We start from the raw sequence: 60,948 nt of genomic DNA on the forward strand, positions 1-60,948 counted from the left end.
CAATTTTTGGCTAGCAAAAACAGACTTGAAAGACAAATTGACACACTGGAGCCTGTATGTATCAATTATGATACACTAAGCCTTGAGGGGGTAAAATTATTATATTACCTCTATACAACCTCTAGACCTCTTTCACTACAGCTGGAACTTTAGAACAGCTCTACGGAAGTCCACTTGCATGTTTCCATCTGCAATTTAGACATTAAACTTTCCAAAGGAAGCAAAAATAACTGCTTAGTTAACCTAATCCAACTCTGATTGTCAAGTGTCATCGCTGATAATAAAGCCTGGGGTCTGGCTCAACGCCAGTACCAAACAGCAGTTTTCCGTGAATGAATCTGAAAGTCTAAGTGGTCTATAAATATTCCATCATGAATCCGGTTTTACATATCAGTCTGTGGGAAACATTATTTTTAGCAGCAACTAAGTATGAAAACCAACTGTGGTAACCAACTCTAGCTTTTTTTCTTAACTAATGTATCTGAGAACATGTCATATGTCATGTATCACATAAAAGTGGACAGACTGAGGCTGAGCCCAAGGTCATGTATCGATGCTCCTCATGTAGGAGGTATTTTATATGGATCAATGGAAAAACAACATGGATGATTGCCTGGTTTCATGGCCCGTCTTTGATCCATTATTAATGATGTCGAAGTACTGATTTCTGGCATGTTGTGTGTGTGCAGGAGATGGAAACAGGTTCCTCTGAGGATTTTTTTGTGCACACAGCATATATTACTGGCAGTAGCTATGAGAGAAACTGTCCTTGGCAAATAGCCTAGAAAAAGTTTTAAGAGTGATGATTTTGGCTTGTGTTATGGGGGTGAATAATGTTACAGGTATTAGAAAGATCAATATCATTATCATGCTTCTATGGAATTGAATTTTTTTTTGTAATTTTTCTGTCATCACTACTGCAGTGTTTGCACTCTCTTCTCTTTAAAACCACTATGAACTACATAATGTCAACCCTGCTAGTCCTTTAAAATAAAAACCTTGATATGTCTATCAAGTGAAATCTTGGAGAAGTTGCTAATAACCAAATCTACAACGTCAACAACAAGAAAAAGATTTTATGTTTTTCCCACAGACAGATGATGAAAAACATCACTGGTAAGAAAAATGAAACCTTGACCAGTTCATCGCTGTCACTGAAGCCCGTAAAACAACCCCGGGAATCGACATTCTAGGATTATCTGTCTACCTGAAGACACTTGAGTCAGGCATTTGTGACCAGGTACAAGAGGAGAACACAACATTTCACAGTTTACAACAGTGGTAGACGTACTCTTCAAGCTTAATAAGGTTTGGTTAGGTTGCTGTATCAGAGTGTTTAGTTCATGCATTTATTACTTCTAGGCCAGACTTTTGTAAATCATTATCATCAACCTGGCCTAAAACGTCTTGAAAAGCCTTCAGTTGATCCAGGCTACCTCCACACGTACACGGGTATTTTTGAAAATGAAGATTTTCCGTTTTTGTTTATAAAAAAAATCCCGTCCACACATAAAAACTAAAAACGAAGGAAAACGCTGCTAGGAACATGCCAAAGCAGCAGGTGGCGATATATTCCTAGTAGAAATGTTGGCCAATCAGAAGTCAATAAGCCTGGGTGGAAAAGAGTAAACAAAGATGGCGCATAGAAGCAGAACTGAGTTCTATGTGTGGAGGGACAGTAACTGTGTGTGTGTATGTAAGCATTTAAACGCTGCAGAGAGTACAATTAACAGTAACAGTATTTTGTCTACGTCCGCCATTGTAGAAATTTATTTCACCGAAACAATAACGTGGCACACAGTGTGACGTCAAAAAATGCGCACACCTTTGACACTGCGTTTTCTCCGTTTACCTTGTCCACACGTAAACGCAAAAACCGAGTTTTTGAAAATATCCACCCTGGCAGGAGTTTTTAAAAATCTCAGTTTTCAGTGACCGAAAACGCCGTTTACGTGTGGACGAAAGGTGCAAACGCATAGAAAAATCTGCATTTTCAAAAATACCCGGGTATGTGTGGACGTAGCCCCAGACTGCTGCAGAGTTAACTGGGACTAGAAATAAAGAGCATATTTCTCAAATACTGTGTTTTCCTCATTGGCTCCCGGCTAAATTCAGCATTGAGTTTGAAATCCTTCTCCTCAAAATATTGACTAATCAGGCCCCATCTTATTTTAAAGACATTGTAGTACCATAGTACTATAGTACCCCAATAGAGCGCTTCACTCCCAGACTCCGGTTCCTAGAGTTTAAAAGTAGAACGGGAGGCAGCTTTTGATTTTCTGCATGTTTATACACCACTGCGGTATTTAATCATAAACCCAGACTCTTTCCCCTACAGTTTGCCTTTGTCTTTGTCTCTTTCTGCTTTTTCCTCTTTGCCCTCACCCCAAACCCGTCATGGCAGATGGCTAAAAGCAATTCTGCAGAAGAGGTAACATTTGTACTGATGTAACTAAGCTGTATTTGATTAATGTGTGTTTTGAATTCCCGTATGTACAATGCGCCAAATTGGCATTTCTCAGGACAAAAAACTGAAAGAATTTAGTTTTTCTGGCAGCTATCTAATCCTATAGTAGTTTTAGATTACAAATCTTCCAACCAGGTAAAAATCCTAGCACTGGTGGTGAACCTGAATCTTTCACAGAGTTAAGGTGGAATTTTATAAAACAACACCAAAAAACAGGATCTGTGTTTTTCTCAGGATGCTATTAGAATGCAGTCATTGATAGTACAACCCTTCACCCAGAGACGCAAGGTAACAACACAGAAAAACATTTTTCATTTAATGGGACTATTAACAGATCTCTTAAGGGACCTCTTTGAATGTCTAACATTAAAGCAACACAAGGCAATTTCACATGCTGGCAGCCGCAAATGGAGCTGAGAGATAAGTGCTTGAAATGTAATGAGTTTAGTCACCAGAAATACAACAAAGTGACTTCAGTAAATTGCACTTGGTGTGCTTAAGCAGTACAATAGCAAAGGACACCACGGGAACAATCCAGACAAAAGGTCAGACGATTTCAGAATGGAGAGCTGTCACTTCCTGCAGTCTTTGATCAAACTGGAAATGATTGTATCTTCGTAGATCGCTGAGACAACAGATTGGGACTTGCCTGCCGTAAAACACCACATTTGCATCAAAATCTTCATCACCCAGCATTCATGCAATATTAAAATATCATATTAAATGCCCAAATTTCCTCTCTGTGGCCCGAGGGAGCAGAGGAGGTGAATTATTTCGCAGCTGCAGCTGTCTGGTTTTTGTACAGAGTGAAAATTTTACAACAGGTTTGATTTTTGCTATATGGGAAATCCTCCCATCAGCGTCCGTATCCATCACTTACTTTCCATCTGTTGTTTTTTTTTTTTTTGGGGGGGGGGGGGGGTTCTGAATGACCTACACGTGCTGTTTCTGGTGTTTTGAAGAACCTGTGATTAAATGATGCGGCATGTTGTAAAACACCTCTGGGAACATTCGTCAGGTTACTTCTTAATTTTCCAGATGGCTTGGGAAATCCCGAGCGTTCGCCGTGAAATATGCAGAATGACAGTGGAGGTACAGCCTCCCCCCTTGTTTAATCGAGTTTCACTTTTTGGGGCCCACACCTCACAGGGACTTTGAGTCATCCATAACCTCACTGAGTTTTAATTGCTTCTGGCTGTGGAGCACCTCGGGGGGAAAACTGGCAGCTGGACAGAATTCCTGCGTTAGGAGGTACTCAGACACACTTTCACTGTGCTAAAAGGCTTCATTTCACTCATCATGCACACACTAAGTGGATTTCTAAACAAAGTGTGCCACGGATACACCAATTCTAATTTGTGGCAGTGCTAATAGAGTGTCAAATGTGTTAATTTTCATCATTTTTGAGAGTGTACTCAAACCTTGCCTCTGCCTTTGTGCTATATTGTTTGCGAGTTCAACTTAACGAGGCAATTATGCTACATTTGCAGCTCCCATAATTTATAATGATTACATAGCAGAAAACTGTTTAAATGGCTTGTTAGCTTGTTAGCACGATTGCTTCCCTGCCCACAAATTCACCTTTTCTTCTATTCGAATGCTGCTTGAAAAGAAAAACGAGAAGCTTCACTTCTTTGTGTTCTAGTGTTGAAAGACAGCCTTGATATTCCTCCAGTGGTTTTTGTTCTCACGCCTGAGGTATCTCCTCATGTACAGAAAGGAGCACTGCAGATTTCTTATTTCACCTTGGGTAGAATGAGCATGCTCATTGCCAACAGACTTTAACATGTCTGACTGAACCAAAGTCAACGATGCACTCTCCGCTCAGTAAGCTGCCGGCCTCTCTGGTGCAGTAGCATGTATGTGAATGTTGCTAAGAAGGTTTCTAATAATAGAGTGGCTGTGGCTTCTTCCATCTGCAATCCATAGTCAATCTGCGGCTTTGCTCACAGATGACTGATAGGTTAAGAGTCAGTAGGCTGCACATAGCTGATAAGCCAAGTCTGCACAACCCCGTGGACTCTCCTCTAATTTCCACAGTCAGTTTGATTCCAGAGGTTTCTGTGTGTATTTGTCTGTGTGTGTCCTAGGCCACCTAACCTTGACATTTTTTGCCACTCTACAGAGATACTATCTTTCTAGTGCATTGGAAGAGCAAAGACAGAGTTACTGTGTTGACCCTTGAAACTATAACATGTTCAAGCATGCAGTGATCCTACTGAATCCTACAACAGGTCATAAGGCTCATTATTAGTTAGATACTGTGCTACAAATAGTTTAGGGTATTTAATGTTGATTAATGTTGTCAGAAATACAGACTGTATATAAAAGATGACAGCAGCCACTTTGATGTCACACAAAGCTTTGAAGGTCTTTGTGGTTAGACAGTAGAGTTCTCCACTAAGCAGAGCATGTGGCTGTTTCATGAGGGTGTTATAGTCTTCGCAATAAACAGATTCCTCAGTGTGAACAATATTTTTGTTACTGTAAACTTTCTGGGTTCAATGTGTCATCTGCTTGTAGTCTGATGGTATTGACCAGTCAAGTTGTAGCAATGGTGCCGAACAGGATGTCTTATAGTTGTTTGTTGCTATGTGGACACCATGTCTGCACCAGAAGCCTTAAATATTGTCCATTGTCCCCAGAGTTCAATCAGCAGATTGGGTTGCAGGTGTATTTACTGACTGCTGGGAGCTGCTTGAATTTTAAAATTAGAGCTGTGTTGATTAGGGATGGGTATCGTTTAGGTTTTATCCGATACCGGTGCCAAATCGGTACTTTTGAAACGGTGCCGGTGCTTAAACGGTGCTCGAACCGGTGCTTAAAGAATGGAGAACAAACTTTGTCCAAAAACCTCTCATGTTCAGCTGTTTTTTTTTGTAAAAAGATAACAATGTTAGCCTTTTCTGCAGCTATGTGGCATATATGGCATCACTCTTGGCTGGAAGCAGTGCTTAAACAATGGAAAAAACACAAACTTAAACCCTCTCATGTTTAACTGTTTCCCACTTTTTCTTTGGTCATTTTAGCCTTTTTGGCCAGGGTGAAGGGAGTATCTGCCATCAAACAAGAAGACAGCCGCATGTAGCTATGATGATGTTTGCTAGTTCACCTTACATGCATTAATGTAATAACGTGGTTAGCCTACTCAACGTAAATTACACACGAACAACATGAAGCTACTCACGCAGAGAAGAACGGCTGCTGCTGCATCATCATCAGTCATCATTTCTGCTACACTGGCAGGGCTAGGGGCCAGGACTCTATTCTTCGGGTTTTTGGGGGATGTTGCTCCGGGTCCGATAACTGGCAACCCACCCGACGTGCACGGTGTGAGGTCTCGCAGCAAGCTATCAAATACGGCGCATTTCTCGGCTTTTAAAAAAAACGCTATGCGTCGGATTCGAGGTGTTACCTCCTTTGACAGTATCACAGTATCAGCTTAAAGCACTTGTTGCTGCTGAGTTTGCATATTTTGCTGTGAAGTACAGCCAGACTTTTGACCGCTTCGCCTTGGACATTTTTAATCTGTAGCGCTGCTCTAAAAGAACGTACGTACCTGGCCCCGCCTACTATCCTCGGAAACGTAAAATGATTGGCTAGAAGTGTATCACAGCTCAGGAAAAAAAAGCACCGAAATAAAGCACCGAAATGTGCGCTGCTTTTCGGTCTGGTTACTACCGTTTATGTCAGAACCGGTGCCATCATGGCACCGGACACCGGTACCCATCCCTAGTGTTGATGCTGACTGAGAAATAAAGTTATTTAAATTTCAGAGTACCTGTTCGGTTTAGCTAGCTTTATGCAGCTGTTAATGCTGGTAATGTTCCCTTAATTTGAGAATGTATGTATGCATGGCCTGATGAAGCTTGTGTAACAGAATTTGCGGACATCTACTCCAGCTGAGCAGCTGTGTTCAGCAGCTGGATGAACACAGAATAAGGCTCACCCATCTGGTAGCAAAGGTACACAGGTAACCTTCATAGCTGTTTGCTAACATTACAGATTACTGCTGATGACTCCAGCCTGCTGTTAAAAATAAAAATGCAAATTCTTCCATCTGATAAAGACAGAGGTTTACTTCAGTGCTCACTGAATATGGTCATACATAGAAGCGGTTAACCAATAGTTAGCTTACGGAAGAACTACATTTCACTCACTGTTGCTGACTTTTAAGTCGCTGTTAACGTGATGATTGAAAGAATAGCAACAGCTGAAAAACAAGAACAACAACTGTTGTGCCTCGTGCAAAATAGAAGTTAAAAAAGTGGACTTCAGTTGTGTTTTCTGGGGTTTCAGTGTGAGGTTAACATGATTACAATTGCAGCAGACACTGAATGCTAATGGTGCTTTTAAGGCACTGCTTCCTACTGTGGTTGCACTTTCACAATATCTTTGTGAGGCAGCGTTTAACCCCAGGTGCCTCGAACTAAATGTAAAATGCGTTTGTTTGGTAGCAGTTTAACTCCAACTGCATGCAGCATCATCTCACTGGAGAAACACAAAAGGAAAGAGAAAGCTGTCAGGAATGATGACATAGTAAACAATTATTGTTGGCTACTGATACCTAAACAAACAGAAACCAAACAAAAGGGGTAAATGGACTCCACTTACACTATTAATATGGAATAGTGGCTGTATTTTGTGGAAGCTGTCATGTTGTGAACAATGTCCTATGCTAAAAAAATGAAGAAAGTGTGGACGTGCCAAAAACTGAAGTCTTTGTTGCATCACAAAAAGACTTTAAAAATTCAGCTTTCTATTTTTTTAACCCCACAGTGATCAAAAAAAGTGACCTTTTTAACAAAAAAATTATTCTATGTCAAATAACAAAGCTTGACATATTCATTATTTCTTAAATATTTTTGTGTTATTTAAGAAAAGATAGATATTTAAAAAAACAAATATTTAAAAAAAAAGACAAATATTTAAAAAGATAAATATTTTTCATAATTCTTCCTTTTAAACTTCATGGTTTAATGTTATGGGTGTGGCCACTGTGATTGACAGGTAGATGTTGATAGAGGTAGCTCTAGCTTACTGCTGCAGTTTGTTAGCCAAGCTTGCTCCCCAAACAGATTTGATTCCAGCTCAAAGCAACTGTTATTGCTGGCAGCTGGCTATTTCTGTCTTTTATTTACAGTCTGTAAGTCTACCCAGTGCCTTCTTTTTGCGAGTTTCAGCCACACTGGCCAAGTGTGAAGCTAATAAGAAAGGAAAAAAAGAGTTACAATGGAGCTTAAATATAATTATTGAGCCACCTGATTAGTCCATATTAAGTTGATTAGCTCTGTAAACAGTTATGTTAATGATACTGCAATTCCATCTTCTGCTCCATCAGTAGGGAACCCAGACAATCTGAACCAGGAATTGTCCCCAGGTGAAGCTGCTATACTTGTACATCTTAATTTTTCACCAGTAATTTCTGCCTGAATTCAAACTCCACGTGATGATATTCCCTTTTGTTGCTATCTTCCATCTCCCCATCGTCAGAGTCTTTTTGTCCCCACTTTACACAGAAACTATTTCAGAGGCTCTCTGCTGAGCTAATGCAGCTGAATACATTACAGTCCATTAACAAACAGCCGCAGCAGGGCTGTAATTGTGATTTAATAGCCTGAGACAGGAGACACACCAAATGGAAGTCTGATTAAGAGGGTGATCATTAAGTGTGAACCATCTTTGAAATGTGCACAAACAGTATGTTGAGATGGCATTCGGTCTTAGCACAAGATTCATCTGTGGGTTATTTATACAGTGCATGCAAATACTCAGGAAAGCAGGATTTCCTTATTTAGCATGTTTATTTCTGGTTGCACAAAGTTGCACAGAGAGTTTATCAGCGTTGGTGAAAAACTCATCCACACACAGCAAAAACTTGCAGTTGCTTCCTTTGCCAATCTAAGACATTCACAGATCCACAGGGGAAAACCACGTCCGTCCTCAACAAAGGATGAGATTTTTAAGCAGATTGAGTTACAGCTCAGCAAACAAACACACCGCAGGGTTTCAGCAGCACACCAGGAGTGGCTGACAACTGATAAGCGTCTTTGGCTTGATGTAGCATCAGTGGCGCAGCAGGGGTTTTTGGTGGGGAGGTATGAGTGCGTGTGTATGGGTGTTGATGGGTGGTGGGCATGATTAATGCTAATCAGGGCAGGTGGGAGTCCTGCATGCTTCTTTTCTTCACCAGTGAAGTAAACACACTCAGCAGAAGGGAGAGAAACTCTCTCTCTCTCTCACACACACACACACACACACACACACACACACACACACACACACACACACACACACACACACACACACACAAAATGATACTCTTGTTTCTCTAATCTTTCGGGGGTCCTCGACTCATGGGGACACTGCAAATTAACTAACACATAAACAAACCCACTGTTAGTGGATGGGTGGAATTTGGATTAACTGTGATCCAAGTCAAATCAAATCAAATCAAATCACTTTTTATTGTCACATCACATGTGCAGGCACACTGGCACAGCACATGCGAGTGAAATTCTTGTGTGCGAGCCCCACAAGCAACAGAGATGTGCAAACACAACAACACAAACGAGCAAAATACAAGAATGGCCAACCTGAAACTAATAAATATATGTACAATATATAATAGTGTATGCATTTCTGGATGTGTATACTAAATATTTTCCTACGTGTGTGTGTGTGTGTGTGTGTGTGTGTGTGTGTGTGTGTGTATACACATTTTTACAAATTAAATAGTAAAAAAATAAAATAAAATAATAATAATAATAATAAAATATATAAAATATACAGAGTTGAATATGTGCAAAACAAGTGGCATTTATATACAGTGTGGAGTGCATAATGTTGAAGTGTGTGTGTGTGTGTGTGTGTGTGTGTGTGTGTGTGTGTGTGTGTGTGTGTGTGTGTGTGTGTGTGTGTGTGTGTGTGTGTGCCAAATTCCCTGTCTGTTACTGCCAGACTGGAGGAAGTCATAGCTGAGGTTATAAAGGTGCTATTGCTAGTAACTCATACATGCTTGTCTTTTTCCTGACTTTACACTATGACCCAAAGACCTCCTTGTAATGAGTGTCTGTTCTAACTTTTGAACCATTTATCTATCTAAAATGTCTAAAAAGCATTAAAAATGGCTCATTAATGTTTTATTAGTGTTTCAGAGAGCAGGGAGAGTGTATTTTTAGATTTTGCACCACTTTTATTTCAAAGAAAATTCTGTCACAGAATAGCACGTCCACTATTTATGAAATGAGAACATAACAGCCTTAATTATTTAATAATGATGAGGTCAGATTGATGGGCACACATGGCAACAGGAAGTGAATGGACGGGTTGAAGATCAGGTGTAGAAGTTGGCAAGAAGATGTGGAGGAGGAGGCAGGAAGCAGTTAGAGTGGACATGCCTTAGATAAGGGAACCCAGCCCATGGTTCAGACTTAGTATGAAGGCAAAAAAGGAAATTGTTGTCATTTTTCTGAAATATCCAAGTGTAACCTGGAACTATCTGTGTGACAGCTGCAACATAAGCTGGTCAAATTCTGTAAATGCTGACATCCCACAGTTCCAACCTGCATTCAGACTGTTTACTAAAAAATGTTATTTGTTTGTTTGGGGGGTGGGGGCAGTGGTCAATACTTCACAAAACAACAATTGCTTCAAGAGATTTTATATCTTAGAAGGGCTTCTCCAAGAGTCAACCTCCAGAAAGCAAGTACTTGGTAACAGTGGGAAGGAAAAACTCCCTTTTATCAGGAAGAAACCTCCAACAGGGGCAGCCATCTGCCGGGAGTGGTTTGGGGGGAGGTGAGAGGAGAGAGAAAGGACAAAAGAAGCACCTGTGGAAGCGAGCCAGACAGTAATTTACAGTTGCTAGGTTTCCAAAACCATCTTCTTCAAAGTTTTGTCTTCCACTATTTACCGAGCTGATTTTTTAGTCTTGCAGTCGCACTGAAAGGCTAATGATTTTAAACAAAGCGGACCGTGAGCACAGCAGGAAAATACGCTGTGCGCTGAAGGCATTTTTGTGAAGAGGACCTTGACAGTGACAAGTGACGTGACAGATATGGTTTTCAGTGCTCGTAGTAATGGAATTTTTAAGGAAAGTAAAAGCTGAAACAACCTGGGTTGAAGTGTTGAAAGTGACTTTTTTTTGTTCATTTTACAGACATTTCAACACGGCAGACGTCAGTAATGTCCTTCATCACATTATTAAGCCTATCATAAAATCGTGTGGACGCATGGAGTACCACAGTTGTCTGAAAAAACATAGGAGGTTTTATACTACAATCCAACAATCCAACATCAAAACTTCAGATACCCAAGACAGAACGGAGGATGGAGGTGGATCTGGACAGGCTGCTCCTTTTTCCAGGGGGGATTTTGGGATTGTTCAATGGCCAGACATGGGCTCCGGCAATAAGACTAGTGCTAGGTGACCATAAGGGGCCTGTGAAGCTCTGTCTTGTGGCAGAGGAAGCAATATGTTCTGTAGGAAACTCAATAGCAAGCCCTCTCACAGACCAGAGCCTTAGGGCTGCTTGTCTGGAAGGTGAACTTCTGGGTTTTGCTGAGATGACACTAGAACAGATGAGAAGAGAACAACTGCTGGAGTAGCAGTAGTGGGAAATCTAGTAGGAAAAGTTCTGGGGTGAGATCCAAAACATCAGTAAACAATGAGGCCGAGGGGCTTTGCAGCTTCACAGCAATCCTTCCTGCATTTTCTGAAACATTTCACTTTAAAATGCAACATCATCACCTCATGGTGGTTATCTTACTTTGATTAAAACATTAATCAAAGTTAAGGTACAACTGCTCGGGACAAGGAGTGTTTATATGAAATGCAATGGCAGTCCATTGAATAGTTTGAGAGATTGCCAACTCATTCTAGCATGACTAAAATAAATGGGGTACTTTTGTGTTATATTCTGCTTCCCTTTCATGAGGTCAACAAGTTTACATCCTAAACTAGAATTAGAAGCAAAGCATCCGCTGCAATAACTGAATCATCCATGTGACCCCAGTAGACCATTAGATGATATAATTGCTATGACACAGATACTTTTAGAGCTTAAACAGGCAACAGAGACTCTTCTGACAACATGCTCAGACATGTGTTGAGTCAGTCGATGTTTGGCCCCCGACCAAAAAGGCCAAGGCGGGGGAGCAGATGGCAAGGAGAGCAGAGAGGCAGGAGGTCAGTGGTTTGGATATAGCCCACAGTGAGGATCGCGCATATGGCAAAGCAGACTGGGAAGGAGAGGAAAGGATGGGAATCCAGGTTGCTGGAACATAAAGAAAATCTGTTGCATCAAAAATCAAACATTTAAAATGTTTAAGTCCAAACAACTTTAAGCTTTCTTGTCTAACCTCACTTCTTGTCAAAATCCATTGAAAAACCTGGCTGTAGCGCCAGTGCTGGCAAACTCTGCACCCCAGTAAAACAGGAGTGAGGAACTTTCCCCACAGAAAAATCCCCACGAGGAGCGTGCAAAGATCTTTTCTGTTATTCCCACAGTCCTCCTCCCCCACGGAGAGCAGCGGTGAGCCAGCAAGTTTCCAGTTTCATTGAAATATGAGCTGATTTCATGAATGCTGGAGTGGAAAGACAGAGTAAATTAGCAGAAAAGTCCCCTGTTTAATGTTCAGGGCTTCATTTGTCATGACGGATATGGCTTTCGGTTCTCTACAATAATGAAAATCAACACAAACAGGAAGACGTGTATTTGTAAGAATGCACCAGTCCACTCAAAAAATAGTAACTATAAGAACAAGGATTGACAGATGACTCAAACTTAATGGTACTCACTGAGGAACTTAAATCATATATTTTCACTGACTACATCTACAGTGATTACATGTACTGTAACTCAAAAAACCAACCAAACAAAAAAACGAAAACGACAGATGTGAGAACCTCCTCAAATGAAACAGTAATAACAAATGGTACCATCTAGGCCTGAACAATGAAGCCAATGTGTAAAAAAATAAAACAAAACAAAAAAAGGGGGGCGTAGTACCCCCACTGGCCACTTGGGGAAAGGCCACATTAAATTACAGTTTTTCTCAAATGTTAAAACACAAAAGCCAATCCTGTAACCCAAATGACCAGTAGTCTAAACACATTTACTAAATGTAGCCACCATATTCCAGTACCATAAACACATGTCACATGAAGACACAATTCACAAAACACAACCCTCTGTACTCATAAATCTAAACACATTTTTCCTTGCTAAAACACATGTTGCAAAACAACTCTGCTCATATCCTCAAATGAAAGCCCATGTGATGCAAAATGCTTGCCACAGTCACCAATCTTTGAACACAGGGAACACACCTGGCGTCATTCACTACACACAATGACTCAAAATTGAAGACACTTGTTGCTAATGCTGTACCCACATGTAAAAGCAAGTTCAGAGTGCACAGTATGCTGAAGGTTCCAAACAAACACAATGGATGAAGGCAGAGTCAGGGGAAGAGGAATTTGATGCAGAGGAGGGAGAAGAGCTGGCCCTGGAAGAAGAGGAGCAGGCCAATGAGGAAGAGGAGTTCAAATGAGAGGAGGAAGAGGAGCGACCAACGAGGAAGAGGAGAAGGCCAACATGGGAGAGGAGAAGGTCCAGGAGGGAGAGCAAGACAACCTCGCACCATCATTACGGACGAGATGCGAGCAACAGCTCAGCGACATGATGCCGCACAGTGATTGTGGTGTGTGTGTGGTGTGAATAACGTAAATAAAAAAACTTCACACCCTGTTCATGTTTACAAGATTACTGCAATAGATTCTGTTTTTGCATTGAGTTGTGTTACAGTAGTGTACGTACATGCAGGATTTTCTATAGATTTATACTACTCATATGAAACTCACAAATCTAAATGCCTAATCCTCTGCAGAGATCTACGACGATCCGTTACTGTATAGTTTCTAAAATATGCATTGGCAGTTATGAAACAAAGAACCTTCTCACAAATTGAGCATTGTGTTTTCAATTGTTTTGCTGTAGTGTGTAATGCTGTGTATAGTGTTTACAGTTTTGACAGCTTCGAGCTGCTCTCTTGGTGTGGGAGTTTGAGTTTTGCAGTGGGAAGGTGTGGTTGTGTTTATGTAGCTTTAGAGAAGGGTGTTGTGTTTGGACATTGGGGGACCTGGTGGTAACGTTTGTGACATGTGTTTTAGCATTTGAGAAAAACTGTAAGATGTTTACAGTCTGGTGTGTTTACAGTTTTTGCTCGTTGCTTGAACACTATAAACCCATGCTTAGACTAAAGTAACACAACTTGAAGCTTTTGTTACCATACCCCAAACACATGTACCCATACCTTAAACAAAAGTGCTGCTTTGCACTCTGGTTGCAATTATGCAACACACTTACTCCTTTATGCAACACACATGGTCCTGCATACTACACTCTATTTCATACATAAGACACTTCGTTCAAAAATGAAATTTCAGGGTGCCATTTGGAAAACACATGTATCCAAAATACAAAACACATCGGGTAATTGCAACCACTCAAATATACACCTGAAGGCACTTACTTGCAAAACTGAACACCAATTAGCCAACTACAAAAAGCCCTCAGTTTAGCCAATTCAAGAACTTTGCAAGCATGGATGGAGGGAGAGCAAGAGGAAGAGGAGGAGGAGGTCAAAGAGGCCATGCACGGACCCATATTTCTGATGATATAAGAGCAACTTTGGTGGACCATGTCATCAACCACGGCCTGACTATGAGGGAAGCTGGGCAGAGAGTCCACCCACATCTAAGCCGCTTCACAGTGGCATCTGTAATAAGAAAATTCCGACTAGAAAACAGGTCTGTCTTCATCTCACTGCCTTCTACTCTACTCAGATGGTTTTCATAGTACTGTTCTACAGTTACCATATCAAGTGTACAGGGTATTGCAGGGTGCTAATGCTCCTTTTGCAGCCAAAGTGGTAGTTTCTGTGAAACATACCATGATTACTTATATTGAAGTACAGTGTTGTACAGTGGATGATACAGTATATACAGTGAAGTACTGTAAGAAAAATAAGCAAACCGATGACAATATGTGGTTGTATTTCTCTAGAATGACTCGAAGACCTTCTGGGGGAGGACGCCAACGCCTGTTCACACAACGGCAGGAACTTGCTGTTGTGGACCTAGTGAGGGCAGACAATGCCATCCGTCTCCACCAGCTACGACGGAAAATACTTGCAGACAGGCGAGTGTTCAGCAACATAGACCATGTGAGCATCACCACCATCAGACGCATCTTGGGTAAACACAGCATCACCATGAAGCAGCTCTACAGAGTCCCATTCGAGAGGAACAGTGACAGGGTCAAAGGACTTCGAGCTGAATATGTACGGGTACGTGTAACTGTCCCTTACATTTACAATAGAGTATTGGTGAAGTCCAGTAGCAGCTGAATATGTACCATATCAGTACCACATGGATCTATTCTGAGAGCTACACAGGTACCTGTGTGATGGGGTGAGGGTGCTGTATGTGTAGCACTGTAGTACAGTGATATGTTCCCCTTTTTTTCAGAGAATCTTGGCCATGGATGGAGCTGCACAGCCTCATGAATACATTTTCATTGATGAAGCTGGATTCAACCTGAGCAAAACAAGACGACGGGGTCGTAATGTAATTGGCCAAAGGGCAATTGTGCACGTCCCAGGGCAGCGCGGGGGAAACATCACATTATGTGCCGCCATATGCCTTCGAGGGCTTCTGCACCATCATGCAATACTGGGTCCATACAATAGCCAACACATACTCACATTTCTAGATGCTCTCCATGATATAGTTGTACAGAACAGACCAGATCAGCCCAGGTTTGTGGTGATATGGGATAATGTCAGTTTCCATCGGGCTGCTCTGGTCCAGGCCTGGTTCTCCAACCAAAGTCAACTTGAAGTGGTATGCTTGCCCCCTTACTCACCATTTTTAAACCCTATAGAGGAATTTTTTTCGGCTTGGAGATGGCGTGTATATGACCGCCAACTACATGCCTGCATGCCTCTTCTGCAGGCAATGGAACAGGCCTGCGGCGACATTCAGGTGACAGCAATCCATGGATGGTTTTGACATGGAAGAGGATATTTTCCCCGGTGCCCAGCGGGAGAAGACATTGCTTGCGATGTTGATGAGGTCCTGTGGCCAGACCCCAACAGACGGCGGGATCCATGAGCCCACGTATGCACAATTGTCATGATTTTTTGTTTACAGTATAGTGTTTTTTCTATTACTGTATTATGGGGTTTTTTTTGTTTTGGTTTTTTTTGCTTTATCTGAATTCATGGTACTGCAATGTACAATATTGAGTAGGTCTATTTGCTTTTTTGGTTGTTTGCAAATGTGTCTCCTGAAAATATGCCTTCTGAATGAACAATGGAAATCAAAGACTGCAGTGCTTTATATAAAGTAGACTAGTGTGTTCCTCCTGCTCTGTAAGTGTTTGCATATGATGCAAGTATGTGTCATTTTGTCAACAGAGTTACATTTTGACAAAGGAATGTTAGGTTTTGACAGCAGAGTTTAGGTTTTGAGAGTAGAGTTTCAATTTGGTGCAGATGTGAATGGTATATTTCCCAGTGTTGTGTCATGTTTACTTGTGTTTAGGGTTTTGGCACAATGAGCAAAGTTTTGCAAAATGTGTTCAGGCAACGGGCAAAAACTGTAATTTTAGCTTCTCTTGTGAGGATTTAAAGTTGATTTTGGAATTATTAAAAAAATAATGTGTACCTGCTGAGAGGTACAGGCCGTACTAGAGGGGTGTGTTTCAACTTTGGTAAGTGAAACTAGGATTTCGTTCATCAGTTACTTAACGGCAGTTAGCATGTACTCGAGTCTGTTTATTGTAGGGATCAAATTTTCGAGCCAAAATGCTAACGCTAATGCTTCAAATGAGTTCACAAACCAAAAGGTCACATGGCTGTGTCCATCATTTATTTACAGTTTATGGGGAATAGTGCATCTGTCCATTGACATCCAAATTTTGCTTAATTATTATCTAAAAAACTGGAGATAAAAACAGTGTCATTAGATCATTAACTGAGATAGACTACCAATCCTCCTCCTGGATGCACCTAAATCATTGCATCATTGAATTTAAAGGATTCAAGGAGCTTTATTGTCATTCGCACCACATATTTACATGTACACACGGTCCCGGAGCGAAAAGAAACTGAAGGACGAAGAAACGGAATTTTTAAAAAGTAATAAATAAATAATTTTGGGTTTTATTTTTTTAAAACAAAACAGAATAACAAGTAATGGAATAATACAGTAAATTGAGTGCAACAACCTGAGTACCAGTATGAAGTATGGATATAGAATGCAGGTATAAATACTTTAGCAGCAAAAGGGCACGACGACCAGCATTGATAAAGTGACGGTGTCAGTGAGTGTCAGTAGTGATTAAGGTGCTACAATATCACTTCTTGTCCATTTATGCATTGAGAAGTCTCACAGCTTCTGGAATGAAGCTGTTTCTCAAGAACTCTTAAATTTAAATTGTCCCAGAAAATTAGTGCTACATAAGGTGTTTTTTGATCTACAGCTCTCATTTGAGCTTGCACACATTTTTAACACTGAGCACATTTCAGGCCTTACTGTGATTATTTCTTCATAAAATTTAGCTGAAGCAATATCTGAGTATAACCACTCACGCGTTGCTTCAGCGCTGCTACTTTGCCTAGTTGTGTCAGCATTTTAGATTAAGCCCCATGTTTGCCACCAGTTCATTCATAATGAACTAAAGGCTTGTCATTAAGCCCAAGCCGTCTGCACGCCTCAGAGCCACAGGGAACACGTTCTTCTCTTCATCCTCTTTTCTCAAGACCTTCAGCCTGGGTCCAGCATTTTTCTGAAAAAAAAAAAATCCCCTTATTGTTTTGCTTTCAGCCTTTCTCAACATTACAGCTGTGCATGACTGATTGTCTCAGGCAGGAGGACTGGGGGGAAACAATGCACCACCAGTTTAGATCTATTGATCTACACGCTTCCAGTCTGTGTCCGTCCCAGCTGGTACTGCAGGAAAATAGGGAAACTGTGTGGAGTGGGGGTTGGTAGGGGTCCTCACATATGGCCTACATGAAAAACTTGAGGAAGCCAGCAGATTTAAATTCAGTGAACTCAGAGAGTGTGAGAAAATTCAAACATATGAAACGTAACAGCTTACTTTCGGCTGAGCTTCCATATGGGTTCCATACTAGACAAGACAGTGGCGAAAAACCAATATGTGGCTGATCGATTATTACTCGTGCTCAATAAAGCTGTTGCTTCACCAGAACAGTTCGTCTAGGCAATTTCATCTCCTAATCAAGATGAAAAAAGGAGCTTCTTGAGCCCTACAAAGATGGTGATAAATAGTGTCCTTCTCTTGCTAAGCCTGTTACTGCTGACGGATTACGTAATTTATTCTGTTTTGCACTGGAGAGTGGGAAAAGGTTCTTTGGCTTAATATTAAAACAATATATCAAAACCATATGGGAAACCCAGAGTGATGGTTTAAAAGGCTCTTCAGTTCAAAATCAAATAAGCAATAAAAATGACTAAAACTCGAGCTTTTGTGCTGTGAAAGTAAGAAAAATGTCCGAAGAGTGGCTTTGTGTGAAAAGTCTAACCCCTTCCAGCGATGTTTCCAAGCACCCAGTTTGTCAGCTGTCAGTGTAATGGAGGGGGAGGCAGGTGTAAACAAAGGAAAATTCAGACAAGATTCACTAATCTCTTTTCTTCTGCCTTTCGGGGCTGGCTTGCTAAAGGCTACAATGCAGCTCCTCTTTTTCACGTGCCAAACAGGAGAAGCGTTGTCACATTTCTCATACAGCTGCTGAATGTATATGTGAGTTGTGTCTGTGCCAGAGAGAAAGTCAGCTGATTCACAAGGCCAGGAAGAATCATCAGCTCTAAAGAGAAACGGTGGCTGAAAAATAAATGGGTGTGAACAGATTAAATGACAAGACATTTGAATTCAATTTTATTTTATTTATATTACAACAGTTGCCTCAAGGAGCTTTATATTATAAGCTACAGACCCTATAATAAGATGCATTCATATATTAATTAACCAAGTGAACTTTGACCTGACTGTGCAGTCTCAAGGTTGTTGGGACATTTCATTAAAAGTTAAAAATGTTAACCCCAGGGTGGCACCAGAGGAGAAGTTTATGGATAACCAAAATAATGATATGGTTCATCATCCGAAAGCATGCATCTCTGCAGGAAATGTTCTGATCATGAATTTTTATTGATTTTTATGGACAAGTGAACTTTGAGTTGGTGGTGACTTTTGATTAAAAGTCTGGATTAAGACATGACGACAGACTAGCTAAACATTTTAATGCTACAGTAGGGTGGGAGGAAAGGAAAAGTCCAAGGACGACTAAACGGTAACTCGTTAGTGCAACTCATCACATGGGAACCATGATCATCAACAATGAAAGCTGATACAAAGATTAAAATTCAGGCGATGACAAAGTTGTAAGGAGCTATCCTCTGGAAACCACGAGTACAATCAGTCTATCATCAGAACCAATTACTCAATGAGGACCAAAAATATAGGTATGAAATTTCATCACAGCTCATATAAAAACTTGGAATTTAATGTTTATTTTTAAAATTCTGGACCAAAGTGATGGGCACAAAAAAAACATACAAAACCAGCTGCAAATCATAAGAGCACAACCTTGGGATAAGAGTGGAAATCACTTGCATAACGTGTGCAATGAGTGGATTAGTTCACTTTACCTTCCATATGTCTGGGACATGCCTGTGTAAAATGAAGCGTTGAGGAAAGCATACAGTGCAGGACAGGGTGGACTGCAGAGCCTGATTTTCTGCCAGCTAATTCCACATAGTGTTGTCTAACCAGAGCTCCGCCCAGGCGCTCTGCTTTAGTGGGATTCCTTTCTTATTACACAGTCTGGGTGAGGCTAAACAGAATTATCATCAGGACCCAGCTGCAGAATTAAGGTTAAATGTATTCGTTGTAAGGGTCTGTGTCAGTCTGTGTTTCTATTATAGTGTTTCGTGGTTTAAACAGCTGCACGTCGGACATGTTAGCGTGAGGAATGCTCTGCCTGTAGCTGTCTCTGTACTTTGCATTTAGAGGGAAACACACCCATTCTTAATGCAATATGTTGCAGGAGTTACTTTGGTGATAAAGTGTTGAATTTCAGTTTGCGGTTTGCTTTTTCTCCCACCCTGCCTCCCTCTACCCACAGTGCATTCCTGGCATTTGTTAGGTCCCAAGTAGAGCACTTCTCTTGTGTCTCATGCAATGTTAAAAAGGGGGGAAAACCTGTGAGGTCAAAGTATTTACAACATTTACAGTAAGATCTTTATTATTATTACATTTATTTCAATCACATAAAACATGCATGGAGACCATGTAAAGGTTTCTATGTGTCTCTGCCAAGTTGCAACCAAACCTACGCCCTTGCTCTACATGCACTGCATTCTCATTTATTTAGACTGGACTCTATAGACTACTCCCTTATGAGGTCAATGAATTTCATTTCATTCTGTTTTCATGGATGCCTGGGTGTTAAACTTAATTGTTGCACCCGGTAGAGCAGCCACACTGATTGTTTTACTAAAGATAAAATAATATGGACAGTTTTCAACTCTCAATGATGCCGCAGCCATCGTTTGATTTTGGGACCTGAAGCGGAGTTTGGGTCCAGACACAGCTACTGACGTCGGACTTAAAGACCGGATAGCAACATATAAAAACAAATGACATTTAAATTCTAAAAACATTACGCCAGATAGTGTAATATAATACCATTACACTGACTTTGATATAACTTTATGGTTACTTTAGTAAAATACATTGTATCTATGCAGTTATTTAACATTACTGCAGGGCTGAAGAAAAGTCTCTGCATGGTTATCTTGTTATTTTAACCCTGGGGCAAGGCTGTCATGTCACCAATTTATAATGTTGCAGTTTATCAAATTATAAGCAGAAGAAATGTTGGCATCACGTAACCAGTTTGTAGTTTCTAAAGTTCATTACAGCAGAAATAATGATGATTACAGAGCGCAGTGGACGGCCCATTGAAAGCACAGAGAGATTTGCAGATGCAGAGGGGCACTGCAATGTTACAGCACTAGGAAAGGATAATATCATGTTCTTATTAATTATTTTACTATGTTATTAATATAATACATAACATCAGAAATAATTGTGTTTTTTTAATAATTGTATTTGTTTGTTTGTTTGTTTTCTCTGTGTATACAAACTCTCTCCACCTCCTCAAACCGAGGCTTCAGTAGAGTATTCCACACCAGTGGGTAGCATATTACATTTTTGATGGATAATCAGAAACACCATAGCTCAGTGAAATAATGCTAATAGTAATAATCATCACTAAAGATGAATAATTTTTGGAAAGACTCCTGTTCTCATTTCCATTAGAGATAAATAGAACAAACAGGATAAATAAACTATCAGTTAGCATTATAAATTTGGCATAATGACTACACAGGAATAAAAAGCTTTGCTGTTTTTAAAATCTGCCCACCTACATCTGTCAAGCTCACCAGTTAAGACCATTTAACAATGAGATTTGGGAACAGAGCTAAGCTCATCTTCCTGCTTTTTATTCACTGTACAGACTTCATTTAGATTTTATTTGTCAGCAAAAAACATCAGATAAATTAATTCCCTGTAATGTATCATCAAACAGAATGAATGTTAACACAGAGGTCAAATCAACATTTTTTATAACCTTAGCAGTACGTCGGTCCCCTCTTAAAACGTTGCCAAGAAGGTTTAATTCTCACATCAATGCATCTTACTTGGAAAGATCTTTCATCAAAGCAGCCATCAGGAGCACAGTTGTGTGTCTTTCATCTCTGGCATTTATTTCTCACCTGACAAGCCCGTTTTCCTGTCACTGACAAACTAATACATCTTAGTCCTCATGCATATGATGAAGTCACTGCATGATATATAGGCTTGCTATGTGAGGAAAAGCAGTTTGCATGCTTGACGGTCTCTGGGAATTTACCACGGGCCCTACATGGCTGCCTGCTTCCAGTAATACATTAGCTTTTCAAGCAGACGAGTCAGTGCAGTCTGACTCACAGAGACGTTTTTGTTTCTTACTGTTACAAAAACCCGCTTTCACAGGAGTGTCAAGACAGTCAAGGACTCAAGTCAAAGTTATTTTTCTGAACCAAGACTGTTGTCAAATTGAAAGAGATTTATGTTAACACTTATGAGTAAATACTGAACTATTCTAAATTGTTTTTGTCTTTTTACTTATTTTATATGCTGATGGAGAACTGACTTGTTTATGTGTGAACCCACACAAACACAGGGACAACATGCAAACTCCACACAGAAATGCCCCGGCCAGATGGTGGGGATAAACTCAGGACTTTCTTCCTGTGAGGCAACAGTGCTAACTGCCACCACCAAGCTAACTTGGTGTTGTAGCTTAAACTGTGTAGTTCAGTTCCAACCGTTTACATACGACTTATTTTATGCTGTAACAAGCACATGCTTTATCATGTACACTTTCTCTTGAATTGGCTGCAGATGATATTCTTAGTGTTCTTAGTATTCCCTTATTGTATAACTAGCTGTATGGCTTACACTACCCACAGCTCGTGACCATAGGTGAGGGTAGGGACGTAGATCGACTGGTAAATTGAGTAATATTATTAGAAAACACTGCATGCATTTTAATTTCTATGCAGATGACACGCAGCTTTATTTATCCATGAAGTCAGATGATACATAAAACACTATTTCTAAAATTGGAAATATCCTGTATAAGAGTCATGCTGAAAAACGAGTTTTTTTATTCATTTATAACTTATAGACTGGACCACTTTGCTCTTAGTCTGCAAGCTTACTTGTGGTTCCAAGAGTTTTCAAAGGTAGAATGAGAGCCAGAGCAGGTTAACCCCTAAGCCTTCTCTCTAGGAGTAGAGTAGGGTCTTGCAGGTTCTTTATCTTACCTGGGTGGTATACAAATAAAATGTAATTGAGTTGAATTAAACAACACAGACAGTAAAAAGATGGACATAACCACAACATCATCCACTGGTTAGGAATGTCATATTATAAAGCCTCATGTTGAGAGCTTTGTCACAAAGGAGGGGCCTTTCTGAGTGTAGATTAGTAGCTAGGGTATTTGATTAAATGGTAAAAGGCCTGTATTTGTATAGCGCTTTACTTAGTTCCTAAGGACCCCAAAGCGCTTTACACTACATTCAGTCATCCACCCATTCACACACTGGTGATGGCAGTGTGTGAATGGTGACAGCCGCCCCAGGGCCAGGGCGCACTGACAGAGGCGAGGCTGCTGGACACTGGCTCCACCGGGCCCTCTGACCACCACCAGTAGGCAACGGATGAAGTGTCTTGCCCAAGGACACAACGACCGAGACTGTCGGAGCCGGGGCTCAAACTGGCAACCTTCCAATTACAAGACGAACTGCCAACTCTTGAGCCACGATCGCCCCCTTTAACTCCCCCGATTATCTCATATTGCATCAAGTTGTCTCGAATACCAGTGGATACTGAGATTAAATTATAGTTGGCAATCATATAACAGTCTATCATGGATAAAAAGAAAGCATTGTAATGCTACATCATTGTGCACCTAAGGAATTTTAACAGAAATTCCAAAAATTAGATGAGATTACAAAACACAACAAATTTTCAGAAGAGTGAATTACTCAATCAACACAGGCTGTATAGAAATGATCCATTATTCTTTTTTTAGTCCTGTTTGGAATGTCATCAGTAAATATAACACGCTACAATGTAGTGTAGAGAAGCTGTTAGCTACATGCACAGGGCATCATGTCTCGTGACCTGCTTAATCAGAGAGAAAAAGAGCCAATGTGCTTTTCTTGCCTGGTGAGCATAATACCTCATAGATGTTTGACAAAGAGGTGTCAGAAGAAAAGGTTTCCAAAATGGCAATTTGTTGTATCTATGAACTTAAAGGTGGCGCTAACGTTTTGCTGTTTGTCTATGTAACAAAGATAAGTACAAAAGCCAGAGCGCAATATTGCAGCAGCAGCACAAAATGTATCAAGTGTTTCCTCGTGAGCTTGCTGTAAAGCAAAGATGGCGGCTCAAGTGGTCGGTGGCTCTATCCCATCTCGAAGTGTCCTTGGACAAGATACTGAGTCCTGTGCTGCACCCAATGCATCCATGTGAATGAGGGCTAGACTATAGGACAAGTGACTTATTTGAATGAAAATCGACACATCCCCCGTTTATCTGACCAAATGATTTTTTTTATTTTTTTTAGGGGGCAGGGTTGGAGGTCTACAGGGATTTCCTTACTTTATTTGTATATAAGATATAAATAATCCATTACATGCTGAGACTACAGCCAGGTTCGTGGACTTTTTGATAATTTCAACAGCTCTGTCTAAATATTCAAATTGAGCTGCATCAGTTTTCTCTGTAGAAAGAAAAGGATTGAGGCGGTGCAGGTTCTCCACCCAAAGTTACCTCAGACCTCTCTGTCATTTAATTTCCTTTTGATTAAAGATTACTCTTCTCCCTAAACAACCTGAATAGAGGGCAGAGTAAAGTTTAACAGTAAGCACTCATAAATCCCCAGAAGAAAGGATGTATATTTATACTTTCCAAGAGATTTGAATCCCAGTCTTTCTGTACGTTTCACATATGAGAGACAGCAAACAAAAGCTTAAAGCCACCTTCACATTTCAGCTGCAACGCTCCGAGTGGAGGAAATGAGCAGGCCTTACACAAGCTGCACCTGTACAAACAAGACAACCGATCACAGGTGTGCCTTTTGTCCAGGCCTGAAATAATGTAGCAAAACATTTATTTGTACGGAAATGGCGGTACATTAAAGACCACTCTTATAATACACAAGATATGGAAGCTTGTCGTCTGTGTGCAGTGCCTTGTCAAATATTTACACGCCACTCCCGACGCACCTACCGAAAGAGACAAAAGTAAAAAGCCTGTTGCTGTTTTGTTCTCAAGGAAGATTGCCAATCAACCCAGACAGCAGGAAAAAGTGCGCACCATTTTCAGGATGAAAATGCCCCAGGTGAGTAAATGTAAACGTGGGTCATCACATAGAAAAAGGAAAACAAACCCAAAAACAAATGCTACCAACCACAAATGTAAACTTTGTAAAGTCGCATACATTACAATGTCTAATAGCTTAATAATTAAAATTATTATAGATTCAATTCCAAATTTTGAGATTTATTGACTTTTTAAAGTACAAAATGATTGAATATATCAATAGAAGAGATAAACATATGATTTGTGAACAGGTACAGTCATTTCATGCTCCTTCAGATAGCTGTGGTATCTGTTTACATATAAACACTCAGATGGAGCTGGAATGAAGGGACACCTATGGAGGGGGGCCTCCATAGGTGTCCGCATCTGATTTTGGTATAAAGTGTGTTTTTACTATGCCAGATTCCCCTCTGCTTGCATAACATCTTTGGTTTACTGTCAAAACAGTGTGTCTGAGTATGTGAAAATGAGAATGATTGCATGGGCATCACAGTGAAGCTGCTGTATCTAGGAATAAATGTTTAAGAAACAGCAATCAAGCAACTGTGTACCAGAAAACTCTAAAACTATTTACAGAAAACCTGATTCTGATTAGAATTTGTCCCCTGCTGACTAATCCCTTGAAATGGGGTCAAGTTTCTGCCACATTGGTCATACTTTCACATGCATTTTGGGAAGGGTTGGAGTATGGGGGGATCGTAACAGTCTGGTTGCAGAACAATAAGCTGGTTATCTTTAATGTATGAGATTTGGATTTTTGATGGGAGAGTAAATAAATGACTGTACAGAATCTCTCTTAACAAGCACAATAGCTGAAGCCACCTTTTTAGGTTCTTTGAATGGATTTCTAGCACACTTCATGCCTCGAAGCACATTGCTCTCTTACAGAAGCATAAATGAGGTTGTCCCATAGATGCATTGGAGTTTGTAGATGTTGTTTCTATTGGAATTGTCAGTGTAGCCATGAGGCATCTAGTCTGCTGGAAATCTAAAGCAAAAGAGGATCTAAATCAGAGCTTCCCTTTGTGAACTCAAAGCACAATAAATCTTATAATGTCTGCATGGCATAATTTAACAGTACGTGACCATCCATGAAGGATAATCAAACTACATACTGAACTTATGAACTGAGATCTCTTTCTTCCCTTAATGAACACAAACACACTTCTCTTCAGTTTTATTGGCATTTATTCTAAAGGGAAAAATATAGAATTCAATAAATATTATGGCAACAACATTGACAAAGACATTTTGAAGGTGACATCAACATTCAAGAAAACGTGTGTATACACCGGAAAGAAAGGATTGGGAAAAGAAAATAGGGACACGGGCGCTGAGCTGACAAATGTGACAGCACTGGCATTTGAACAAGCTAATTGAGAAACTGATGGTCACATTAAAAGTGCATCAATACCGTTGATATTTAAACAGCTGCGTCATTGCACTGTTGTTTGAGAGGAAGGAAAAAACACTAGTTCAAAAACACTTGTTTCTCAAGACTAATTTTGAAATTGACACAAATCTCTTACATTATGTGACATTACTGCGGAGGTCATGATACTCAAACACTGAAATGACCCAAGGAAGAAAAAAAAATACAATCATCCTTTCCGAGTTAAGGTCTGGTCACAGCTTAAAGTCGAACAGCAAAATTCATCTCCAGAGGTTTGCGAAACGTGCAGTGCAGTGAGGGCTAGCAAGCTAACTGCTAAGTGGACTAGTTAAAAAAAAAAAAACATGTAATCTGTATTGTGGCATTTATGGTATTCCAAATATCTGATAATCTCTTCTTTTAATACTGAAGAGGGCAAAGTCCTTCTAATTACAGTGAATGTATGTTTCTGCATTAAATCTGCGCCATAAGTATGATGTAACTCTTCTAAAGCCCTACGTGATAAACTGAAGTGCAGAAATGTACTAAAAATGTAACCTACACATTGAGTCAACATAGCCCACACAGGTACAAATGGTGGCAATACCATCTGTCACTAGCATAGGCTACATGGTAGACTCAGCATGTAAGTCTAAATTGAGCTTTAGCAAGTTTACCACATATCAGCAAAGTTCTTCATCCTTTGGTTGTCTCGCTCGTTTATTCAGTGACCAATACAGTAATCCAGTTTGCAGATATTTACCGTATGAGACAAAAACTGTTCCTGTCATGGGATGGTTCATCCTGCAGAGGTTTTCGTAGTCTAGCTAATCGACCACAGCTTCCTCCAATTTGGACATTTAGGGTAAGTTATTGTTGATCTTCTTCTGTTTGAATCCTCTTTTAATGTGCTGTGATTCGTGACGCAAAGATTCCAGCCTGTTAAAATCGAGGGGATCCTCCAGAAGATGAGAAAGTAAGCCAAATACCAAAAACTCCAGTTTTTCTAATGTCACTTGGGGCTAGCTCCAAAAGCAAGTCCATCCCCAGAGACTCCTATATTAAAATGCCTATATTTACAGCATTTATTAAACAAAAAAATAATAATATCTGCAGGCTGGTACAGGAAACAGTTTGAACCTTGATGACACCTCTTAACAGTTTTTATAACTCGTCCACCTGCATTCTTCTTAGTAGCCAGCAAAGGAAAAACTTCTCTGGCTGCAAAAACACACTGGTTGTAGGTCTAAGGTGAAACGGCTCTCAGCTCCTTTGTTCTGTGACGACCTTCTGATTTTATATGCTCAATTGCTAGAATTGGTTCATAATGAGAAAGAATTGTAATGATCCTCATTATAGAATGAAGGATATAGCTAACTACAACTGTTAGCTAGTTCACTAGCTAACAACCTGTAAATATACAGTCTCCATGGTCTCCATTGGTATCTCAGTCATATCTGCCTCTTGCGCTTCAAATCTAATTTCAAATCACCAAGATGGCAGCCGACTAGCTTACTAATCAGTAGGTGAAATCACACTTGCTACATCTATCTTTTATCTGTGGTTTGCTTCTGTTAATCCAAGTTACGTATCTGGATGCGAATATATCTTCATCCAGCTCAGATCTGGGAGCAAAATTCTAGTATTTTATCAGTCAATTGACATTTGTGTATTATATTCAAATGGAGCTAGCTAACAAAGCTCGTTAGCATTAAGTCACAACTTCATCTTCTTGTCCAAAATGTAACTTTTCGTTCAAAAAAACCCAACATGGTTGTGGCTAGCATTAGGGTTGTGGATAAGTCACAGTGGCTATGTCCATATTTCATATACAGTGTTCTATTTTTGGTTGCTAATTTTTGTTAAGCTAAAGCTCACTGGACCCATTTAGGGCCCAACAAAAGGGTTAAAGTACACCATTTCTGTTTTTGGAGAAAATAAAAGGCTAACCTGCACTGTTGCAGTGTGCATTTGTTTTCATGAGTCTATCCATAGTTGCTGATGTAAGAGAATGTAGTATTGGTTCAATCTCATCAGGATGAAAATAAAGCAATGACACAGTTATACACCAATGACTTCACATTACACCGACAACATATCAGAGACAGGGGACACTCAGCTTCATGTTTCCATTGAAAGAAATTAAGAAATTCTTCTAATCTGTTCTGCACACAGACTAACAGTTACAGGAGTAGAGGTGGGAGTGAATCAGTTTCAAACCACAGTGACGAGTTCTTGTATAAGCCCTCCGAGGAAGAAGTCTTTGATCCAGCACAAACAACAGCAGTTCCTCTTTATTTCCTCCCCCTGAGGCAGCACCCCCCTACCTACCACCCCATTGCCGGCTCTCGCTCTTATTCAGGAGACCACATGTTCCTACGCATCTTTTTATAAATGAGCATTTCCTAATGACATCATTCCCCCTGCTCATTTCCTGTTAGCATGGAAAGCCTTGACTGCATCCGCTTTGTCCTCCCAGAGGAAGCAGGTCACATCCCCAGGCAGGTGATAGATAGCTTCCTCTTTTGGTGGGGCAGGGGTGGGGGCCGCGTTGAGTGGGATGCTTACTATGCATTGAGTTTTCATTGGTGCAGAGTATTCCAGTAACATGTACATGAATTAAGCTTATAGAACCCCTTTCCAGACAAATAAGGGGTCTTTAGCATGCAGGAGGGAGCATTGCCCCATAACTTCCTGCTTGCACTGTGCTCTGTCCTCATTCTCCTCAGTCTGATCTGATTTGGTCGGTGCAATCACATGACCGAGCAACTTTTGGCTTTGTCCTTCCGGAGGTCCGAGGCCACGGCCGCCAGGTCAGGTCTACCAGGCATGTGTGAAATCCTCTTGCTAGCACGGGCGGTCTTGCTGCGTTTGACGTTTTTGTTGTTTTTGTTGATGCAGGCCAGCGTGGCCACATGGAAAATGTCTCTGACGCTGTTTTCTGACTGCTGGGCCGAGCACTCGATGTAGGGCGCCGAGATCTGCTTGGCCATGCTGGAACCCTAAGAAGGAAAACGTTCAGGCTTACTGAGATTCTGTTTTTTGTAAAGAGCTTGCGTCAATAACGAAAGGATTTGCACACTTTCACAGGGGTCAATTAAACATGGCAATGACCTGATTAGAGTCAGGAAATTGGAACCATCTACCATTTCAAAATGTTCTTTTAATCTACAAACCTGGTCGTAAGAAACTGGCGCTTGTCGATGGTTGGAAAGCTCCACAAGTGTGCTCAGATCGGTGCGCAGGTCCGACTTGCAGCCGACTAACAGCATCTTGGTGTTGGGACAAAACTCCTGGATCTCACCTTTCCACTGTGAAGAAAGACAAAATAGCCTCAATCATTCAGGAGTTCTGACATAAAAATAAAGTAAATTTTGTGTTTTAAAACAATGTTTTTCTTGTGAGTGTGTTCAAATGTTTGTTGCTGTAATAAAGAATTTGATGAAATCCCCCCCTCACCTGCCCTTTAAGTACAAAGGTTAAAGCTGCCACTTCCTGAAGCCCCTCATTTCTTTGAACCCTAGAAAGGAACTAGAAGTAATCTCCATGTTTCCTCCCTGACAACAATAAACGCTCTGTGATCAATGGCATTTCTCTTGGGGCTTTAATCTGAGGCTAATGTGCCTCAGGGCTGGCTGTCTGGCTGGTCAGGGGATCAAGTTCATTGACATCTGAGGAGGAAGTTTGTTTGTAAAATGTGTCTGAACAACCTAAAAGCCTAAACCGAGGTTAAGTCTCATGTAGACGTTCATCGTCTGAAATGCATTCTTCGACTAGCACAGCTTTAAGCACTTTAAACTTCAGTTCAAGCTTAGCAATTAGCTGTATATGACGTGTTCCCAATTACTCACGACAGGTTCAATTACAGTGTGCAACACAAGACAACAAATGGTTAGATAACTAATGTTACCCATCAAAGCGGCAGACTGAAAGGGACAAAAAATCTCAGTGCATCTGAGGTCATCTCTGTTCCTAATGAGCAAGACAAAACAGTTTCTGTCTCGACCGCTAATTCTGGTAAACGTGAGTTGCTTTGAAAAAACATTCCAGGTCGGCAGAAAGCAGCGCAAAAACAGGAAATGCCTTGCAAAAATAGGAGCACATGCCAGGTGTGTTTTAATGTGGGAAGATAATGACTTTTACATTTTGTAGTTTCTCCACCAGTCAGATGACTGACACCACCTGTGTTGCTTGATGTACAGCACACGTTTGGACATGTGAGAATCAGCCAGTGACACGTCCAGCCACTGCAGGGTTTTGACCTGACACTGAAGTCACATTACAGCTATACGACTTCACATGACTGAGATCACAGAAAAAAGAAATGACTGCAGACCTTTGATCCAGGCCTCTGTCACCAGTTCAGACAAAAATCAAAGTACTTGAGTGGAATGTTTAAAAATAGAGCTTAAAGACGTGTTTCCTGCATGGATTTGCCCGAGAGGAGCAACAAACCTTTTTCATTACGCTGTCGAGCGTTTCTGGGCGGCTGATGTCGAAACAGATGAGCACAGCATCGGAGTCGGGATAGGACAGGGGCCTCACGTTGTCATAGTATGGAGATCCTAAAACAAAGGAAAACAAGAAACTTGAACTGTATTCACACACTGTTGCGCAAGGACAAAACTGCTGTATGCATAACTGTGCGAGCACCCTCTTTTGTTCCAACAGACAGCAAAGAAACACGTGGCCAGCTCAGGCTAAGAAATGTTCCTGATTTAATTTGCAGTTTTGCTATTATTGGATAATCTTCGCAGGGATCCAGCTCAAGGGACATCAGAAGAAACTTGAGGTGTTCTTATTTAAAACTTTATAGATTTCATTTTTTATTGGAAGACCTGAAATATGTCTAGCATTGAAGGCTTTTGCTTAAACAAATGAAATAACAGTATTCGAGTGAGGGGCAGGATCAAAGTCTGTTTCAAGAAAGCACAAGGAAGACCAAATTATCACTTGAGCACTACAGATAGTTATTCTCATACGTCATGATTGCAGCTCAGCCATAATCCATGGCAACTAGGCGAGAAAAACAAATAGTGCCGCATCAGTAGAAAAAATGTGCTGACTACAACAAGATCGTTTACCGAAACAGAAAATCTCTCTGAAGGAATAGAACTTCAGAGCGAGGAAATGACTCCCTCCTCAAATTGAAACCATGTGCAAGGGCGACGCCCATCTCACTGCCTGACTGAAGCGCATCGGAGGTTGGGGGGAGGGGAGCTTGCCGTCATGTCAAGGTGAGTCAAGATCACATGGCAAGCAAGAAGTGACCACACACACAAGCAGCTGCCAAGAATCTGGGGAATTTTGTTTTTGGTAACTTTAGGTTCCCTTGGGAAGTCTTTTATAAACACGGCTGCAGAGAAAATTCTGGAATGCACTGGTTCACACACACACACACACACACACACACACACACACACACACACACACACACACACACACACACTGCTGGTGTTCCTAATCTAAACAGTCTGGATGGGAGATGACATCGTTTTAAACAATGCTTCCAGGCCTGGGCCCCACACAACAAAGCACGACTAAAGTGTGTGTACAGACATCTCAAATATCCATGTCCATAATGTTCCACTCCATGTATATGCAGGAGATCCCAGTTATTATATAGAACTACACAAGAATTAATATTGCATGTAATTCAACACTTGGCATGAAAAATTGCACATTAAGCTTTGCTAATGGCAGAACTGCTTTTCATTTAGCAATGTTTACAAAAAAATGATCTTAGCCAACATATACACATTTTATTACACTAAAAATTACATTAAAGTGTAAACTAACGCAATAATTTTACAGACTGAGGAGAAAAGCTGCTGAGACATTGCACTTCATTATTTTGCATTTTCTGTCATTAGCTGTCAGTCATTAACAACTGCTAAATGTTTTAATTCCTTTCAATTGTTAGCAAGAATTGCTAGCAGTTCTTGCTAATTTGCTTTATGAATAGCAAGTTTTCACAGCTGAAATATTCATAAGCAAGTTATCTGGGCCACCAAAGGGCCGTCATTCATTGCAGTATGTGGGCCATCTGTAGGTGATGTGCAGCCACAGGCCAGTTGTAGACACACTGCTGGCCCAGAACAGTTTCAGCTCTGGCCCCAGATGTGAGCCTAATGTGTACCTTAATCAAGCCATGCAATGACAACATGTGCCAGAACATGCAAAACAGTGCAAAAGTAACATGCCGAAACTCTGTTCAGACAGTGAATGGACTGATTTTTATATAGCGCTTTTCTACTCTCCCAGTTTACTCAAAGTGCTCTATACAACATGCCACATTCACCCACTTTCGCTTAACTGAACGCTTCAAATCATTCATACACATTCTCACTCTTGACATGCAGACTGGAGGAGCCAGGGATCGAACCACTAACCTTCCGATCAGTTTGTAACCTGCTCTACCACCTGAGATATGGCATGCCATTGCATAAACAGTGGCGTCATTGCCAGACCTGGCACACATCTGGTTGATATACACTCTGCCAAAACACCAGTCAGTCCGAAGTGCCAGCTTGATTCTAGATCTGGGCCAGACCTGTTTTCTGTAGGCCTGGGCCACATAAACCAAGCCACAATCAAGCCAGAAATGGCATGCCATCACATAGACAGTGCCATCTATGCCAGGCCTGGATGACATACGTCTTATCATGTCAGAAGTCAGCCAGCAGTGCCGACTTGATACCAGATCCTGGCCAGACCTGCTTGATGTGTGGGCACTAACACACACACAGACACAGTTACTTTACCAACTGACCCCTGAGCTCCTAAGTGTCCCTCAAACCTCATTCAGGGATCCACTCCTCATTTCTGAGGACAGAAAGTGCACATTCCCTTGGTTTCCTTCCATAAAAGGTATTTACATCCATGTCCTCTAACTATGAGTAGATTGTAAAGTAAAAAAAAAAAACATTGACTATTATCATATATAAATGCACACAAACACATCTCTACACACATATGCAAATGCATTATATTGCCTGAAACAAAAAAGAAAAAATATCAGGCTTACTGCGCAGTGTTGCCTTGAGGCAACGAATGAAAATTAAGTTTTACTGTATAAATAAATTGAAAAAAGTAGAACAAACAAATATGCTTCTTAACATATTCATGCACATACAAGTATTTTTAATATACATTTATTTCACTATAAACATGTAAAATAGTGATCTTTATCTTGCCTCCTAATGGAGAGGTCTCTCATGTACTGCAGCTTGCAGAAAGGGGTCCTGCCCCCCCCAAATGAAAGTCACACCACCTTCAACTCATCGTTTTATTGGAAAGAGATGTGCCTGGTAGCATTATTTCCGAAAAAAAAAACGTTTTTCTTTTTTGAAGGGCCAGTGTAAGGCATGAAAATGTGGTTTGTTGCCTCAGGGCAACGCTATGCAGTAGAGGGTTAACAAGTCTGGGACCTGTCTTGACCTTTGTGGACACTCCCGGTGAGATCATGGCTTGTTTTGGGTCAATTGGTAGTTGTCAATCACAAGTCGTTAGCCAATAAGCATGTGGTTTCTCAGTCAGAGCCACCTTTCTTGTCGCATCCAGTGTCATGTCGAGGTAGCCACATGTGTTTTCAGGATAGGTTTTTTTTGCAGTAGATTTATCACCCTCATCGGTATATTGTGTGTATCCGTTCAACTCCTTAACAGTTGTGGTGGACTTCCCAAGAAGGCGGTCGCCTTTCCCAAACATGGGACAAACGAAGTATTTCCAGTCTTAACAGTAAAATCCACAGTATCACCATTACAAAAGTTCAACTTCACGAGCTAACTTATACAGTCTGATATATTGGCTCAAAAAGGATTATGATTATGATCTTGGCCTATCAAAGACGTGTCTGCATTGATGCATATAACCTGAATTTTTTTGCTCCCTATTAATCTGTACCTGCTCCTAAAATCTAGTGTTGGAATGAACTGAATAAATTATTTTGATGTCTTGATCTAAACAGTGTAGTTTGGATGGGAACTCTGAGTGTTTTGGAAAGCAGCCCGATAGGTGATACCGCCTAAACAAAAGGCCAGATGCTGAACTGTTATCAAGGGAGCACAGCAAATACAAGGCGAGGAGGAAGGTGGTATCCCCCACAAGACCACAAGAATTTATTTCTTTCATGGCCGTCTCGCAATCGATCACGACCACAATGGGCTGTTCGATTGTTTTTATTCCAGAGCTCGTAGCCTGGAACAAATCAGTGGAAAAATAAAACCTTGCGACTAAAAGGGCATGCTGTAGAATCGGTTGACATTTCACAATGAATAGACTGTTTTTATTAACCTAATGAGAGGAAATGCGTATCTGAGCTGCAGTGTGAAGTTGCTGTGTTATTATGTCTGCACATATTTCTGTGAATTTACCTGCACGTTAGTGCATTTATAGCAATAAATCCAACGTAAATCCACTGCAATTTCAACATGGTGCATTTAAAATTCGACCCTCTATGGAAGCGTTTTGCTAATAACTTTTAATAGCAGATGTTTCCTTCTTTGTTAGCTGTTTAGAGTCATTACTGCGTTAGCTCTGCATCTGAGACCAGCCTCTGCTTTAAGGTCATCTTCCTGCCAAATGGAAAGATAAGAGGAAATCCCACAGCTAACACACACACAAAGACCTGGTAACTGTCATCTAATTAGCTCCTGTCATTGTTCTCCCACAGGATCTCTAAATCTGGAAGAAAGACACACACCCTGTCCTCCCTTATTCTGTCCTTTCGATATGTCCTCCATCCTCTCTCGCCTCCTATTAACCATAGCCTGTCTTGTGTCTTGCTGTTGGGCACAATGACATAAGCGGAAACTGTAGAATGCCACTAAATGCTCACTGTTGTTGTGATCAAGAAATAAATAAATGCAATGCAATTAATGCAATGAATCTACATGAAATAATGTGGAAAACACATTCTGGTCTATTCATGCAATCTCAAAATATTCCATAATGTTAAAGACATACAACTTCACACAATAACAGCTTTTGCTTTATCTCACACAAGCACATGCAGACCTGAGGTAAGCCAGCTGTGGCTGACAGTCTACAGTCTGGATGTATAGCAACAGATCTGCAGGCCTGCTGGTTTACTGCATAGCTAACATAGCTGAGCAGAACGGAGCTGCTGGGCGGTGAGCTTGTGTGTGCATAAATACATAAAAAGAGGCATTAGGCCTTTGGGGGACACCTGTGGAAACAACAGATGTTGACAGGCACGTCTAGAAATACAGCACTATCAAGTTTATACGGCTCGCCTGCCAAGCACACGCACTACAATTTGCACTTATACACTTATGACTATCTGCTGTAGTTGCTGTGGTTACCATGATATTTGTTTGTGTAAATCTAAAATCTGGACATGAAGGATTAATAAAGTAACCTTTGGTATCACAAAATATGCTCAAATATAGCAGGTTAACAAAAGATATCTTTGGACGCAATTTAATAATTCAGTGTGTACTGTGTTAAATAGCCAAATCTAATATAGCAATACCATTGTAACATGTTGTGTTAACACATGTAAGTGGTAACTGGATGTACTGGTACTTATGGAGCACATTTATACTCAGTTTGAGCACTCAAAGCACTTTCTACTACGAGTCCCATAGCCTAGCACTTTTATCACACTCACACTGGATGTGTAGGGGGCAACCTGAGCCACTGTCGCCCCTGTTGTGCATGTGTGTTATGTTAAAGTTCACTATGATGCACTACAACATGCTCTAATACCTTAAAAAGTATATTATTGAAAGTTATGCAACATATAATAGGTGAGCAACCATTAAGATTTAGCATTATAAATGTGTGTCATGTGTCATAATACATACATAATACTTCAAGAAGCCTGGAGAACTATTCCTGAAGACTACTTAATTGAAAGACAAAAAAAACTTCCCAAATACTTCAGCAAATGTTGCCAATTTCCAATGAAATTGTAAAAACTGATTGTTTTCTTCCGTATATTGGATTTATATTTCTTCATGTTTCAATAAATATAAAGAAGCTAGAGGTGGCTCAAGATTACTGCTTGGTACTTTACACTATACTGTACCGTTTCAGTACATCACGGCACATTACGTTACACTAGGATCGATTGCAGTGTAACTAAATTTGTTTAAGATACAATACTATCTTATGGCACTCCATGAGCCATGATAAAGTCTCGAAATCAGTAACTGAAGAAAGTCCACCAGAAGGGCTGAAAACAGGAAATCTATTTCCCTTCTCAAATTGTGTAATCCAGCTGAAAGAAACTTCCTGAAAAGACATTGAGATATGATAAACTTTACTTATACAAGCTTTCGAGAGGTTACTTTGGCCACAATAACAAAGTACAAATTGGGTAAGAGTCAAGAGTTGGGCCAAACAGGATGCTGGTGAAGCATTTAGGACAGTCAGATGTTTCTCAGTGATGGGCTGGCAGGACACATGCACGGGGAGCCAAGAATGCAAAGTGCTCAGTGTGAAGGCCGGACATGGATTTTAATGTCAGGTGTTTAAAAAAAAAAAAAAAAAAAGTCCTTCCATGACATTAGCAGACAGGAAGTCCATTAATCTCTACCAGGATCCCACTGCCCTTCAGTTCATACACTGCTTCACCATCACCATCCCATTGTCGGTCAGCAAATTCTACCGTGATTCGATTTCTCCCCTCTGGAAACGAGGTAAGGCTTTAGTGATCCACACCACTTCTCTTTCACTGGCTGAGGATCTGGGCCTGCTGGGTACAAAGGGGGTCTTTGTAGTGGAGGAAGTAGAAACCTTTAGTCTGAGGAATGCCAGACATGCGGCTCCAATTCGCTGAACCCAGAAATGTGATCCAATCCAACAATGGTTACAGACTGAAGAATCGGGGGGGGGGGGGGGGGGGGGGGGAGAGAGTGTGTGTGTGTGTGTGTGTGTGTCACAGAGAGAGTAGCAGAGGAGCTTACTGAGTGCATGCAAAAGTCCCATAGTTAAGCTGTCCTGCACTACATGGGAAACGGGACATGTGATATGCTCTAGTAACTATAGAAGGGCAAGATGATCTGTCTGCTCTGACCAAGCTCTGCTTTATGCATCTTCCATTACAACTCCTTTATCTGTCTTTCTTCCCATTTTGCAAAGTGGGTCAACTTTGAATGTGCGCAGTAAACAAAAAAAAAACAACTAATTTTCCCCATATATATATATTCCCTGTGATAAATATTGTCAAATGAGATCCACTGGGTCTGATGTTTCCCATTGGGATTTCTAGAACTGGAAAAGTCTGAACTCCTCTAGTTCTTTTATTTTTCCTGTTAAGCTCGAAAACGTATTTGTTGTAGCTTTGGGAAATTGCCTAACAGTTGGAACAACTGTGCAAGACCAATTTCGGAAGTATGAAAATACTAAGCCGTTTCCTGCAGTTCAGTTCCAGCGTAAGTATATTATGAATATTTCAACTGTGAAAAGTGCAAAATCAGTTTAAAGCAATCTTCTGTGAGCCTCGGATTAGTACAGAAACGATTAGAAACGACAGCAGTTTTGAAGTTGCTTTCATCGACATTTTAATATAAACAAAGAGGTCATATGACCAAAGAAAGTCTCCGGTCTCCTTTAGCTCTACTACTTGGCCTTTTAGCATCTTTCAGCTTGTTGTTTTGGTCTAACTGCTCATAGCTTTACAGTCTTGGTCTTTCTTAATGACTGTTTCCAGGTGCAACGAGCAGCTGTTTTCAGAGAAAGGATACATTTTTAAAAACAACAAATGCCACAGCAGAGCAGATTGGCTAGCAGCTGGTGGTCACAGCAGGAGCTGATGGAGACCAAAACAGAGAGCGAATATAATGTATGTAGAAATGGGTCACCTAAACCAAAGCTCTGTGAATGTTTCGTTTTTTTGCTTGTTGTTCCAACACCAAGGAGTTAAAAATGAAACCCACTGAATAAGGGAAAAAAGTCGGAGCCATCATTTGTAAAAAGGGTAACTCCTACTTGGTGGTTGCTTTCCAAATCTAAGAATTTGATGCTTGAATTGGGGGTTGTTTTTTTTTTATGTTTTGTGGGGTTGGTGGATTTTCTGATTTGAAAAAAATAATCCATGCTCATTTCCACTCTGTAAAACGAGAAAAGACCTAAGGCATGCAGGTGCTGAGCCACGGGGGTTGCTCTGTTTACCCACACGGTTTTCCTATCCTCCTGTTTGACTCTCAAACAAGCACTTTTCCTGCTCATTCAGACACGGAGGCAGACAGGCAGACAACGTAAACCACTTCCCCTGTTGGTGAAAGAAGCATCAAAGGCTCGCGCCTTGGCCCCGGCGGACCTCACCCTGAGACTGGGGTGGCAATGCTAGAGCAGACAAGTAGGTTGGGGAGAGGGGGGCAAATGGAAGGCTGTATAACTGGCAGGAATTTACCTTAATGGGCCGAATTACTCCCTTCACCATCCCCTTTAAACACAAACACATAAACAGCAGGCTGCTCATTAGGCCACTCATCACTGCAGAACAAAGACCACCTCGGTGTGGGTGTGGAGGTGTGTGTTTGAGAGGGAGGGGAAGAGCGGGTGGCAGTCCACAATGTTTGTCTTCCTCCCTCCGTGTTGGTCTTTGTCAGAGTGCAGGCCTGGGTCTCACACACACACACACACCTCAGGAAATAAGGGATCAATTGGATTGGCTGTGGCAGATGGGGGTTTCAAAAAAAAAAAAAGGAGAAAAAAAAAAGGGACCAGTCAAGCTGAAAGCTGCATCAATTGGTCACTGTGTGTGTGTGTTCGTGTGCTGGGTGTGGGTTTGGAGTGAAGGTAGGGGTGGGTTGGTATAGGGGTATCTGGCACCTTCTAAAATCCAATGATCTAATAGGAAACCACCCCCAACCCTCCTTTTATGAAACAGAGAGAAAAAGAAAAATGGCTCCAGGCAGGCAGCCAACACAATTCAATAAAAGAAAATTCTCACTCGGGCCAGTTTTCATTTCTTCGCCTTTCCACATTTACACACAAAACTGGAGGGATGAAGGAATTTTCAATTTGATGTCCTTGTTTCACTTTCTTGTAGAGTTACTGAGGCGGCAAAGGAGCGCCACTCTGCAGATGCTTTTACTTTCATTTGCTCTGAAGTATAAAACAGCTCAGAAATCTGGATTTTAAGAAGCTGCTGTTGGATTTTCCGGTCTGACGTTTCAGAAAGAAAGAAAGATCTCAAGCTGACCTCGGTCTTCAAGTTACCCAAACGTCACTCAGGAATTCCAGGCCAGGGATTTTCCTCTCATTCCCACACAAACACCACATGCTCACACACATGAAACATACACCTCGCTGCTGTGCTATTCAGTGCTCAGGCAATGATCGATGGGAAAATGGGTTTGTTTACGCACACGCACACACACGATGCTGGTTTTCAGAGCCCAAACACAAAGTCTAACCCGCAGGAGATTAAAAAGAAAAAAAGCTGCTGAGCCAATGTTGCTCAACCTTCCCGAAAAGCACAGGAAGCAGGATGAATTTCAAAGTGTGTTCACCAGATGTATGAATATGAGCTTCGTTCAGCCTATCATTATGTTTCCTTTCCTGTTTCCACTTAAGCTTTGCTCAGCTGGGAGGAATTCATAAATCAGATCCATTCCACTGAGGCGTTCCTGCGCTCGAACTGAGCTAGGAGGCTGAACGTTTCCATGTAGGTAAAAGGTAAGCCCCGATCTAATCTGAGGGGAAACGTGCGGTTTCGAGGAACAGCGACTCCAGACTATGGGAAAGGATTAACTGTGCTACATTGATTAAAATGGGTCAGAGATTAATTTCATTATTTGAGAAAAAACAAAGCTGCCCTGGGACTCTCCTGTCTCCTGATTTGGACATTCTGGGCTAAAACCTGTTATTTATTTATGACGCAGTCAAACATGGGTGAATTCTACCCCACAAAGTTAATAATAAACTAGCTCCATATCATTCAAATCAGCAACTGAGTGACTGATCACAGAGATGCATGTTAGAACATGTCCACACCACCGCCACAACTGACACAAGGTGACACTTGGAGCATGAGTCAGACAGAGAGGTTGTTGGAAGTGAGGATTACCTGAGGTGTCCCACAAACTGAGCTCGATCCTCTGCGTGTCGATTTCAAAGCTGGCTGTGTAGTTTTCAAACACAGTGGGGACGTAGCTCTGCAGGAAACATTTAGAAGAGGGGAGGTCAGGGAGGAAGCCTGCCAGGTTTTAAACTTTGAAGAAACTGAGCAACGTTAGATTTATTACCCTATTACCACGATCGTGTACTACAAAGGTGTTGGTACTACTACGTTTAGGTTTCAGATCCCAACACGTATCAAGCACTACAACATGAATGTCCTTCATCACTACTGGAACAATCCACGTGACACAGCCAGGTTCAGAAGAACAATGAGATGCGCTGGTCGTGGTATCAGTGTGTGTTATTAACATGCATCATGTCCAGCAGGCTGCAGGGTCTCACCTCAGGGAAGCAGTCTTTGGCGAACACGTGAAGCAGCGCAGTCTTCCCGCACTGGCTGTCCCCCACCACCACTATCTTACACTTCACACTCTGACTGGGATCCATGCTGGATTTCAGAGATAACTTCTGACACGAGCGTCTCTCCTTCATTGATTTGAATCGTTTTTAAAAATGAGTCCAATCCTGGGTGGGTGGGTGTGTGTGAACCGTCGAGAAGCAGCTGGTCTCGGTGCGTCCAAGCCTGCGCGCCTGCTCTCCTCCCCCGGTGTCTCCGCCTGCTCTGAGCCGGTAAATTCCATTTGCCTACATTTATAACGTCGCAGGAGCCAATGGCAGCAGCTCTCCGTCCGTCGGGATGAGGCACGTCCCTCCCTTCGTCCAGCGAGCCTCCACACAGACGCACGCCGGGCCAGGCACCGTGATGGCGCCCCCGTTTGGACTACACACAAACCTCAGCTTCAACATCAAAACAATAAAACACAAACTAAGATATTTTTTTAATCAGTAAAGTAAATCAGATTATAGTTTCCATTTGCCAGTTTTTTAGAGTGAATTGTGCGCAAAATTTAGACTTACAAGAAGAACAGCGCCAGTATAAGGCAATTCAAACTATTTATGTTGCCTTTCCTTTATATACTATAACATGATTTTATAAAATAGTGACTGGCCTGTCTTGAAACTATGAAATAGGAAATCTGCAACATAACAGCATAAAACTGTATTAAAGTTTTAAAATTGATGGAATACAGCAGATACATGCAAACATTTTATTTGCTATTTATTTGCCAATATACCAAATATAAGTCAACAAGGCCTGTGCTGATACTTACCCAGCACATCAATGCATCTATAAAATATAGATATTTATTATTTTTATAGCCACAGTTCAGCCGTTAAGTCCTTCAGCTGTGACTATGGAGTCAAGCAAGTAAATGTAGCCCAAATCAAGAAATGATCAGTGCTTGTAGGGCAGTCATGAAGATAGGTGTGCTTAGAGTTACCACTCAGTTATCCTTGTAACTAAACACGGGCAAGCAAAAATCAAAATAACCTTGCTGCTGCTGTAACTAGGTGGAATTAACCCTTTATCATCCAAGTCTCATACAGGCTTTTTGTCGCTAGCACAAATGATAATGGAGTTACTGTCATGAACAGCTGGGCTTCCATTTAAGCTTCAACAAAGAAGAAAAGAACAAGAGTAGAAGAAGAAGACAGATTAATATCAATAACATCTGTGTAATAAAACACAACCTTTGACCCTGGAGTTAAGGAACACGTCACAGTCATTCTATGATATACAATTCAATTCAATTCAATTCAATTTTATTTATATAGCGCCAAATCACAACATAAGTCGCCTCAAGGCGCTTCATACACACACTGTCTGTTTACTTTCTTTAGCATGAGTGACTAAAAGGCAAAGGGTAATAAACATTTATGATTCTATAATTGTCTAATATGACACAGTGACTATTCTAACAGACAAAATATAATGTGCAATTTGAGCCCAGCATTGCTGTTTTAGTTGAGTTTTCTTAAAACACCCTGTTGTTATAGTGTTTGCTACAAGATCAGTGTGGAGGAAACCACATAAAAAAGGTTTAAAGGTGCAGAGCAGGGATGTGAAGCTCATTGTACAACGTGGGCCACTTTGGCCTTAAGTGGGGCATACCAGTGACACTCGCCTTTCAGTGTAAAGAAGTTTAACCACGCGCTGAATCCCTCAGTTATCTTAATAAAAGAAAAAATAAGTGCTAATTCAACAGCATGTCTCAGTTTTTCTGCACGATAAAGTAAACATTTCTGTAGTAAATAGAAAAAGTCTGATATTAAGTCATTTCTGTCTTCATGAATGATCCCAGAGGTTTTTATCAGTAGAAACGTTTTTACAAAATACAGGTAAAAGTCAAAAAATGTAAAAAAAAAAAAGTCAAAAATTTATACCTTTCTTCACATTTTCCAAAACTATGCCAGTTCTCGAGTTTCATCTTTAGAAAGATCTAGCTAAAATTAATCAATAAACTGAGCTGGAAAACAATTTCTAATTACGCTCAATGAGCACCAAAATAATAACTTTTTTGATTCGTCTGTAAAACTGCTGCTGCATTTTAAGCATTAAAACTCCGTGCTGTTTATCATGAAGTGTTAGGAATGATTTATTAAATAATGAATTCACCGCCCCTCACATTTTAAACAGTGTGTGATTCAGTTTCAAATGGTCGGCGCACTCTAATCGAGCCTTTTGTTACTCACAGCAGCACAACTTATTACGGTCCTTTGTTTCATACACATTTCACTCAGCCCTTTCACAGAAGGATTTTCATTTCTCTGCCACATGACCAAAACAATAAACCCAGTGAACCCAGTAGCACATGCAGCTTATTTCCAATGCACAGCATTAGTCGTTTCCATGGAGGATTCCCCTCATTATCTGTGAGTAATACATATATTTACAGTAAAATGCACAGCCACACAAAATATATCAGCTGTCTTCCAGACATTTATTAGAAGAAGTGGAAACTCAATTTCCCGATGGGATCAATAATGTGTCAGAACCACATTTTCTTGTGTCTTTTTCAGAACAGGAACCCTTCTGGTTTAAAGGCCTCCTCTCTGTGCCTTCAGGCTACTTGTTCCCTAGCACAGTGTCACTGCTAATTTTCACAAAAATGAGGGGAACAGCGGCGTTCTACAGCAGCTCTCCCCTCTGCCACAGAGTGATTGGACTGCGAGTTGCTGGCAGCGTTTTTACAGTGGGACAGCTCCACCCTGCAGGCTGTGCAGTGGGAGTCCCGTCTGTTGTGTGGGAGCTCTGCCTCCAGGACACAACACTGCCAGGAGAGAATGGACTGGGTGGGGGGATTGGCAGGGTGGGGGCTGCTTGGCTGCTATCTGTGTACCATATGCATTTGACCTCATTCAAATTCTGTCAGAATTTGAAGATAATGGAGGCTTTACCTGCCTAGGTTGCAAAAAACACCGTTGTTTCTGTGGTGACTCCCTACCTCGTCACTTTCCCCTCATCTGAGCTTTATCAGCTCTACATCAGTAAATAAACCCAGCCTTTTAGAGATTGCAGTGGAGACGCGTCAGAGGAGATGGCGAGCAAAACCACATTAACTGAGTTGTTTACACACTGCGCCCTGGTGCCCTTCTCCAGCTTTAGCGAGGCTGTCTCGTCTGTGCTTGTGTGCGCTGCTCTCTGCTGCAGCCTGAAGCTTTGCCAGTCTCACTTGGGTGCAGCCACACATTTGGGCTAAAGTGAGGCCGTGCAGGGTGACATCATGCAGAAACATCTTAAAGGTAAACTGATATACGAGACAGCATCAGCCTGTAACAGTGGATGCCTTCAGGGGCTGCTGTGATCATTTTAAAATCTCTTTGTATTGTCCTACATTTCCTGTACAGTAGTGCCACAACACACCGCAGAGATGGAGAATAAAAGTGCCCGAGCGCTTCCAGGTAATGGAAAGAGTCATACCATGGTCGAGAAACTCAACATGTTTCGTTTCGAGTCATTCTCTGTGAATAACACTAAACATGACACTGGCTGGCTGGACATAAATGACGATACAGACCCGAAGCATGCACGCAGTGCAGCAAACTGGGCTGGTAGACAAGTACAGTTGCCTAAATACTGTACATGCTTCTCAGAATAGAAATGAGGGTACCACCTGTTTCTGGTCACATGGTGCTGTCAGCATCAAGCGGATCTCGTGTATTTCCACAGGGGCTGCTCACAGCTAATTTTCCACAACCTTTCCATGTTTAAACTTTCATTTACATTTTTAATCATAACAGAAAAAAGAAAATCCATAATTAAACAACACTGGTAGCTTAGCATGATGAGCATGATGTGCCTCAGTGATGAGGTCGAGGCATCCTCTATTAATAAGCTCAGACACTGCCTTCTGTTTTTCCTTTGGGAATATCTGTGCTACTTAAGTATCTGCACTGGCTGTAACATTAGGATAAAACGTTTTACAGAAAACGGATTTCTGTGAATGTGCTGTATGCAGCAGCTGTAGCTGTGATGTATTACGTCTGAATACTGGCTAAATAGGGTTTTTTATTGCAAATAATGATGAGAATTATTTTAATTAATACACATGAGTGCTTAATGTTTTAGATACCTGACCTTCATTCACTGCATAACTAGGTCAGAACATGTTTACCTTCATAGAGAAAATACCTCAGAGCACCAAAACTGTATTTTCCACTGATTAAACCCATTTCCACCAAGAAGCCATCACTATTGGTGATATCCAGCACAGTTTAGGTCTGGGTCACACACCAGTGCTGGATATCACTGCTGGGAAAAACTTCTCAGAACCCTGAATAAGAGGAATTTCCCAAAAGGCTGCAATGACTTCCAGAAATGTTGAGCAATCGCAGGGAACCGCTTGATAAAAACAGGTTGCAAATTAACAGATCAACAGTGAGTAACAGAATAGAATTGGATCCAGGTCTGAAATGACTTGGTTTTAGCTGGCAGGCCAGCAGTGCTAGAGGTGTGTGAGTAGTCTAGGTCACTGGGTCTCTTCCCCCTCTGCCCCGACTGCCCCACAGTTATCTCTGTCGACGTGCATTCAATCAGCGGGGCCGCTGACATTTACTGCTAGGGCAGCGGCAGCGTACGCTTGGTTGTTTCAGCTTGAGAGGGGTTTCCTCGATGGTTAGTCATTGTGACTGGGGAATTAAGGGCAGATTCAGAACAACTCAGGGAGAAATAGCGATAGACTTTATTTCTCCTTTATTGGAAAAAAAAACGTGCATGCATCGTGGGTCACGGTATCCATAAAGAGGACATTCTTACTGCTAGCAGTCAGAGGTTTAATCACATACATTCTTAGACAAAAACGAACATAAATTTGACATAACCTTTAAATCACCTGCTTCAAAGGGTCTCGGAAAAGATAAAATACAATTTGTTGAACACGAGACGATAGATTCTCAGCCTTGATCTCAGGCTCACAGCAGGCGGTCACAGCCTAAAAGGGCTCCATTTTTAGGACCAGGACAGATGTTATTTCACACTAGCCGAGCTTGTGAGTGACCCAACATGCGACGTGTGTCTATGTGTTTGTGTGAACACAGATTTCTTTTCTTTTTTGCAAATCCTGTGAAAAAAGCAAATGCTTAAAGCAATAATCATCCCTTGTAATCACTGGAGTTACTGTAATTCCGCCTTAGTGGTGTCATTATTTACCTTTATCTTTCACTAAGCTGAAGTTTACATACTGTTGCTTTGGGTGTCAACTTACAACATTGTAGTTTACAGTAATAACAGAGATAATTTCATATTAAAAACCACAGCGCAGGTTCCTCATGTGTATTCTGAGAGAGACCAGTTCTGTCAGCTAGCTAGCTAGAAAAGTAGTGAACATAAAATGGAGTGAAACCAACATGAATATTATTTATGTAGCAAGTAGCAAAAGAGGGATCAATGTGATTGAATGTATGGATTCATGGAGTTTGAGAACCACTCTCGTGACTCTTTCTAGCTGCGGGTTTTCCATAATGTTGCTGTTGTTTCTGTGACGTCAGTGCCACTTCTAATTCATCAGTCAAATATGTATATTGCTGTATCAAGAACATTGATGATATCACTGTACTCTACATTACTTCATGTATTGCTTAGAAGAATGGAGACATTCACCGAACACTTCTGGGAAGATTTCCAAAATTCCTTTTAGTATAAAAAATCTCTTGAGAAATTTTCCCCCCCTGTTTCCAGGAACCTTCAGAGTTCACTCTGTCCATTAAGGAGGAATGAACAAGTTGTTTTACCTGTTACTCTACTGTTGGAGATCCTTTAATCTCCTGTACCAGTAGTTGTGAGTAACTTATGTGGGCTCAGTCTGTTTTTAAGCCTTTGATGGGAGTGTACAGTTTTACCACATACTGTGAGTCACCTGCCATCTCTTACTGTTATAAAACATTAGTAAGGAGGACCTAGAGCTAAAGGTAAACTGCCAGCAGGCCAGACTAACACTACATGCAAAATCCAACAAATGACAAAAAATAGAGCCAGCCTTACATTCTGGGGTTTCTGGTGCATGAAACGGTGGTAACTTGGAACCCCTAATGAATCCTAACAAGCGTCGTCTCCCTTTCCTCCCTGCTTGGCTTACTAACACATGACATTTTCTGTTAGTAAACCATTAGCTTAATATCTTCTGATGAATGTACTGTAGGGCAAAGAGGGCACGGCATACACACTATGGCAGTAATATGTTAGACCGAGTACAGGAACTCTGTCAACTGTCTCCCATCAGTCATTAGGTCTGTTCAGGCATGGATACGCACACTTGCCACGAGGCAGCGTGTGCACTCTCTGTGTCTGTGTGTGTGTTTAACTGACAGAAGGATGAATCGTTTCTAGGATGACCTGGTTTTTCAGGGAAGTTTGAGCATGTGTGTGGCTGAATATATGCGTGTGTGGAGGTTAATGGCGCATAAAATGATGTCTTTATTAGCATAAAGCTCATGATGGAAAAATAATCATATCTGTCAGCTACATGACAAGAACAAAGGAAGTCTGCGAGTACTCATTATGATGACAGTAAAAAAGTCATTAAAATGCTACATTTACTTTTTTAATCCCACACTGAAAAAAATAATCAGTGGGATAAACATGAAAAAATTATTGTAAGCGGTTGCACGAAATTAAGTTATGTTTGGTTAACCATAGTTTTTTTATGTTATACCTGCACACATTTTTCTGGTAACACGAACATGACTTTTTTATGTTGTTGTTATGTTTTTCATTCCGGTCAAATATTTATAGAAACCACTTGTTTATCAGACATAAACTTTTTGTGTTAATTGTATTGGACTACTATGTGTTATATTGACAAGATTATTTTATGGTAAACTTATTTTATTTTATAACAAATTTCTAATATATAATATATAATCTAATATATAATTGAGTGTTCAATAAATAAAACTAAATTAAGGCTGATCTTACTGTATGTACTGTACACTTTCTCTCAATCAAAGAAATAAGCAAAACATTTTTGAACAATGACAGTTGTAACAATGGACTTTCAATTCAGGCTTCCAAAATATACATGAGTCATATTTGTACAATGCATCTCTTGAAAAACATTCCACAAAGTTATCTGCTGTAACCTGAATTCAACATTGTGGGGCCTTATGACATCGCGCTTATGTAAAAAATAGTTTTTTTAAATGTAAGAGCCATAAGGTAATATAGCAACAGGGGTGTAATTATTAAAAAGACACAAAGAAGAGACTTAAAATAACATTATAACCCACAAGCACAAAACCAAGAGACCTACACTGATTAGTATTGGCTTGCTTCTATCACTAAACATCACAATCACTAATACTAGACGATGCAATCTGTTTGTAGTGGTGCACCTTGGGAAAAAAATTGCAAACTGGTGAAATTGGTGCAAGGCACCATTTCCATTGAGAAAAATGGAAATTCAAAGTTAGAATTTTTTTTTAAAAGAGCCATGGCTTGAAAAGTGAAAACTGCAGTAATAAAGGCCCCAAGTTGAAAAGTGCCAGAAAAATAAGTTTCACTATGTACTGCAACTTTACCAGTGCTGGCTTAAAAGAAAGGATGGTACATATTCGAAGAGGTAAACATGTTGTTCCCACATCATAACTGGAAAACTGTTCAATCGTACAGTCTGGTCCTGAAAACCTGGGCCTTCTTTGAAAGGCTGTTCCTTTTGAGCTCCATAACCAGTTTCTATAATACCTTGAAGGTATACTTTTCCAGTGGGTAGGTGAGGTTCAAAGTGTACATTAGTCCAAACAGCATTGTAGCTGCTAGGGTATAGTTATCCAAATCCTGCCAGACTCTCTGGCCTTCAAGGACTATCCCGATGTCCTCAGGGCTGCCATTGGCATCTCTTGACTTTATGATGTAAATTCTCATGGTTGTTTCCTTATTAGATCGTTGGATAATGGCTTCATCTGTGGCCTAGAAAATGCAGAATTCCAAAATTTAATTAAACAGAACACTGGTCAAAGAACATTATACCAAATCTTATTTTAATCTGTGTCACTATTCCAAAAAATGTTAACATTAACACATTAAGTGAACAAAAATGGATTCATTACAGCATGTGATTTGAGTCCTCAGAATGCTTAAAAAGGTAATGCATGAAGTGAAATCTCCATGCAAAGAAGCAGAATACTGTCAGAGCATAGAGAGGTGTTCAACTATGAACTCCACACATAGTTCTAATGCAGGTAAAAGAAAAAACAAAACAAAAACGCACCCATGCTAAATTGTGAAAATCCCAGGTGATTTTCAACATACTCCTGGCATAGATTGACAAGCAGCATTTTGTTAAAATTATTATTTTCCCTAAAGTGTATACACAAATTAATTTTTTTCTTACCTGGGCCATGGGCTCCAGAATGTTCTGCAGTCTTCCTTCTATTTGTCCTCCTCGCCTTTTGAAGACCTTTATTAGTTTGTCAGATAGCACATCTATCTGCGAGAGTAATCTGGACTGCAGTGGCATGGTGGTAATGCGCTTAAACTCTGCATTTATCTAAAAAGAGAAGTTGTCACATAAAAATGCTGTCAAAATCTCAAATCTCACAAGGTTACATCCACACAAAGTTGTTATTTTTTGTCATATTACTATTTATTAGCTATGGGTCCCATGTTGCTGAGCAGCTCCATAGTTGCCCTTACTTCCATACCACCCAAAGCCTGTTTGCAACCACAGCAGTTGCCTCCTTCTGGCCATTTTGCAGTTCTGCCAAATGACCCAGAAACTACATCTATTATTGTCATATACACATCAAGGTCTTTCATTAATACTTAGTTAAATTAGTTAATTTGACCTTTCCAGAAAATTTACCTTACAGAATGTGACATAACATATGCAAATCTTCACCCCCCCACTAGAGCAGGGCGATATGGCCAAAAATATTTATCACGATATATATTTGAAAATTTGCGATAACGATATAACTGACGATATAATTGATGCGAGACAAAATACAACTCCACAACATTACTAGCGCAAAAAGACAACCTTCCATTTATTTTCACGTAAACAAGAAGCTGGTTTTTATGTACATTAAAGCTTTATAAAAATGTAACAGTGCAAATGCAAATTCCTTGCTGAAAGTTTAACCCAAAGGCATTTCCAGTAGAAATGGGCTGACATATCCTGAGCATAACCATGTATAATATCCACTGAAGTTAAAAAGAGGTGCTTTGCAACATTAAACTGCAGTGTGCAGTACGCATTTTTCGGACCATAAGGTGCACGGGATTATAAGGCACATTAAGCGAAACAAAGCAGTCAGATAAATCAAACTTTATTAAACTCATTCTTCTTGCTTCCTCCACTTCTGTACCATTGATTCATTAATGTTGAATTCTCTGGCAGCTGAGCTATTCCCATGTTGTTGCAGTATATTAATGACTAACCTCGTATTGTGGATGGATTATCTCAGTTGTTCTCCTGACTGAAGTTTGGTCCGTTTACAGCATCCTGCCATGCGATTGCATTTGTCTCTAACCATGAAGAACCTTCACGTTAACTTTTATAAGTGGAAAAGTGTTAGTGTTCGTCCTCCAGCTTCACTGTTTATGTTATGCTAACATAGCTGTGTCGCTAGCGATCATGTAGCACATCATTATATACCAGCTAGCCCAACTTCAGTAACCCTACAAACGTCACTGCTGTTTAGTTTCCTGTCTTCATTTATGTTGGAAGTGATAGCAGAGCTGTACGTTTGAATTTTTTCAGAAATCTCTCAGTCAGAACATGCTATATCATGCTTAGGTAACTAGCGAAACTAGCGAGCTAACTTCCGCTAGCTTCCTGCTAACTTCTAACTCCGTTAAATGTAATAACTTTTGTTTTCATGGATGCCTGGAAGTTAAACTTCATAGTTACACCTGGTAAAGCAGCAATACTGATCGTTTTATTAAAGATGAAAGAATTTAGACAGTTTTCAACTCTCAGTGATGCTGCAGTGTTGTTTGACCTGAAGTCAAATATACGGAGTTTGGGACCCAGATTACTCCCAGATTTAAGAGCATCTTAGTCCGACAAATACGACAATAACAACGGCCGCTTGCATGTTCTGCAAAAAAATGTGCTTTGTTGTGTATCTGACGGACAAACACCAAACCAGTTCCACATCACGTAAGTTGCACCATTTTTACAAACCAACAATCGGCCATGTGTGTATGAAAACAAAGGCACTGCGCATGCGCGTTTTACTCCCATTCTATCGCGATATTTCATTTTCCTATCGTTGCCTAACATTATACCGGTATTACCGTGAACGGTATAATATGGCCCAGCCCTACCCCCCACCCCCACCCCCAAACACACACACAGAGCCCACTCCATGGCAAACTAGCTTATTTAACTGTTTAACTAAAACATTTTAGGTACAACCAGTTAACTAAATGGACACAAGTTTGTTAGTCTGTATTCACTGAGAAAAAACAAGCGAATGTGACTGGGGACACACTGAAAAAAAGCTAATGCACATAATATTGTCCCGCAGCTTAAGCTAGCATTAGCGTTAGTTAACTTAAGGAATTACTTGTTTTTTTCCATTATGTTGCTCAACAGCAATTCATGAGAAAAACTTCCCCATCTAATGGATGTTCTCTTCGTTTCCTCTCAAACATGTAGTTTTCAGTTTACCTCGACAAAGTAAAGCTCAGCACCAAACGTAAACGAAGCAAAGACAAAAAATGGCGGACTGCCACAGTGAATTTTCCCTCGCAGAACACACCCGGGGGGGGGGGGGGTTCAACAGAAAACATAAGTATTTTCTGTTATTTTGATATGACTGGTTTAAAAAGACTCAACATCCTTCTAAAACAAGTGAAAGGCGTGAGACTTAATTATGTTTAGACCAAAAATATAAATGATTCATGTTGGATATATTTACTGTATTTTTACTAATTTAACAACCTCATCATTGCATTAGTCGCTTTATGCTATAGCATTACGCTTACATTAGCTTGAAGCTCAAGGTCGTCATTTTATTTAATTTCTTTTTCTGGGCTTACAAACAGGACACACAACATTTAGATAACCGTTACACTGAATCTTGGGTCTGTGTTGAGTCTTCCAGCTGCTGACTACAGAAGCTAGATTGACCTTTCAGCATGTTTATAGCGGCTGTGGCTATGTGCTGGTAATGTTACCGTGTGTGAGCAGTCACATTGGCAGCAGACATGTTTCAACAAACTAGTCATATCCCGGCCCTACATTAGCTTGTTTAATGGTTAAGACACTGCAGGTACCACCACTTACTACAGACACCGATGCAAGTTTGTAATAGTCTGTTAATTTAGAATGAAAGAATATACAAACAATATTAACTCACATTATATATGTTAATTACTAATTTGCTTATCGCATAATTTCGGTTACCATTAGCTAACTGGAGCCTAACATTGGCCTTTCATGGTTTTCGATAAATAGCCCACATACCTGTAAAATAACAATACCCCAGTAAAAGTCCACATATATAAAGGGTCTACACTCTTTCTCACTGGTGTGTTAGCGTTAAAATCTTATTTACCTTCAAGTGTAAAACTCCAGATGGTAGATTTTCCAAAGCGAGAGACAAAAATGGCGGACAGTGCAGCCGATTTTTCCTTTCCAGGGGGCGGAGCTTGAGGGTAAAACACGACTAACTTGTTTCTTTTCAACATGATTTGTTCTTAAAGAATGAATATTCTTAAAGAATATGTGAAAATTAAAAGACAAAAATATGTTTAGATGTGAAATTTAAATTAGTCATGCTGGATATATGAAGTAATTCTATGCAGATTCAACAACCACCCTATTGCATTTTTTTCAGTGCACGTTACCTGATTTAAAGTGAACTTTTATGATTAATATGCTTACCCAATGCACATTTGTTAACTCTATTTTAGTAGCCACAAAGAAGAAGATTTGTGTTTGAGCAGAGATGTTATAAGAGACAAAGAGATAACTCAGAAACCATAAATGAAATGTATGCAAGAATTAAACACTAATAAAGATGGTAGAAGAAATAACGTCATACTGGGGAAAAGCCAACAAACCTTTTCAAACCCTCACTCAACATGTGATAATAGACTCTCTGCATCAAATCATATCTGTTATTAATCTCTGTCTCTCTTCCACAGCATGTCTTTATCCTGTCTTCCTTCTCTCACTCCAACCGGTCGCAGCAGATGGCCGCCCCTCCCTGAGCCTGGTTTTGTCAGAGGTTTCTTCCTGTTAAAAGGGAGTTTTTCCTTCCCACTGTCGCCAAAGTGCTTGCTCACAGGGGGTCATATGATTGTTGGGTTTTTCCCTGTATGTATTATTGTAGGATCTACCTTACAATATAAAGCTCCTTGAGGTGACTGTTGTTGTGATTTGGCGCTGTATAAATAAAATTGAATTGAATTGACTGTACGGACTGTAAATTTGTACATGGAATTTATAATAACCATTGAATTTAAAGGGTTGTTATCTGTCTAACACATCCACCCCATCTCCTAAACCTCCTCCCTACATGCTACTACTGATGTTTAGTCCAGTTCTTGTGTATTCTGGCAAACTTTAGACTGTTCTCCTTTCTCCCTTCCTTAAGAATGGCTTCTTGATAGTCATTCTTTCATCAGTCGATGGATCAGCTGAAGGTCCAGATGCATCCCTCAGGTCCTGTGCAAGTTCTTTGCTGGATTCTATCCTATTTCTTGGATACTGTTCGTCCACTGTAGATACACCTGTCACGTCTTTTTTGGCCTCAACTTGTCCAGTGTTTTGAGAACACATCACACTGTGCAGAGATATGATAGGTGTCATCATGCTTAACCACATAAAACTCAAAGTGATCAGGGTGAGTTTCACAAGATCTTGCAGTACTTATGATTTGATTCTGAGAATTTACTCATCTTACTTGTTTGTATCTTGAAGAGGTGATTCAGATAGGCAGCTGGCAGGCAGACGGGATTTCAGAGAGAGTGGGCAGGCAGGCGGGTAAAAGGCAAGTATTTTCCTACACAGGTTCAGCGACTGACTGGAAGGTTTAGGTGGTAGTGGAAGTGGAAGAAACTATGTGTCTGTGTCTAAGTGTCTGTTAAACTCCTCAAGGCGACAGGAATTCAAGGGAAAAAGGCAGTCACTCAAACTTCAGGCAGGTAACTGCAGGGTGATTGAGTGGAAAACACAGGAACTAGTTAGAGACATGGGAGGCCTAATTACCACCATAACAATTGCAAATGTCTGGTGGAGAGGGGCAGCTCAAGCTGGTTCTTAAATACTGTGAGCTGATGAGTTAATGGAGAACTTTTTCTGGGAGAAAGACTTCATTGTTTACAATCCTCAGTACTGTCTGCAGCCCATGTAGGGCACTCAACTACAACTGAGTCATTGTCATTGTCCATTTTCTTACATTTTTAATCAATTATCATTGTCAATTTTAACAAAAACTGGGGGAGTGACTCCAAAATCCAGTATTTTTGATGTCATTTTTTCTCTATTTAGTTCTAGTCTTTGAAAAACAGTAACAGTAACAAACTGTTTTCACCAATGACAAGTTCTCACTGTATGTTGCAGCCAGTAGGGCTTCCAAACCAGCGCCTGCTGTAATTCCTCATGATCCCTGGAAATGTGTGGCTGCTCTGCACGGATGTGGCTTTTTTTTATTTTAATCAGGCAAGACCCACCGCAGCCACTCTGATGACTCAAATCACATCACAGGCCCAATACAGAGCTGAGGTGGCATGTGTTTGGGTGCGTGTGCGTATGATGTGTGAGGTGAAGATGAGGGCGACAGCTAGGAAACAGCCGCCGGTGTCATCCAGCTTTAACGGGAATGATAAATGAGAAGCTCCATATGTGCGGCAATAACTTTAATGTCAGGATTTCAATTTCCTCTTTCAAATACATGAGAAAGATAATATGACAAAGATAATTGTCACATTAAATGTTAAATAACCACCATTGATTTAATGATGAGTGGGGTTTTTGATATGCTTTTACAAGGCTTTGAGGTAACATACTGTGCCCTCGGGCTGCTGTTTGGGAGGTCCTCAGCTGTTAAGTACAGACAGCAGTTGATTGCAATTTCAAATGTATGACCCGAGGCATCATCTTATATTCCAAAGCAGCACAGATTGAAATCTCAGCACAAAGACAGTCAATTTAAATATATTAGGATTTTACTATTTAGAGGTCCCACATAATATATAATTTTATTCTGTCTGACTTATTGAACTATTGTTTTCTCTGAATGGTTTTAGAAGTCTTTACTACAACTAGCAAAATACTAACTAACGAATAAAATAAGGTTTTAATTTTGTCTATAATCATCTGACCTCTGTGACCCTGTCTAGTGACTTTGCTACAGCTATCTGGATGTTCAGAAGAATATGCTGTATTTGAATCAGTTACAAAAAGTCTACTTGCTTAGGTTTTTAAAGCTAGTTTTAAGTTAGCATTAAAGTGGTATATAAAATTGTTGACATGCTAAAGTGCGATTACTTTTCTATTTTATTAAGGCTTCAATTAAATTTCCTTGACTCTTTTTAATATCTATATATGCGTATTTTTATTGAAATGCATGTAGTTTGGTTGTACTGTAAATATATTGCTTAGTCACAACTCCAACCTGAAACTGTGTGTGGATGCAGCTAGCTAAAGTTTAACTGCACAAAGGTTTGATAAACTTAGTTTGTATGCAATGCCCCAGCTGAAAAAAGATGCATGAAATCTGATCCTGAATGACTTCTTACTAAGGTGTGTAGGGGAAGCAGATATTCCTTTACTGTGCTTTCTGTCTCTTTAACCTTTAGTTAGCTTGTAAGATCATCCTTTTTTCTGACGCATTTGATTTAGAGAGTTAACACAATGTAACAGTGACAAATTGGGCAGCATCTTTGAATGAAAATTTGCCTGCAACTCCACAAAAGGCCTTCACGTCATTTTTTTCAACTGGCTATATATAGCTAACAACCAGGCCATCTCTCTGGCCCATATATGTTCTAACTCTCCAGCAGTCCTATATGAAAATGCCAAACATGCTGCCAGCTGGTTTGAGAGCCTCCACAGGGCAGCGATATTCTAAAGTACACTCTCTACTTAATGTCAAAACCACACTAGACACACTTTGAATATGGGAAGATCTATTTACCTACACAGTGTATACTCATTGTTTTGCCCTATTTGTTTAAAAGCAGGTACTGCAAATAAAATAAAATAGTGTAAATGATAAAATTAGAGAATGCTGAACTCTTTTGAGCTATCGCTCGACATAATTATTTTCTACTTTTAGTGGCCATTTTTATGCATTTCATGAAGTGATTATAAATAATTATTTTCCCTAGAAAACTGTGAAAATGTTTGTCTTTAACATACAGCATAAAGAAACAAGTCTAAATACACTGTGTCACATATCTCAGTGGGGAAAAATCATGATGGATATCTCTGCTGATTTAGAATGTGTAGGAATAAAAGGATGCCATATTGTTTAATGGAAATGAAGAGCCTACAGAGAGATGAATTCCAAGACACCCAAAAAACCAAAAGTGAAAAGAATATTTTGCCAGAATTTCATTGCACAAACTGAAAATGGTACTCAGTAATTTGTGAGGTTCCCACGTGTTTGTATGCATGCCTGACAACTGACCTGAGCCAGCGGATGGTGTCTCCTCCCAGATCTGGACCAGAGCATCACCAAACTCCTGGACCATCTGTGGTGTAACCTGCCGGCATTGGATGGAACAAAACACAATGTCCTAGAGGTGTTCTGTTGGATTTAAGGCAGTCAGTCAGTGAAAGGTATCGATCTTCATCTTTTATGAACTGCCTACATACTCTCGCTGTATCAGGCCAACCATTGTTGTGCACTAGGACAAACCCAAGACCCACAGCACCAGCATGTAGTGCAAGTTAGAGTGCCATTGCCTATCATTTAGGCACCATCACCATCACTGACCCACCACCAAACTGGTAATGCTTCCAGTATGACAACAACCCGAAACTTACGTTGCTATTGACCGGTCTGCACAGAGCACAGACCTCAATCTCACTGACAAGGTTCATGTCAGAAAACCATCGAATCTGTGGGAGCTTGAAAGATTCGTCCTAGAAGAATGGACTGGGATTTCTCGGGACACTGCAGGCTGATATCCAGCAAAAGGGTACCCAGCTGACTTTAAGCATCTGGGGGCTAATCATTTTGACCTGGTACTTTTGTTTTTTGAGAAATTATTTTATTTTTGCATGCAAAGTAAAATAATGTAAGCCTCCAAAATAAAACTAGGACGATAGGAAAAGCCCCTGGAAATTTATTTTTAAAATTCATAGCAGATCTAATTATTCTTTCCTCATCTGTATTATTCTCATTAATTTTCATTAACATCACAATAATCTGGAACCTACTGTTTGATTCTTTCATTTTTAAGCTTGACCAAAAAACCGACCACCACTCTCTGCTTCTTCTCGCATCTGCTTAGGTGTGGTTTTGGGATGTGATGTAATGGGTAAATAGTATGCTCAGAGTCAAAGCATATCGGAAATAAATGCTTTCAAATTTCACTCAAGCACCCTGATGACAATCGATTTTCCACTACAGCGTCTGAAAATGCTCTTATCTTACTGCAGTGTGCCGCACAGTGATAAGAGCATTACAGGTCGGAGTTTTCTTTCTCTTTGTTGGCATCACTGTGGGGAATCTTTATGTGATCTCTGGAGCTCCTCCACAGCTTACCTCCCTACTGTTATTCCTCTGTGCTGTGGTTTGGAAAACAGCAGCAGACATGATGAGGCTGCAGCATGGTGAGCCAAATGGTAACACTGCCCACATCTATGAGAGGTGGGCCCATGAGGGGGATGGGTACAGAAGGAGGAGGTGTGATTGTGTCAGCATCTGTGAGTGTGCATTTATCTGCACAAATATTGAAAAGTCTTCATGCATGCTGGGGAGAGGCTTGCTGATATAGAGTTAAAAAGAACTTTATTTTGGGGTTATTTTGTGTTACCGTGGTGCTGTTGGTGGGATTTTGAGGAAGCGGGTGTTGACAGCAACATTTCTTTGATTTGGTGATGGCCTGAGGTGTGTGCAGGCTGCCATGAGCGGGGTGGGTGGAGCTGAGGGGTAAGCACGTGGGGTTGAAGTGTGTGTCTGTGTGTCAGTCGAAATATAAAACTGAGGTTACACGTGAAGACACCAAAGCACACGGCATTACGTCACTTCAATGAGATTGTGTGTATGGGAGGTAATTTAATTCATAAATCACACTTTTGTCTTATTCTCACCAACACCGCCTGACACAGACCATCACATGTGAGGCCGAAGGTTGGCATCATGTGACAAGAATTATAAGAAAAGGTTGTGATGCAAGTATGCCCATAAGAAAGAATACCGGTAACAGTTTTTGCATGTGTGTGAAGCAGCACGAAAATGTAGGATGAATGAAGTTTAATTATAAAGAAATGCAGTTTGATTTGGGGAAAAAAGTCAAGCTTGGTATAAATAAAATATTTTGAAAAACCCAAATACAAGAGAAATCCGTCATTGATTTGCATACATGCATTATGATAATGGTTTGTGTATGATGTGCAGGTATGTATTCATTTTGATTCATTCACTGGATTCCCTACATAATTCCCTACAATTACTGCACATCATTCATGTTAGACTAAGTGTTTTGGTCATCTATGGCGTTATGAAAAAAGTATCTGCCTCCTTACTTGATTTCTTAGTCTTCACATGCCTTACATGTTGCAGATCAGCAACCAAATTAGTAAATACAAACTGCAGTTTGTAAATGATGATTTCATTTATTAAGGGAGAAAGCTTTCCAAACATACCTGGCCCTTTGTATAAAGGTAATTGCCCCCTTGTGAAATCATGAATTAACTGTGTTAACCCCAGTGCTTTTTTTTTGTGTGTGTGTGTGTGTGGGGGGGGGGGGGTTGAGTTTAGTTTCACTAGCAGCACCTTATTCCTGACAGACCTAAAAGACTAAAAGATTTCACACAGCATATCTAAAGAAGCCACTAAAGTCAACAAAGTATTTGATGCCTGTCAGTCTGGAAAGGGTTACAAAAACATTCCTAAGGCTTTGGGTCTTCAGTGAACTATGGTTAGAACCATGATCCATAAATGGAGAAAACTTGGAACAAGGATGAACCTCCAAAGGAGTGGCCAGCCTACTAAAATCCCTCCAAGAGAGCATCGACGACTCATCCAGGAGGTCACAAAAGAACCCAGAGCAACATCTAAAGAACTGCAGACCTCACTTGCCTCACTTAAGCTCAGTTGTCAACAATAAGAAAGAGACTGGGCAAAAATGGCATCCGTGAAAGAGTTCCAAGGTGAAAACCACTGACCAACACAAACGAAGACTTGTTTCACATTTACCAAAAAAGGTCTTGATCATCCCCAAGACTTTTGGGAAAATATTGTTTGGACTTTTTGGAAGGTTTGAGTCCCGTTACATCTGACATAAAGCTAAACAGCATGTAATAAAAAGAGCATCATACCAACAGTCAAACATGGTGGTGGTAGCGTGATGGTCTGGGCTGCTTTCCTGCGTCAGGACCTGGACGACACACTGTAATTTATGGCACCATGAATTCTGCTCTCTACCATTAAATCATGACAGAGAATGTCTGCCCATCAGCGACGTAAAAGTCTCATTGCCAGTCAATGCAAACACTTGATTGCAGTTATTAGGTAGGTGTGAATAACTTTTTTCCCTTAATAAATATAATTATCCTTTAAAAACTGTATTTTTAATCAATTCTACTTACTTTAGGCTAATATTACAATTTGTTCAATGATCTGAAACATATGTGACAAATATGCAAAAGAAACCCTAAGAAATCAGGAAGGGGGGGGGGGGGGATACACAACCCTACAAGCCAAAATGCTCAACAAGTAATGTAATGTAATATGTGGGAGGCAACTGGAGCTAAGAGTGGAATTCCTTGTAAAACAAGGGTGATATCACACAGAGTACATGTGACAAATCTGTGAATGCAGCAGAGAGTTGGTGGGCTGAGGGTGCAGCTAAGAGGGGGAAATGTCACTTGTCTCTCCTGGTTTTGGTTTGTCTCCACTTATAAAACTCCCATAAAACCAATAATGTTGTGCAGATGTAGACATTTTGCCCGTGAGCTAACAACATAGAGGGCGCAGTATGTCGAGAATGCCTTTGATCAAGGCTTTATGAAGGAGACGAGAGCTTTTGATGATTTTGCTGACATTTCCAGGGGACTTTAAAGACTTGAGTGAGGCTAATCAAACCAGTGTGCTTTCTCCCCTTTTGAGGTTAGGCAGCGTGGACGGGGTCAGCTTCTTAGGAGTTGGAATATTTTTTATATACATTGGAGTCCAAGTGCGATCTGAAAAAGGTATACTGTACAGCAGAATGCTAGATGCCAGTGGGTTATGCTGGGGGGTTTTGCCATTTGATTTTAGGCATAATACTGAAGTCTTGTTTTTAATTAAGGTATTGTCACAGTAACATGATGGTGCAGCAGCTGGCTGTCAGTTTTCGTGTAGAACAGCATTTCTCTTGATATTGGAAGCTTTAGATGATGGCAGCTCTGCAAATAATGATGAAGTACCTGAGTTTAATGATAATAAGAAACCAGTTTTTGTGCATGATAGATAACAAAACTCCCCGAAAACATTCAGTTGTTCCAAAATGCTCTTGTCAGAGTACTGAGACCATATTTCTCACATACTGGCTTACTGTTAAATCCAGAATTGAATTTAAAAGTCTTCCCCTCACAAACAAGATCTTGAATAATCAGCCTCATTTTATTTTAAAGACCCCGTAGCACCGTATCACAAGTAAACCACATTTATTTGCGGCTCTTTGGATATTTTAAAGCAGAGCCTTCAGCTTTCGTGCCCCTCTTTGTAGGAACCAGCTCCCAGTTTGGATTCAGGAGACAGACCTACTCTTTACTTTTAAGATTAGGTTTAAAATGTTCCTATTTATAAAGTTAGGGCTGGATCTGGTGACCCTGAACGCTCGTTTAGTTAGGCTGCAAAAGACCTAGGCTGCTGGGAGCTTCCCATAATGCTTTGCAGCGTTCTTCTTGACATTTTGTTTAGTTTTTTTGTTTGCGTTTACATACCAGTCTGCATTTAATCATTAGTTATTATTAATCTCTGTTTCTCTTCCACAGACTGTTTTTTCTCCTATCTCCCTCCCCTCACCCCCTACCATTCACTGCAAATGGTGGCTCCCTGACCCTGGCTCTGCTGCTGGTTTCTTCCTGTTAAACAGTAGTTTTTCCTTCCCACTGTCTCCAGTGCTTGCACATAGTGGTTGTCTAATTGTTGGGGTCATCTCTCTATTATTGTTGGGTCTTGAGATGACGATTGTCGTGATTTGGTGCTGTAGAAATAAAACTGAATTGAACTGAATTTGATTGATAGACAATATTAGTGTAAAATACACAACCAATTAACTGTGGGAATCATTGGCTTTCATTACAAGTAAGAAAACTCCTGCAAAATTATTATTGTGATGGTGATTTTTTTTAAAAAAGCCATGAATTTTAGGATCAAATAATATAAAAAGCTTATATCTTGGTATATTTAGCTGTCATCTCTCCTGTTGTTATGACCACATTTCACCTCACTGTCATATTAGT

General features: G+C 40.5%; 3 protein-coding genes across 3 annotated transcripts; 1 reads left to right on the forward strand and 2 right to left on the reverse strand.

The window, feature by feature from the left end:
* Positions 1 to 13,692: 13,692 nt before the first annotated feature.
* Positions 13,693 to 17,158, forward strand: LOC146681588 (uncharacterized). Its single transcript, XM_085448785.1, has 4 exons — positions 13,693 to 14,282; positions 14,539 to 14,821; positions 15,003 to 15,101; positions 17,099 to 17,158. The coding sequence occupies exons 1-4, from the start codon at positions 14,077 to 14,079 to the stop codon at positions 17,156 to 17,158; spliced, it is 648 nt and encodes a 215-aa protein (XP_085304911.1). The 5' UTR covers positions 13,693 to 14,076.
* A 7,951-nt stretch (positions 17,159 to 25,109) lies between these two features.
* On the reverse strand, positions 25,110 to 40,729 carry rnd3a (Rho family GTPase 3a). The gene is made up of 5 exons (XM_085447979.1): positions 40,313 to 40,729; positions 39,918 to 40,005; positions 30,329 to 30,438; positions 29,050 to 29,184; positions 25,110 to 28,875 (listed from the first exon to the last, which is right to left on the reverse strand). Exons 1-5 carry the CDS (start codon positions 40,460 to 40,462, stop codon positions 28,627 to 28,629), a joined length of 732 nt encoding a protein of 243 aa, XP_085304105.1. The 5' UTR covers positions 40,463 to 40,729; the 3' UTR covers positions 25,110 to 28,626.
* A 6,615-nt stretch (positions 40,730 to 47,344) lies between these two features.
* LOC146681590 (uncharacterized) lies at positions 47,345 to 56,069 on the reverse strand. Its single transcript, XM_085449503.1, has 3 exons — positions 55,958 to 56,069; positions 48,700 to 48,855; positions 47,345 to 48,275 (listed from the first exon to the last, which is right to left on the reverse strand). Exons 1-3 carry the CDS (start codon positions 56,000 to 56,002, stop codon positions 48,042 to 48,044), a joined length of 435 nt encoding a protein of 144 aa, XP_085305629.1. The 5' UTR covers positions 56,003 to 56,069; the 3' UTR covers positions 47,345 to 48,041.
* Between the last annotated feature and the right edge of the window lie 4,879 nt (positions 56,070 to 60,948).

The sequence above is a fragment of the Copadichromis virginalis genome, linkage group LG23 (genome assembly GCF_057382275.1).
Source record: "Copadichromis virginalis isolate Kocher_CV1m ecotype Utaka linkage group LG23, C_Virginalis_male_GT1.1, whole genome shotgun sequence".
In the NCBI taxonomy this organism is placed as follows: domain Eukaryota; kingdom Metazoa; phylum Chordata; class Actinopteri; order Cichliformes; family Cichlidae; genus Copadichromis; species Copadichromis virginalis.

Coding starts and splice junctions, on each gene's coding strand:
- LOC146681588 (XM_085448785.1), top strand. CDS start 14,077: ATGGATGGAGGGAGAGCAAGAGGAAGAGGAGGAGGAGGTCAAAGAGGC. Junction 14,283..14,538: donor AAATTCCGACTAGAAAACAG/GTCTGTCTTCAT, acceptor GTATTTCTCTAG/AATGACTCGAAGACCTTCTG. Junction 14,822..15,002: donor TTCGAGCTGAATATGTACGG/GTACGTGTAACT, acceptor CCTTTTTTTCAG/AGAATCTTGGCCATGGATGG.
- rnd3a (XM_085447979.1), bottom strand. CDS start 40,462: ATGAAGGAGAGACGCTCGTGTCAGAAGTTATCTCTGAAATCCAGCATG. Junction 29,185..30,328: donor TCGACAGCGTAATGAAAAAG/GTTTGTTGCTCC, acceptor CTTTCTTCACAG/TGGAAAGGTGAGATCCAGGA. Junction 28,876..29,049: donor CGCCAGTTTCTTACGACCAG/GTTTGTAGATTA, acceptor TTTCCTTCTTAG/GGTTCCAGCATGGCCAAGCA.
- LOC146681590 (XM_085449503.1), bottom strand. CDS start 56,002: ATGCTCTGGTCCAGATCTGGGAGGAGACACCATCCGCTGGCTCAG. Junction 48,856..55,957: donor GACACCATCCGCTGGCTCAG/GTCAGTTGTCAG, acceptor TTCTCTTTTTAG/ATAAATGCAGAGTTTAAGCG. Junction 48,276..48,699: donor TTCTGGAGCCCATGGCCCAG/GTAAGAAAAAAA, acceptor TGCATTTTCTAG/GCCACAGATGAAGCCATTAT.